This window comes from Mercenaria mercenaria, chromosome 15 (assembly GCF_021730395.1).
Source record: "Mercenaria mercenaria strain notata chromosome 15, MADL_Memer_1, whole genome shotgun sequence".
In the NCBI taxonomy this organism is placed as follows: Eukaryota; Metazoa; Mollusca; class Bivalvia; order Venerida; family Veneridae; genus Mercenaria; species Mercenaria mercenaria.
In genome coordinates, this window is record NC_069375.1 from 64,485,121 (window position 1) to 64,557,209 (window position 72,089).

Genomic DNA, 72,089 nt, shown 5'->3' on the forward strand with positions numbered 1-72,089 from the left:
TAATATTGTTTTCGACATTTTGACACGAGGAATGAATCAGACACTACTAGTTCTTTGAACGCTTCTAAGGCCGTATCCTGTGGTGTTTCATTTTCATGTTTCTGTACAGACAAGTAATTGATTTACAGATTTGTTCAAACTTTCTTAAGGTTTGGAATAATGTGCTGCAAATAAATTGATGATTGTTTAAAAAAGAACTGTCAATAAAAATGTGAAAAAAAAGAAATACAAGTAGACTACATGATATCATTTAGGACAGCACAGCCAGCGCTATATATATCAAACGTTTTCCACAAGAGATATAGCTGACGGATTACTTCAAGAAACCGTCAACAGATGCATTTCAAATTAACGAAAAATATACAAGAAAAGAATAAATAGTTACAGCTGAATTCGACAACTCGACAGTCATCTTTAAAATTGTTTTATGAGTTGAGACTTCTTTAGTTACGTCATGTGGATTGTTGTATAGGAATTTGTAAACAGAAAGTGTGTTTTTGTTTTTTTTTTTTGTTTTTGTTTTTTTTTTGGGGGGGGGGGGGGGGGGGGTTCACATTTTGTTGCGTGTTTTATGTACTATTCCATTTCTTTGAAAAAGTAAAATGGACAATTGGATGAAAACTAAATTTTACAACGTTTTTTAATGAGAATCATGAAATAAAAGACATTCTACTTGTCCTAATATTAGACTAAGTATGTAAAAACTCCTGTACGGGCCATGTAAAAACACGAAGCAAGGAAATTTGAATACAAAATGAACCGACTTAACTAAGTGGAAGTACTTTGGCAATATCTTATAACATAAGCCAAGTTATAAAAAGTCTAAACTTTATTGAATAATATGTCTTTAACGATATCCCATTACTCAATATGCGGTTTTTTTACTTATCGTGTGAAGACAGGAAAAAGAAGCATTGTCTAAATTATTTGTATATTGTGATCAAACCTGCATGATCTGTATCAGAGAATGTAAATAAACCCTCCATTTCTGAAAAGTGCTGGTGCGAATGTACGCATTTTTACCGTTGGAAGGTAGTGTAATGTAACAGCCAAACCCAGGCTTTTTTTCAACAAGAGTTGGATGAGAAGTTTGATATTAACTACTCGAATTGATCTAGCATGTCCAACGTGCATTAATTAGACCCAAAACACAATCATCTTGCTTTCCTTTAAATGATACCTTGTTTCATAATTTATTCAAAAAAGTATGATTAATGGTGGTATTAAACCACAACATAGCATGACAGTCAACTAGCAGGCAAAAGGTCCAATATATAGAAGGATTATAATTGAAGTTTACTTTCGGTTTTATTTCAATTTTGTAAAGCTAAAACACTGTGGTTTAAATGGTGTGTTTATTGTGAAAACAGGTGTAGTTATTTCGAAGATAGTTTTGTTTTTATATCTATCGTTTCATCATAAGTTTGGTAAGAAACAATGATCTTAATATATCCAGATAATTGACATTATTTTAAGACTCCGGTTACCATAATCCAACACACTTGGTTCGATTCCCGAACCGATTGGTCTACTTTGCTTAACAGGTGATGGCCATTCACGTACATTTGGTGGAATCTCATACTTAAACGGAAGACTAGGTCTCCAAACGATAATAAAAAACACAACAACTTTACTTCGTTTAGAGCCATCCTATTATTATTGTTATTATTAATATCTAATATATCAATACCTAATAAATGTGATATAAGAAAGGAAACGTGTGGATGATCTGTCAAACATTTATAAAAGCATTTGGAACATTAAAATAGTATGAATAAAACAATATAAAAAACAGAAAATTAACGTGCATAAATTGTATAAGAGGTTAATGAAATTCAGCTCGGAAGTAGGGTAAGTTCACTCACTATGAAGTCGATTCAGGAGACAGAGTGACCACGTGACAACATATTAAAATCTTTCGCATGTTGTTATTAAATTAAACTTTTCGCTAGTATCGGTGCTATACACCAGGCACGTTAAAGATCCAGACTGTCTATTCGCAAAGAGCTAGGGTAATTAGCCGAACAGGTCAGTATCCAAAAGGATTTCTCTCTATCTCCGGTATGATTGCTCTGTGTCTATACTAGTACAGGATGAATTTCGCGGCTGCGTTTGCTATATGTAAAGCATCTTTGAACGTGTTAATCATGAAAAAGGCGCTATACAAATCTGTTATAACAATAATAATATTGATAAAAATACGTATAATTATATCATCCATTTCTCAAACCAAGAAGGGTAAGAACGTATTTGTCCATATGGATTGAGACATGTAAACTTTCTGGCTTGAAATGAATAACCTTATGGTCGAACTATCAATTCTGTTACAAATTTTAGTAATTCCATATAATTGTGAGGCCTATACATTAAATTGACTAGAACGTTGGCGGTTATGTTGATTAATCTATGTGGTAATAAGATTTGAGACACGATTAAGTCGAATATCGAGTAGTTCATGTTTACCCACTTAAAACAAAGACATGACAAGTTAAGTATATATTTCTTATATCATCCGAAGAGTTTTAACGATGTGTGTTAAAATTTATCTGGAATTTACTCTGAATACACCGGTTCAGTATTAAGGTAATATGCGCCACCTAACGATTTTCAACGGGCTGTAATGAAATTTTATCAAATTCAAGTTGACGATATTTCCGATTGACTGGTATTTTTCAAGTTTTCTGTTATTCTCCATTTAGCAGTTGTATATCTTCAAACATGACCACTAACGTCGTTCTTCAGCAGAGCGCTAAATTACGGGTTTTTGTTTGGGGGGGTGGTGGGGGCGTTGTTTTTGTTTTTTGTTTTTGTTTTTTTTTGAGGAAGGGATTTTTTTACAATAAAAACAGGCAAATATTCTTTATTTTCTATCAAAAGTATCTCTCGAATGTATGTAATTTGTCAAGTTTGTTTCGACGTCTCAACGGTGGCAAACCATTTATGAACACAAAACTAGTAAAACTGACGTCAAATTACACACATGTTTAAGAAACTGCAAATAAGTCTTTGATTAGTCCGTTCTCATGTTTTTGATCAAACGATGGTAAATTGAGCAGATCGACACCGAAAGAAGGAGTTGAATGTGCGTGCAATGTAAGCGTCGTTTTCAGATACTAGTAACAGACCAACACGATCTGGCATTTTAATAAAAACTTCTCAAACTGTCACGTATATCTTTCCATTTTATCCATTAGATAATAAAAGAACATTTAGAAAGTACGTATTTGGAAAAAAGCGATTTTTATTTAGCATATGTACAGAAAATGTAAATTAGAATTCTCTGTATGAAAGAAAGCATTTTTTTTTTTTTTTTGAATCTAGGATCTTTTACATACGCTACATCAAATCTAAACACTTTAGGTGATTTAGTTTTAAATCATATTTACATCATGCCATAATGTGCAAGACAGCATCAGCAAACAATTTATTTGGATATGTCAAAAAGCTAGAATAAAACAACAAACTATTATTTGTAAAACCGGTACCAGCACTCTAGGTTGTAACTTAGGGCGAACAATCAAATGGAGTATTCTTTTTAACTGGAGACTTGACTGGATACCTGTTTCTTTTCAAAACGTTTTGTGCATGCTAATTCGGATTCCCAGCAAAACACAACTCGACGACACGAATGCGGTTGCTATGTCATGTCCCACTCTAAGATATTCATAACTTTATATTACATATAAACATTTAATGATTCTGTCAAAGAAACTGCTCACACGTTTTATTCTCCTACTGAAGTGCCACTATTTCCTTTTCATAGTTCTGCTTTACTGTGTAGAAACAGCATCTACATGTTTTACTGGCTACTGTGCTTTCGTATACACACAATTTTCTAGAACATGTTTAATTAGTTTTAATAATACTTGATAATGCTTAATAGCAAATATTGGTCATGCAAGAAAGTATTTCAATTTTTTTTTCGGCAGACCTCATCGCATATTGTACATTACCATATCTAATTCAGGTGCTACTTATTGATTTCGTATTGGCTAATGCGACTGGCGGCATTGTCGAAGTCATCCAGGTTTGTAACTATCGCAAAATTAACCGGCACAATGGTTATTTTTTCAAAAGTTTAAAAGCCCAATATGGTGTATTTCGTAGCGTCCTAGTGAGAAAAGTTTGGATTGAGCAGCAGAAACGTGTCTGAAGATAATTGTTGTTTTTTTAACCATGATATAAATGGAAAATTTGCAGGCACTATTAAATTCTTGCACGCTTCATATCATTATGGCGTTCGTAGAGTTAAACAGTTCTCATTCAGGCCATGAATTACAAATATTAGTTGGCTTTTCAAAAAAAACGATCTGTATGTATAGTTACCTGAATATAATTTAACTAATAAAGTATAAAATGTCATGACATTTCGTTAATTTTAGGACGAACTTCTCCAATAAACTTAATACACTTGCAACATTTTGAAAAAAAAATCACTTTTCTTCAAACTTCAAAGTGTATTATACGGGAATATAATCTCTTATGCAAACTTCTTAGGAATCAGTTATAGATGTAAAAGCTAATAGTTTGTTATGATGTCACGTTGAACAAATTTCTTTCTCACTCCAAGTTACTTGACTGCAAAATATAAGGTGATTTGTTTTTATATTTATAAACTAACCAAGATTTTTATCATTATAAGCTTTAGTCTTAAGTCTTAAATGATTATAACCACGAGGGTTGTTCGAGATGTAACCGGAAAAGTTTCATGACTTATCTATTTATATAATTCTTAGAATGAAATGCTGGAAGTAATTCATTGATGTATGTTGTACATAATCCAAATGGGAAAATGATACAAATTGTACTCTTACAATATCCACAGTCACTATGGTAACGTTAGGTAACGTTGGATGGTGGGGAAGTTAATTTTGTCAGGAATATGGATCAAAACGCTTGTCTTACACCTCTAAAATTTACTTCTTTACAAAATTTTCGCCTTTGCATGAAATACGTTTCTCCCTCCTACAAATCCAGCTGTCAAAGGATGACCTTAAATGCTTCTTTAGAATGTAACAGAGTATTTCCCAAACAACGGTAGGTAAGTTATCTGTATCATCAAACCTACTCCCGCGTAACTCTCATTTCAAGGTCGGAACGAGCCAGAAATCCCACGGTGCGAGATCCGAAGAATATGCAGAATGCTTCACGGTGTCAATTCTCAACTATCTCAGTATTACTTCGGTGACAACAGAGGAATGGGACGGTGCATTTTCGTGATGCGATAGGATTTTGCCAGCAACGTCCTGTCTTTTCTTCTTCACCGCTCGTACCAGGTCACGCTTGATAACCTGACATTGTGATGAACTCATCGCACCAATGATTTTATCATTTTATGAGAAATTGAGTTCAGCAATACAAAATATTTTCATATTTTAAGGAAATAGCCAAATCCTTTTGAACTTGTATATTTGATTTATTCCTCAACCGGTTTCAAAAATTATCATCAGGAGGGTTTCAAACAATATGGCGTCCTTTGACGTCGTCAATAAAAACAAGGGACGTCACTGATAAATAAATGACGTCTGATTAACTAACGAATAAAAATGACGTGACGTCGCTGTAAAACATATTTGTCAGGTATGATTTTCTCTATTTAGTGAAGGTTTAAGCTGCCTTATAAACATTATTTCTCGTTGTTTTCATACTGACATGTATAACTATGATATATATATATATTTTATAGAAATAGTTAGATATATTTATATTTTAAAAACAATCTTTTGAACTTTATATTTGATTATTCTAACTTAAAAATTATATAATTTAAATATAGGTTTTAAGCGCATTAAAACAAAGTCATATAATTCGTTGATTTATAACGATAAAGCTGACTCGCTAAATATATTAGGTATGATTTTCTCTATTATAGTTAAGCTGCCTTATAACATTATTTCCGTTGTTTTTACTGACTATATATATATATATATATATATATATATATATACTGTCCGTGAACATTTTGGAAATGGAAATATTTTATATTTCGGGAACTTAGCTCCCGCACAAACGTCAATATGTTCGTTAACATAAAGTACCCTCTTGGTGGTGTCACGGATGTGTTGGTTGTGTTAGGTCACTCTGTTTCGAATATTTGAAGTTTCACCGATGTATTCTTGTTGACATCCCTGGCACTGAATGACATTTATAACGTTTTTTCACATCGCAGGATATTGATCGGTTCACCTTGAATATCTTTCCGCATCTAAAAATGTATAAGTCTCCTTCTATAATATGTTTGCACAGACCACATTTTGAGTTGTTGCATTTACTTACTACTGGTTTTCTTATGTTTTTAGTCAATTTTGCTTTTGTTAATATCTTTTAAAGATTTGGTGGTTGTCTTTTACTTTTAATAATTTTGAAGTTTTTCATCCATGGGTCTCGATGTAGAATATCTAAATCATGTCTGATTTGTCCAAATATTTCAGGGTTGAGTGGGTTAAAGGTGCTGACGAATGGTATGGTATCTAGCAGTGGTGATTTGTTAGCTTCTGATAATATTTCTTCACGGTTTAGTTCTTTTGCTTTTTGAATTCCTGCTGTAATTAAAATGTCTGGATATTTCTGGATCTGTAGATATTTTGTCAGTTCCTCGAATCTTTTCATAAGTGTTGCTTCATCGGATACTATGAGTTTTAGACGTCTAGCAAGTGAGAATGGTATACTGACTTTGGTGTGTTTCGGATGGCATGACTGGAATAATATATACTTTTTTTTGTTATAATTCGAGAAACCCATCGAGATCATACCTTAGACATGCCGAGTTCCCTAGAAGCAACTGAATGGACTCTCGACGAACCAAGTCCAACTTTTAAACCTATGTGTGTCCCGTATTGAAAACCTTCTATCTCTGACGTCGTGCATGGGCGTCCAGATGTTGGGCAGTCGGCAACATCGGCAAGGATCGTTCTTGAAGACGCTGAACCATTCATATGTGCTTGTTTTCCTCATTAATTTTTGTCGTAAATGTTCATGATCATAGAGACCATAAATAGACAAAACTTGTGGAATATCGCTGTTTAAGTTCTCTACTTCCAATGTTTACAGCAATGACGTCAGATTTCAGCCCATGACGTTACGAAGGAATTGACGAAAGGGCACGAAAGATGCACGTATATTTTGAGCAGTTTGTGACCCCGAGAATATGACTTTATGTTCTCTTTAAAGGCACATGAACACTTGACATTTTTTGCGATTTGCTGAATTTGCTCGCTCAACGTCACACGACGTTGCTATAGTGACACTGGAGTTTGCATTAGTGCAATTTGTATAATGATTTCTCTCGGATTATGTACAAAATATATCAAAGTATCACTTTTGATATTTTTATTTTAATAACCACATAAATAAATAAGTTATGATACTTTTCTGGATACTTTTCGAAAACCCCTCGTATTGCATTCCTCTCTTTTTTTGTTGTTGCTTTTTGACGAGGGTGAATGCACTTAACCATTTGTTACAAGCCTCATCCGGGGCGTGAGAAAGCCGTCCAGCTCGCTTTCAGAAAGTCGGTGGTTCTAGTTATGTGTCCGCTCGTGATGAAATAATGCATTTTGTGTATCATTTTTTGACCTTTATCGATATACACGTCGATCTATTGAATTATTTTGCACCGAGGCCTCTATGTACATTTTAATAGTCCCAAAACATCGAAAGACGAATTAAATATATATACAGTTCAAAACCATTATTTCAAAAATCTTACACTAAACATCAGTAGAAGAAATTACCATAGCGTTGTAAAGACCTGAGTATGGCTAGTAACTTTGCAAAATCTTTGAATACCTGTAAAAGTGTTCTAGGAGCTTCGATGGTGTACTATAAAGAAGTGCAAAGTATTAAATAGATATTTTTCTACTTATTTTGTGCAGAATGAGTGTTTAAAAAACACATTTTGTCTTTCGAATGCATAGTGTATTAGATTAGACAGTTCTCATCTTAAACCATTATTTGTAAAATGTTTAACGTAATCATTACATATCAGGTATTGTAATGCTTTAGAAGAAAGTAACATAGGTTAGGTAAGACCTATTTATGGCTAGGAAATTTGCAAAATCTCTGAAAAACTCAGAATGTAAGTAATTATCAAATAATTTTCTCACTAAATGACCAAAACAGCTAACGGATATACCTATTGATCATTTGTGAATATAACACAATAACACAAACATCTCCGGACGTTCTCTTACCCACTAAGGTAGAACCACAAACCAATCGCACATCGTCTTGGCTGCTTCTTCAAATGAAGTAATCAAGATGAGGAAATCAAACTGATTCAATTATAGCAATAAAATATCATCACCTTTTGATTTTTAATATTGATTTGAGACTTTTCAAATATGTGTGGTCTTGATCAACATAAATTAAAGGAATATTCGACTCTAATAAGTTCCTTAATAGGATGATACCAGTTGGAAATATACGCAAAAAGATGTATGTAATCCTCTTTAACGTTTTAATTGTTGAAACACGATAATAGCAGTTTATTTTGCTTGTCGATTAACATGTTAGCATATGAAAAATTGCCAATCTTTTATGACTTTATTACAAACTTTAGTGCTCATAAATTCGGAGAAATGTTAATCAATATCATTCGATTTTCTACTCGCTTGTTTAATTTCAGCTCCTAGTGCACCGTTTCTTATTGAGATGTGCGTACTAGTGATGTTCCGATTGTGATGTTCGATTAATCGTCGACAAAGTAAGTTTCAAAGTCGACAACATCGATTCTGATCATAAAGAATCGATTCTGGTTGTTAATTTTATTGAAAAACTAAAATTTAACTTTCAAGGCTATTTCAGATAATTATCGCTGTTTAGCGTACATACTTCTGCTTTTTTTCATTTATGGGTTAGTTTGGGAAAATATATTCTCTTTAAAATGGAGAATGCTGAACAGTATGACAAGCTCATAATTCTAGCAAGAATAAAAATGGTTGTTCTGGCAGGAAAGCATCAGATGCCTGGAAATATTTTATATTGCATGTTCTAGTTTAAGCCTGAATGCCAGGGTTAGGTCCTGTAAAGGGACATCTTGAAAGTAGTTATAGGGAAATCATCATTCATAGAAGAAAATGTAACGTGTTGCTTAGTAGATTTGTACAGAACGTCAAGCATGAAGAATGATAAAATATCTTCTCGATATTGTATTTACACGTGTTGTTCTTTAGCAGACAGGTATTTGAACATCAAGCAAATGGATAAATATGACATGCTAAAATGAAATGAACATATTGATTTAGTTGTAAGTCCAGGCTATATCCATTTAACAGGCACGTTTATTTCAGTCGATAATGTTTAATGTAAAACTGAATCCGTCAATCAGACAAGAAGCATTTTTTAGACAATGAAGCATTTTTTTCCGTTATGATATTTGTGTTTTCCTTATGAGACAAATGTTATTTGTTTGTATTGACATATTTCACAGGTATTTATTACTCCAGGCAAATTATATACATTCTGATATGTGATGAAACGAAACGTGTATCACTCATGTATTAATTTTGTAACCGTTTTTTTATATAATCTGATGTGTAACCCTCTTTGGATTGGAACATCAAATGGCAAATTGCTGTTCAAACAAACGATCACAAAATTTGGAAAAACTACTCACTATTACTACATCTAATTATCATAAAACATGAATATGAGTTACATCTTCAAAGGTTTTATCATATAATTATAAAACTTAAGATATTACAAGGATTACAAATGATAATTGCAGCATATAAGGATTAAGGTAAATAATAGATATAACGATGCTTTTTAAACTGACGTCATGATTCGTGACATTTTTGTGTTTCAACGCGAAACTCAGGTCATTCAGCGGCTCACATATTATTAAAATATGTAATTTAGAAGTCTTACATGTCAAATTAAGTCGACTGTTTTTTATCAAGGTATATAGAAAATATATTGTATTTCTTTATCATGTATGTAGTATATTTAGTTTATGTTTTATTTCGTTGCACCAAATGTTTGACTGAGATATAAATCCTTAAAAACCGTTTTGATAGAAGAAGTTTCATTTATTCTTTAAAAACGAATTGTGAATCACGAAAACATAATGTAATGTTTTACTTGGACATGCCCTCTGAATTTGAAAAGGTTTGTATACAAATAAAATTTATGTTTATCTATTTTTTAGGAACTTAGCTTTTCTACTGTTTTTATGACGTAGGGTTTTTTCATGTCACTTATCACCTCCAACAGCTATGAACTAATTCCTGATTTGACATTTTACCATAAAGAGATCATACATTGTGTTAAGATAATAAGATTATTTGAAAATACTTGTACAAACCTTTTGTGATAAGATTCATAATAAACAATATGATCAACATACTTATTGGTACAAACATACTTTTTCAATATAACTATAAATATAAAGAGTAAACCCTGACGATTTTCAAAGTTCCAAATTTTTCTTTCATAAGTTTAATTTAAAAAGCACTCCGAATACTGGAAACTCTGAATTCTGAAAACCGGGACGTTTTTCATGGCCACAAAGGAATATTCTACATAAAAATCCTCTAAAACCCGGACGATAACTGTCAAAACTTATGTGTATTATCACAAAACAATATACATCGGGAACAGCTGCTATGCAAATCAAGTCATATGAACAAAATCGAATCGGAAATTCATTTTTTTAACTTGTGTATTTCTGTCTTAGGCCGAATCTGAATAGGTTTGTCCTACGCATGGATTTTCTTCCAAATAATGATTTATAAACAACTAATAAACAGTGCTTCAGTTTTAATATATAACAGAGAGATACAATGAAGACTTGGGAAAAGAAAAATATCAAAAAGACATTGAACATGATACCGTCAGATGAAATAAAAAAAGAACATACATCTTTAAGCCCTCTCTGAAAATCGGACTTTTGATTTGGTCCTGGCAGGGTTCGGTTTTCAGATTTTCTGCTGTACATTGTAATTAATAAAATAAGAATCTTTTTCATATAAAAAGTTTAATTTTTTTAACAAGTCACTTGTACACCAAAATATCAATTAACTTCTCCCTATTCGATTTAAATGTTTTGAACTTTGTAGGCTTATCTTTTTATAGCTAATATACAAAATGCAAACACAACATTTTTTTTCATTAACGTAACATTTGTGATTGTTGTCACCTGCTTGGGATTATGTTTTTAAAATAAATTCTAAGTCGTATAACACGTAAGATTTGACACTTACTTGCCGGTTTTCAGAGGAATTTTTATGTATAATATTCCTTTGTGGCCATGAAATAAAAACGTCCGATTTTCAGAATAAAATTATAGTTTCCGGTAGTCAGTGTACCTTTTTAAATGAACTTGTCAGAGAAAAACTGGGACTTTGAAAAACGTCCGGCTTTCAGAGGATTCCAGTTTTTGGAGTGTTCGGTTTTCAGAGTTTTTTACTGTTATATAAATAGCAATAACAGATAGTCTGTCAATGTCGCTCTAAATGTACTATTTTAAATGAACTTGTCAGAGAAAAACTGGGACTTTGAAAAACGTCCGGCTTTCAGAGGATTCCAATTTTTGGAGTGTTCGGTTTTCAGAATTTTTACTGTTATATAAATAGCAATAACAGTCAGTCTGTCAATTTCGCTCTAAATAACTTTTCTGCTGTATATAATGCACATTGCTGCAGATCCTTTATTTGTAAAAAATGATCGGCATAAAAATAATAAAGTAATGTTCGTTGTCTGCTCTGTTTTCGATATTGCTTACTGATTAAATATAGAGTGTATTCGTGCACGTAAAGTTTATAAAGATGCGCTTGCTTTGTTTAATTCGTTTAAATCAGAGGAAAGTGGGCGTTATGTATGTGAGGCGAAAACTAACTATAACGTTTTAGTGCGTAAAAGGAAATATCAGAATTGCATGAAGGATATTGAAAGTTTAAAGCAAAAGCGACCGTTAGAGTTTCGGAAATACCTTAAAGTTTAAAACAAAAAAAGCTATTAAAGGTAATAATAAATTCTTTCCGGGAAAATATTTCAAAGTTGAGTTCCGAATTTTCCGAATGTAAGAACGATGAGGCGGAATAATATTTTTGATACTGTTATGATTTCAATGCGCAAAACAACCAATTTCCTGAACTTGACCGGCCTATTACTGTCGATGAAATTTTAAAGCTGTAAAATCACTGAAGCGAGGAAAGGCTACGGGCAATAATAATATGACGAACGAATATTTTATTGAAAGTGCAGATATAATAACAATGCATTTTTTTAGCTTAATTCAACAGTTTTGTTAATTCTGAGCTTTATCCAAAGGTGGGCCGAATGTGTTATTTTATCATTGCATTAAAAAGGTTGTGAAAACAACGTGAATAATTATTGCGAAATTACTTTACTAAATCGTATGTCTAAGCTTTTTACTACCGTGTTAAACTCGCATGCTGATAGATTTTGTTAAAAAAATAATATAATTTCGGACACACAATTTGGATTTCGCAAAGGTCTTTCAACTGTGGATGTAATATTCATACTCATTTCCTCAGTACACTCAATTGAAAAGAAACGTTTATATATGGTATTTGTGGACCTAATGACGTGGTTTTACACTATATATCATAACGCACTTTGGCTGAAACTATATAAATTGGGTTTTATTTGTGGAACGCTATAATTGTAAATTAAACGAGGCATGCATTTTAAAGCAAAGTCATGTGTGAAATCATGTTCATCTGCCTTATATATTTCATTGTTTATTGAAGACTTGAAGTTGTATCTACAAAATGATATTAACACCGGTATACAGTAAGATGATAATATATGATACTCGAATAATTTCAATGAAAAAAAATGTAACATAAGTGTGCTTAATATGCTATAGAAATAATGCCTTATTATTTTTTTTAAATATTTGCAGTTCAAAGAGATGCAAATGCAATGCGTACGAAATCTTTAGAGACGAAACATTTTGTGGGCGAAATGTAAATTCGTAGTAAGCACAGTTAACATTATCCTTTGTCTTTTCGTTTCCGGCTCTCGGACAAGTAACATATCAGAATTCAGTAAAACGTCTTAAATCGTTTTCCATCGTACATATAATAAGGCAAGGATGCCTGGACGAAGAACAGGATTAAGAAAGAGGAAAAATACTATATGTGAGGATCAGGTACGGGATGGCAAGTAGAAACGTTGAAGTAGGACGGATCGGGGAACGTCACCACCGAATATAAGCCACAAGACAGTAGATGAGCAAGGAACGGAGAGGTTGCAATTGTTAGATGAGAGGCCGTCGTCTAGCGGTACACGTAAGAACAATTTCATTGCTTTTGTAAACATATTAAATACTTCACAAATAAATGATATAAGCCAGGCAGACAAATCCAGAACTGGTGAGTTGTGGTGGGGATCATTTATCCCTGCATGTACCTGATTCCTTGCGAACAAAAATTAAAAGCCACCAATATGTCAATCCTGCTATGTTGCTTAAAGGTGGTGTTGAATTGTCCCAGACTGAGGATGGATGTATTTTGACGCTTAGTAATAAAGGTCATTTACAAACTTGTAATCGTGGGAATACGTCAGAAAAAATAAATTCAGTCGAACGCTGGACTGATGCATTTTTGATATATAGCAGTATATACATGTCGAACCCAAACAGTCATATATGTAAGGATTTCAACACAGGTTTTTGTCAGTGGCCTAACAGTAGATATACGCACAAATGCAAAATCGATTTTGCACATTATCATGGCAAGTTTAACTGCCCGCAAGCTGGATTTACTGCAAGTAATCAGATGCAGAATATCCAGCAAATAACAAGAGATAAGGCACCTTTTCGTGGAGCCTTTCGGAGAAGTAGGGGCACAAAATATTATCCTAGAAACTCTGCACGAGGACGTTTTACACAATAAAAAAGTCATCAAGTGGATATTTACCAGCTAGCAATTTCACCTGTATCTGTAAGACAACTTGAAGTTGAACTTTCTAATTACATTAATAAGGAAGATTCAGAATTTCTTTTAAATGGTTTTAAAAGCGAATTTCCATTAAATTATGAAGGGCCGCGGGAGCCAGTTGAATAAAAAAAACTTGAAATCGGCAGACGAAAACTAAACAATTGTGCGTACAAAAATAGAAAAAGAAGTTGAGTTAGGTCGCGTGGCTGGCCCATTTCCCACGCGACCGATAGAAAATTTGCGCGTTTCTGGGCGGTTCTGATAAAAAGTATTGTTCAGTGCAGTATACGAAATTTGACACTGCCGTTCAAATAATTCAGGAGTTAGGGCAGAGATGTGAACTTTTCAAATTAGATATCAGATCGGCTTTCCGTTTATTGCCTTTTGCGGTCACAGACTTTGATCAATTAGGTTTCAAATTTGATGGTAAATATTATTTGATAAATGCATGCCGTTTGGCTGTTCGGTGAGTTGTACTACATTCGAGAAATTTGCTACATTTTTAGAATTTTGCGGGCGCAGAAAGGCCCAGAGTAGGCATTTAATTCATTATTTGGATGATTTCTTAGGAGGTGGTAGATCGGGTATTGGCGAATGTCTCTATCTTATGCGCACATTAAATAAATGTCTTAGTGAGCTGAATGTTCCAATAGCAGACGATAAAACGGAAGGCCTAACAAAAGTTTTGTGTTTTCTTGGTCTTGAACTCGATTCTGAAAATATGCTTGTCAGGATTCCTATAGATAAAGTAAAGGAGATATTTAAGCATATTGACCATATCCTAAGTAAAAGTAGCAAACGAGCCACGTTGAGAGAGATGCAGAGCTTGATCGAGACACTGAATTTCGCATGTCGAGCTATTGTCCCCGGAAGACCGTTTTACAGAAGGCTTATTAATTCTATTTACGGTCTGAACAAGCCTTATTAGCATTTACGTATAGATAAAGGTGTAAGACAGAATTTACTCATATGGAAATACTTTTTTCAGGAGTTTAACGGTGTAGCAATTTTTCTTGATAGGTTTTGGGTGTCAAATGATGAAGTTTCTTTGTTCACAGACAGTGCGGCAGGCGAAGGCTTAGGTTTTGGTATTTATTTCTCTGGTCAGTGGGCATATGCCAAGTGGCCGAAAGAATAGTGAACAACAGGCTTAACACAGGATATTACTGTATTGGAATTGTTCCCAATACTCGCGGTGCTTTTTATTTGGTGCAAGGAATTAAGGAATAAAAAGATTTGTTTTAGGTGTGATAATTTGGCAGTAGTGCACATTTTAAATAGCATGACCTCGAAATCAGATAACGTGATGGTACTTGTACGCAATTTAACAATCAAGTGTATAAAATAGAATATTGTACTCAAGGCTCAGCATATAAGTGGTGTTCGTAACGTTTTATGTGATGCGTTATCTCGTTTACAGATAAACAAATTTCGGATGTTGGCACCGGATGCAGACCCAGAACCAAAAATGGTCCCAAGCCGTCTATGGAAAGTATTCAAGGAAGGGTTAATTGTATCATAAGGAATAGCATAACTGAAAATACACGCATTCTTATAGTAACACAGTGAGAAGTATTAATCGGTTTAGAGAAGATTACAGTTTGAATCTTCTGTGGCCGGCTCCATTGTCTCATATTTTGTTGTATATTTCTTTCTGCTTCGAATCTGACTATGCGCCAAAAAAACAAATTAATTTGTATGTGGCTGGAATAAGCTTTGAACATAAAATTCATAAGTGGCCAGATCCATCGGCATGTTTTATTGTCAGGAAAATGCTGGAGGGTTGTAAACGACTGCGTTCTACGAAAGATGCCCGTGCCCCGATAACCTTATCTATATTATTGCGTATTTGCCAAGCGTTGCCGCATATTTGTCATTCTGACTATGAGAGCAAGTTGTTTCAAGCCGTATACACTCTTGCATATTTTGGTTTCTTCCAAGTTAGCGAGTTAGTAGCATCAACGGCACAGTCCATCGGAAAAGCACTCAAGGTCCGTGATTTGAAGGTCGAAAATGGGAATGGGTGGACGGATAGATCAGTGGTTTGCACACTGGCTTTCCAATCCTGAGGTCGGGGTTTGATCCCCGGCAGCTACTCGGGAATTTTCAGAAACGCTTTTCAGTGTTTCCCACCCAGCTAGAGGTGTACTGGTCAGGAACCCAGGCAATCCTTGCGTGTATCAGTGCTATACACTGGGCACGTTAAAGAACCAGGCTGTCTACTCTCACCGAGCTAGGCTAAGTTAGCCGGACAAGCCTGTATCTGATTTCTGATCTCTCTGTGGGGGCTTTGTCTCACTCTGTCCCTCTGGTCAGATCGCTCTGTGTCTGTACTAGTAGAGGATGATTTCGCGCCCTGTGTTGCTGCAGTTGCTGTAAAGCGCCTTTGAACGTGTATATCATGAAAAGGGCGCTATATAAATCTGGTATAATAATAATAATAATAATAATAATGCGATCCAAATTACGCTGCGTACTGCGAAGACGTCTCAGTACGGCATGCCAATTGTTATTCGTATACCGAAATCAATGTCGACCCAGATTTGTTGCTATGTGAAGCTTCAAAGTTACATGCAAGTTAGAATTAACCGCGGTGAACTGTTATTTTGCCATATTGACGGTTCTTCACTGACGCGAGCTCAATGTTCAGGGGTTCTATCTAAGGTATTTACGTTTATGGGTTTCAAATAAAGCGCGAAGTATCGCTCACATAGTTTTCGTATTGGTAGAGCTAGCGAACTGGCAATGCAAGGTGTATCTGAGGAAAATATAAAACAGATCGGTCGTTGGTCTTCGGGTGCTTACAAAGCCTACATTCGATTATAATTAAGCTCCCGTATGTCATACAGTAGAACTAGTGATTAGTGTAAATAGCGCCAATTAGCACTTCTTTTAAAAATTACTTTACAGAAGTATGGATCATTGGTGACTCTATTGTTTATTGGGCTGGTGAGAGAGCATCTGAACGAGGCAAGAACAATGTGAGAGACATGAGCATTCACTGGAACGGAATTTCGGGCATGAGAGTTGAGCAACAGTATGGTCTAATTCAAGGCAAAAACCCAAGTATTATCGTTCTTCACTTGGGAGGAAATGATATTACTAGCTCTGGCATATGTAAAATTACAAGACAGTTGACAAGCAATTTTAATTATATATCCAGATGCTTTCCGGAAGCGTTAGTTGTCTGGATATACATTTTACCCCGTCTACAGTGGAAACAATCATCTAATACACCGCAGATTTTAAAAGTTTTAGATTTAAAACGAAAGCGCATTAACAGGAAAATGAAACAACATGTTCTCAAGCATACCCGTGGCAGGGTTATAATACATACTAATACTGATCGTCGAACGCCTGGGTTTTACCGCTCTGACGGAACGCACTTATCGCCTTTTGGGAATGACATGTATCTATCAACACTTTTTGAGGCCATCGCCATGTTTCAGGATAAGTCGGGCGTGAGATTAATTGGGGATGATAGTTGAATCAAGCCTAGAATTTTGGAGGACAAATTGCATTAAATGCAATAGTTTAAGTGCAGTTTGCTGTGGCGGAAAATTCTAGTCAACCGTTGGTCGAATCGTCATTTGTCCCATAGTTTAAGGTTAGTCTCGTAAACCAAGGGAGATCATTTAGGCGATATTTATTCTTTTACGGCTTGGATGGATTACTTCCCCTGATCTTGGTTCACTACGGTGAAGTAACTGGAGTGGGGAAGAAATTCCATCTAGCATCTTCAAATTCAATGGTAGCAATTAGAGGCCAGGGCTCGCTTGATCAGTTAAGCTAGGAGGTAAACCCGTGTATTCTCTAATGTTTGCAAGATGCGTTTGTGGTTATTGCGATCATAAACATATATAACAGTTATTTCCATGTGCGTCTATGATTATAGCGATCATAGACATGTGCGTTCATGGTTATTGCGATCATAAACAAATATGTGTAATGCTCTGCATTTATGGCCGTTGCGACCATAAACAGAATGATTAGCGATCATATATCATAGACATAGGCGTTTATGGTTATTGCGATCATAAACAAATATGTACAATACTGCGCGTTTATGGCCATTGCGACCATAAACACAATGAGTACAAGATTTAAATGGACATGACCTTTCGATCTTCGGTTGGCTTTGAATTTTCGTAAATCTGTACTCGGCAAATCTGTTAACCGAGAGAGATGTCTGCGGTCAAATTTTTCCACATATATATTTTTTTGTTCGTTTATTTGAATCATATGTTCCATTACAAAAATGTTTAATTCTTGTCATTTGGTATGAAAATATGCATAATAACAATAATGAAATTATGAAAGTTGTTTATGGTTCATTGGCAAATATTTGCCATAAAATAATTAAAGGATGTTTCAGTATTAACTTTATTTACAGAGTTGTACCAAATAGTATCGTGCAAGCCTTTGGCTGCTAGCATTATATTGTTTTATCACATGTTTGACGTTGCGGGTGTGAAATAAAGCCATGATTAAATAATTTTGATAATACACTAGTGTAATAAAGCTTTGACGTCGACGTCGTTTAAAGTATCGGTGACATTGGTCAAATTGATTTGTTTATAATAGTTAAAGAAAGTAGATTTTTTATGTTTTGGCAGGAAAAGTTAACATGTGATAAAAAGAATATTACATTTGTTACTTTCCACATCGAATTTATTAAACTCATTGAATAAAATTGATAAAATGCTCGGCAGAGCCTCGCATTTTATTATTTTATTCAACTCGTTTAATAAATTCAATATGAAAAGACACTTATGTAATATCCTCTATATATTCAACGCGTTCAATGCACGTAGTGCTTCAATAACACAATATTTAATTTTTACAGTAACTGTACAATTATACCTAGTTTGACACCGATACCCAAACAAATAAGGAAGGTGAGGCTAAATAATCTTGAACTTCTCATCCATATAATTATGGCAAATACTTTATTCTTGCAACGGTTACACTAAAAAAGGCACAAAATGATTACGAATGTACCGTATTACATCAGAGGTAATGCATAGTCAAAATCTTACATGAACATTAACACATTTGCATACACCTAGCAAGAATAAGATATTTGCCATTATAAATAACTATACAACCATATATGCATGAATAAGCATTATCAATGGACCAAGGTCTGTATAGATGTTACGAATTAGATTCAGGTTTATATATTATATGAAAACGAGCAGCAGTACCAAATCATACTAACATAGTGCTGCTTTTCATAGAAATATTCATAAAGTTTCTAGATAATTGCAGTAATCAATGACCAAGCACTGATAATAAAATAGATAAGTAAGTAATTCATTGAATCTAACCATTTTATCTGCAATTCCGCCATATGCAATTTTTGACAGAACGCCATTTGCAGTTTATTCCGAAACTAATGTTAAGCAATGATAATAATAACTTTTATGACTTTTATGAAATCGACACGATCCATCCATACAAAAGAGAGCATGATAGTGAAAGGATATTTCTCATACTTGTTGGTAAAGGAACAACATTTTCACCAACCAGTTACCAATGTAATATGATTTACTGTACCTTTCCTTACTGAATACTTTTATGTTCCCATTAAGAATTGCCATTGTAACAAAATCCAAATAAACAACTTTTAAATTTGTTGTTAATTTGATGTTAAACGTATTTAGGTAACCTTTTAGCACGATACACTATTGCAAATGCATAAAAACAGATTTTTGAAAATGATGACGTTTCAATGGCTAATTGTGTGGAACTGTCCGGTGTGCGGCCTTTTCATGTGATTTATGTTAAACGACTCTTTTTGTTTCTATTATTTGGCGATGTTCTAATTTCTTATAAACAAATGTCCATCTAATCGTTAAATGAAGACTAAAGGTCCGTCTAAAAATTTAACTGCAGAGCTATTTGTAATTCTCTCTATGTCGGCTAAATCAAGACCACGCATATGTTATTTCTAAAAAAAAAGTTATACAGGTTAAGCGATTGAATTAGATGAATTAAAGTGATAAATCATTTTACACAATTGATCCGCACAATCTAGGCACAGAACAAAAATTCTTCAATTATTGTCATCTGCACGTCATGACTGTTCATCTTTAAAAGTCTGAGACAAATCGGTCTAATAGTGTGAGAGGAGCTGAATTAGCAAAATTATCAAAGGGTCATAAATGTGATAATAACAGTCACATAAAAATCATTCCTTCGTAGTAATCTGCACATCTAGGTTGGTTCGTCTGTGAAAGTTTGAAGCAAATGAGGATAATATTGTGGGAAGAGTTGAACACAAAAGATGTGGGGACATACGGAGAACAGAAACGTTATTTGCCCCCGCATCAACGTGTGGAGTCATAACAAAGTGCACCTATCGATGGGATAGATCATATTAAGTAGGTCGAATTAATTTTGATATTTATGAAAAATAATTTGCGTTTTCCTTAAATATTGTTAAATATTGAAATATTGACTAGAAAATGTAATTAGCATATAGAACCACAATCCAGGTTTTTAGCTGATTGGTGAAACTGAATTATTTTAACTTTCTCATAGTATCTTCTTTCAACCAAACATAGTGTATAAGCCAACTTTGGGACTCAAACTAATTCTGTGTTTATTTCGTTTGAAATAGTTTTCACTGCTAAGACGCTATACGGTTTTACTGTCATGATGAACAAGTATAATTTATGGGTAATACAAAAATCTTAACAAGAAATTTCTCGACAATAAAATCATGTTTTGTCTACTAAATATTATATATTTCTCAGTCCTCTTTTGTACTCAGTTTGGAACAGTTCTGCATGAGTTACATGCAAAGAGTGTTATATTTTGTTTCTTCCAAAAAATGTTCGATATTATTGATATAGGAATTAAGGATCGGTAAATTATGTAAAATATTCGCAATTTATGATAAACAACTTAAACTTTACTTCCCAAATCGCTTAAGAAAAATTATGTTTCTTTTGCAAAATAAATATAAGCATGATCCTGATTTTACGACAAAGGGGTATGCGACAAAATATTAGATAATTTGCTATGTAGTTAAAATTTGAAACGGACCTGTAATTAATGTATGTGTATACACTCTTTACTTATAGCATGACAGATTCTAAACTATAGTCTCAAAACTGCAAGAGAGCCAGGTTGAAACATCTCAACGATGGATGAAGATATATTCAAGCTCTGTACGTCAATCAATATACTCGACATAATTCTCAGGAATTAGTCCTATACGCCCTTTCAAAAAACCTTCTAACCAGCCAGGCTCCTTAGATGGTCTCACTGAAAAAAATCCGAATTACTTTCGTCAAACTACAAAGAACAAGATATTTGATTTACAAAAACGCTAGATGATTGGTTAACAAAACCATTCGTATCACCCAAAAGCTATTATGTAACTATGAATATGGCTTAAAGCTGCGCTCTGTGTATCTATGTCCAAAATGATGATGACAAGCCAAAATTTCTGATTGATTGATCTTAGGTCTAATGTAAAAGCTTGACCTTAGTGCATGGCGTTACACAAAAGTAGCTTTAAGTTGTATTTTACATTGTAATGTTGTGTTATAAATTTGCGCTTAGAAATCAATAGATGTTTCTGGTAATCAAATATGTGAACTTTCTTTATCGCACTCTTTTCTACAAGTACTTAAATTATGGAAATTGACGTCTGTAAACATGAAATACATCATTACGTTTCGAAGACAAACGACAGTTTCAATCCCGGTAAAGGTTTATCATTAAATTTTACGGTGTAATGTTATGTTGTTTCATTCATTCATTATCAAAGCATTTAATTATTTTCAGGTTTTGCGCCACACATAAGAAGTTAATGAATGGATTTACTTTACAAATGTAGTTCGTTAGATGTCATTTACAGCACTAGCCGGGGTGTCAGATGGAATTTTCCAGCACAAGTGAATACAATAGGAACTCCAGTCGAATAAACAAAAAACAGTTATAGTCAATGTACAATTGTACGTGATCATTGTGATTGGAGTATTCTTTTAAGACGATTTGGAGCTGGAATTATAATAATTTTACAAAGTTCCTTCCGTTAATAGTAACGCATCAACACATTTTACCCGCATGGTGTGAGTGCTAGCAAACAAATAAGAATTGTGTGAGTTTCTAGACCAAATACATTTCAGTCTTAAGGTTTTAATCTGGTGAGGCCTAAATATAAACTTCTTTTCTTTTCATTCAGATTAAATCATTAACAACACTCAAGTCAAAGTTCCTATATTTTTGAAAGGCGTCTGATTTTATCAAGTTTTCAGATAAATAAGTTTCAAAGCTGTAGAACCTTGCCGTGTCTGAATAAAAGGTAAATATTTGAAACGTTCTGAAATACAGGGTACCTAATTTTGCGCTGACTAGGCACGCTTACCATGAAAACCATCACCTCAAACAATGTTTGTTCATTGAATAAGCGTTTATTTTTGGTAACTTACAAAATGTACAATGCGCAGGTAAACGTTACGACATTGGTGTTTGTGCATGTGCATTTCGCTACTGCAATTTAAACCATAAAGGAGAGGTATTTAAGGTGCTAATTTGACCCGAAGTGCAGCATCTTTGTACGACAAGTCAGTGACACTCCTTTTTGCATTAAGGATGTGCAAGTTTATTATTATTCAATTAGCTAAATTTGAAGAAATACATATAAATATTATTTGAAATAATGAACAATTACTTCATAATTACATATTTGTGTGTATAAACGGTACTGTTTGTTCGATTTGATAGAGTAGACAAAAGATAAAAGTATAGCTCACAAAGAATAAATGTGTTCTCCCACTAAAAACTAAACTGAACATTTTTCACAACAAGACATTTAATTGTGAACGTAGCTCGGTTAGTCTATATATCTAGTCAAGCTTAATTCATTGGATGAGGTATTTCTACATTTAAAGTTAGTATCTAATTATCTAAGTTAAAAATGCGCTCTGGATATCTTTGAATAAGTTTATGAAATATTCAAGTATTCCTGTACATTCCGGTGCTTTGGTGGTGTTATACTAAAATTTAATTTACTGATCAAAAGACTGTTAAAATATTGAAATAAATTCACTGACCATTTGAGATAATCTCATTAGGCCGAAATGAAAGTTCTTCTGGGTTGTCGCCTTCGCAATAATAGAGCGTCCGTACACATCTGAAATAAGAAAAATACAATATATTAAGCAATATGATTATTTTATATGCTCTACTTTGATATGAAACAGATAATAGAGTTAACGGTTAAATCAAGCACGTTATAACTTTAATGACTGCATACTTTGCATCATAGAATGTGTACATTTACAACATAGTTCCATTATCTGACTCGAACTACGGAGGTCCGATATAGGCATGTCTTTACATAAGCTGTGTTCCAATTACACTCGCCGTTGAAACAAAGAAAAAAGAAAATTTGCCAAGAACAAATGTCACATCATATGACGAATTCAGTGAAGCAAGCTGACGAATTAATAATATATTATTGCACACCGATCCGTAGCTTGTCTGTAGGTTATTTCACACCATTGTCTATGTTTCTGTACATGTCCCCCATTTTATTTACACATTTATATAATGAATACACACGAGACCCTGTAGTGATGCCTGTCTGTGGATCATTTTTATTTGAGTCGTGGATTCTGACTGCCGAGATATTTTTAGCAACAGACGAGTATACCATCCACTTTTTTGTTAATACATAATATTCAGTAAACGTTACACTTTATCTCGCATTTTACAAGTTTCTTGCATTTCTTTTGGTCAAGACACATGAAGACAAGATATATTTCATACATAATTAGTTATTATCCAATATGAATTTTGATTAATACAAAATGGCAGCTGCATCGTTGACGAAGTCAAATTATGCCGGATTATTATAGCTCTAGCTATAGTTCTAAGAAGCGGAAGTAACACAAAAAATGATAGTTTTGAATTGGATATTATGCTAGAGTTTATCTTGTATTCGTGTTTAGAAGTCTAATTATCGTAAATCTAAAAGAGTTAAGCTATTCGTTACTAAGCAACTTGTTGTAGGATCATTTAATCCATGTACAAGATAAAGGATTTAACAGGAAAAAGTATGAAATCAAAAGTCTCAATACATGGTTTGACGTCATCCCGGATTCTGATGATTTTCAGAAAGTTTAAAGTATGACTGAAATGAACCAGTTCATAGCTATTAAGCTTTTCTGTTTTATGATTCAGTAAAATTGTGCGATATATGGCTGTTGCTAATCAACTGTAAAAAAATAAAACTTATGATGATGTCATAAACCAAACACATTATGATTGTATAGAATTGTCAAAAAACGGAAAATATGGAGGTAAAGGGTAGATGGCATGATAAAACCGGAAACCGGATACAGGATATACGCTGTCTCGAAAATCCATGCCGGGGTCGAGCTTCGCTCTCGGCTAATATGAGTATACTCGACAGCGTATAACCTTATCCTGTAAACAACATTCTTTTGTTCGCGAATAGATACTGTAGTAATTTAGCACCGTTTGCTAATTACTTACACAGTAATTTACCCTTCATAGAAATATTTAGCGTACTTTATGTTTACATCAGCAATAATTTTTTTTAACTATGTTTACGTTCATAACCAGGTCTACAAATTATACTTAGTGTAAAGGTATGCCATGTTCACATTATAAGCTTAAATATTTTTTGCCGGACATGAGCAAAGTTCAGGTTTGACAGTTATTCTGTACAGACATGTTTCTTAAACACTATTTACAATCTTCAAGCACTATGTAAAGAACAGAAATGTCTCATTTACCTCACAGAGCAAAGTTAACAGGACCACATCTATTTCAGTTTCTCTGGCAAAATCACTTACCTCCCTTTTGTCATATTTTCAACTGTTATATGTCCATCTTTTTCCATCTCTGCCCTTTAATGTTAAAAGATTTTTGTTTTATTAGGAAATGTACATTTTGTATATCTTTTTATGAATAAGGTAAATGACTTTAATTTTACAAAATACTTATAGATAGTAGGGAAACAGTATGCAGTTAGAAAATGCATGAAATGTTTACATAAAATAATATTAAACAAGGCTTGTTTAGATCACTAAAGTGTTAAATAACGACATGAAAATACACTTAATCATTTCTTTTTTGTTTGTGGTGGGGGAGTGGTGGGGGTGGGGGGCAGTTAACCTAACCAGTGTTCCTGGATTCTATACCAGTAGAAACATGTTATCCATAAGAATCAGAGGTGGAGGACGAATGTTTTCAGACACACTGTCTTTTATCAAGTCGTCCCGGAGAAAGATAAGCCCAGTCCGGGGGTCGAACTCACGACCCCACGATCCGTACATCTGCGCTCTCCATATTGAGCTAAGCGGGCGGGCTGCTTAATCTTCATCTTTGTAGTTTCTGTTGTTATATTTTCAGCATACTTATAGGGATCTGTTTTACAGGTATTTCGTGCAGTCAATCAGAAACCGACTTTTCCAGATGAAGTCAAAGTCAGCACGCGCGAACGCCCCGGTTATCCGCGAAAATTACCTTTATTGATCGAGAGGCCCACTACGCCGGCTGCGTTAAACCGTTGTGATTTGTTTTCTTTTCTTTTCTTTTTTTTTTTTTTTTTTTGGTTTGTTTTGTTCCTATTTTTTTTTACTCTATATTGTAATTTATGTAATAAGATTCTATTATTCAGCAAGTTATATGCGATTTCACATAGCATGAATTTTAACTCCGAAATAACAATAAGGAAAGAGGAAAACATCTTTCTCCTTTTGTAAAAATATCATCATGTTCCTAACATGTAGTTTCAATGTTAGTATGATAAAAATCTGAAAAATAGAATTCTTAGTCCTTCAATTCACCTGAAATATTTTATAAACATGTAAAGGCATAACTTTATTCCAGTAAATGAATTTTGTGACCTACACCCCCACCCCCATCAACACATACATACATTTTCTTTTTTTTTTGTTGGGGTTTGGTCTGCTTAGAGTTGCCCTTGTCTGTCCGTCAGTCCAACCCTCCCTCTGAAATTGTGTCTTGCATATCTCAGAAAGAATTTGACACAGTGTCATCAAACCTCACAGGAATGTTATTCAGCACGGAAAGTTGTTCATCAGAGCTTTTAATTTGGATTTTCCGCAGCAGGACTAGAGTTATGACCCTTGACTTAGTACAAGGGCCTTAGATTTTTTGTCGCATGTATTGCAGAAAGTATTTGAACTAGGTTTATGAACAATACAGGAAACTTATTCAGCATGTGAAGTTGTACACCTTGTTATAGATGTCACTCAGCCAGTCCACAGTTATGGCCATGTGCAAATCAAGCTGAGGATCAGAGGATGAAGCATTCTTCAGTTATTGTGTTGGAACTAAATTGCTAACAGACAGACGGGCGGACGACCATAATATAATATTAATAATATTAATATTTGAAAATCCAATTGCTTTAAGATTTGTTGCAGGCGTTTGTGTTAAACGAAGTCATTTGTTATCAAAATATCTGCAGCATATTTTCAATTATTAGTCTTAGAAATATAGTAAACATTCAACAATCTGGCGAGTGAACATGTTTCAATTCTCTACAGGACTGTTGGTATAGATAGCATATGAAATAGCATCATTATTTCTCCTTATAATTGTTTTTATTTTTATTATGTCCTGACATTCTATTTTCTGGCAATTTCTGTTACTAATACCCTCCTGGATCAAAAGGAGCCAGGAAGTCGGTTTCAGACTTTGAAAACCCGATACCGTCGAGGTTTAAATTTAAGAAATAATAAGTTCCCAAACGTGGTATATCGTAGAATAACCCGAGTTTTGAGTTCTTATGCGTAAGAATATATCACGAAGGCCGTAGGCCTGAGTGATATATTCTTTCGCATAAGAACGAAAAACGAGGGTTATTCTACGATATACCACACTTGGGAACTTATTATTTCGATTCTAATACGACATACTTTAAACAACAGTGCTGGGGGAAAAGGTAACTAGTTTTTACGCTGTGAACTACACTTCGTGCTACTCCCCAGGATTAGGCTGTTGAAATTTCCTCCCACAAAACTGTAAAAGTTGCAGTTTGGCATCAAATTAAATATGTATCGCATAAATGACACAATTCGATCAGGTCTCTAATTTCATTTATTTCTTCAACAAAATTGCAAACAGTAGTGTCCGTATAGTACTTTTCTAGAGAAAAATCGGTGTAATACTGCCGATACTAAAAATAGAACAAACGTCACATACGGCTGGATTACACACGCTGTGTATTGAAATTTTTTTTGAACATTTTAACATAAACATGGATTATTCGTACAAACAGAACAGTACGGGATTCTTACTTTTCAAAGGGATTAGCAGTGCAGTACACATTTATCGTACTTGATGAAATGTTACCAGGGAAAAGCTGAAATTGTGTCATATTACCGGAATGACTAACATCAACTGATTTTGACATGTTGGAACTCACAGCAACTTGGATGTCAGAAATATTATTCTCATTATTCTGACATGTTTGAATGCATGGAGTAGGATTTACAAGGTGAGAACTTGTTGCTGTTTCATTTATATTTGAATTTCCATATGACAGATGTGAACTTAATTGTTTCCTTTCTTGATCACTTGGTTTTATGTAATGACTGACAGACTGCACATTTCTGTGCCCAGTCACAGACATAATTGAACTGCTAGAAAACCCAGCCTTATGTAAATTAGAAGACACCATAGCTCTAATACAATGGTTTGTATACCTAACACTGAGGCAAGCTTCCTTTGATAAGTTTGGCATCAGCTTGTTAATTGTGTTTACTCCTACTGGTGAATTTGCATACCAGACACTACTATTTTGGTATTTGCTCAAAGGTCTTTGAAAGAAGCGGTCACAAGATGGGTTAAGTTTACTTACGTACTTTTCAAAAGACAAGACCGGGCAACACTTACTACCTTTTTGTTCATACATGCGGGGCTGTTTCACATTTTCTTTTGCATCTACCCCATGGTGTGTCTTATCTGCCTCATTATAAGACATCTTTACATATCAATCACCATCAGAATCTACAGCAATAACAAAAGAATCTTTTCGCAGATTTTGTAAACCCTCCCTACCCCTGCGCCCAAACTGTGCAATTATCTCAAACATGACCTTTTTCTGTAATGAAACTGGGGTTTCAAGAGAAAATACCCCACTAATGTACAATTTTTCTAAGTCTTTTTCACATCGGTTCTTTGTGTTCACTCGTGTCCTTTCCTTCTCTTTTCAGTGTCTTAATTTTACCAGACAGGACCTTGTTGGACTCTACAAAATCACGATCACGCATAAGTGACAGCTTTCTAGAGAATGATAGAGCAGTGATGTGTCTATTAATACCAGCACGGATGGAGACAAGTGTGGGCTTTGAATATTCCTTTCCCGTTTTAGACAGAAGAGCTGCATAAAACTGCTCTAGTAGTGCATCTAGCTCTGCTACCGGCATCATTTCAAACTCTGAGTGACCAAAACCAGCTTCCACCATGTAATCTGAAAAAGGGAAATACATAATTGCGTAGAGTGTACATGTATGTACTTAAAAGGAACTAAAAATAATCTAGATCTAGTCACTCACTTGTTGGTATTGTGAAACGTACCGTCAAAGTTTAAGAAACAAGTCAAATATCTTTGCGACAAAGGAAAGAACTTGAAGAAACCAATTTGATTATGACTAATTCAGTACATTCTTTTGAAAATATATTAAAAAACGGAAAACCGTACACAAAACTGGACAAGGAACAACCCCGGATTAAGTTAACTTTTTTTTTCAATTGAATTGACTGGTTATACCAGTATAGTCATTATTAAAGTAAACTTCATCAGGATAAATAGAAAATATTTCAAAATTATTGCTGATGGGATTTTAATAACAAAGATCACGCTGCTTTAAATTGAATATTTCTGTGAAGTGATGGATTATTTACCGATTTTCACTCGAAAGCTGGGGGTGTAATATTTGAATAAATAAAAGGTACGAGTATGGAGTTTTTATTGTTATATCTTTTCATGTGAAAATACACGACATTTTTCTTTTCTACATGTCCGACATTATGTGTAAAATATTTCTCGCAAATCTGAATCTAGGGAAGTATATTAAATGTTTGGAGCATAAAAATTGTTTGTTTCGGTATCCTAACCAACACAAAATTATTTTATGTGACCATTCTTGTATTTATATGGCCTTAAGTCCAACATAAATCTGATAAAAATTACTCCTTGATATCGAAATTATGGATAAAATCCCGTTTTCCGGTATTAACCACTAATAAACGCCCGTTCCCGGTTTTACGGTGAGGGGGTATCGGCCATTTCGCTACATGGCGGTAGTGTTTAGACTATCCTTTTTTAAATTTTAAACAAAGGAAATTAATAAAAAGGTATTGCATATTATCATTAAACATTGTTGTAATTAAGATGTAGCAAAAATATTATCAAATTTTACTTTATTTTTGAAATTTTGTCTTTTATTCTACACTGCCGCTTCCGTGGCTCGATACCGAAGGTGTGAAATTATTTGCATTTTTCAAGGCAAACAGGTTATTTTTGCAAAAAATATGTTGCCGAGATCGTAGAATAGTATTTCCATTGTGAGAAAGTAAGAACTTTCCTAAATCCTTATCTTCTGGCAAAAATAATCGCTAATATTGTACACGGTCTTTATATCGGTGACCCTACATGTATGTACGGAAGTACCGGAAAACGGGATTTATCCTTAATGTCGATATGGTCAATGTTACCAGAAACAAACAATTTTTCATGCCTTGTCAAAACATGATATTATAATTACCTTTTAGTATTTTCACAGCCCATTTTGTCTGTTTATTTGTTGTGGCTTCTGTGTTGCTAGCCTTTAGAGTGTTCATAGATGACTGGGTGACCTGCTTGAAACGAGGAGGCCCTGTGGTTACATGTTCATCAGTTTCAGTGTCAATAACTTGTAGTAAAGAACTGCCATCATCATTGTTTATGAAATTATCTTCAAAAATATCTTCATCAAAATCATTTGCAACAGTTTGCAGAAAGTCTTTAAGCTCCTGATATGTAGAGCTGTTCTTTTCAGTAATTTCATGTAGACATCTCCATACTGTGGTCCCATTGTTGAGGGACTGCATCAGATATTGATGAACATGCCCATCAAATCTTTGATTTATTACTCTCCAGTCCCCAGATTCCCGGTGAATCTGGCATATTGCCCCTTCCCTCAACAGATTCGACATTGTTTACGATGTTGTTGTTGTTGTTGTTTAAGAAAAAGCAGCCGAAATTGTTGTTGTTGTTGTACGCCGGTTTTACTACGATTCACACGGTAGTATTTACAAACATCACGTGACTTTCATTCATAAATTTTTACACGCAATGTATAAATGGAATAGCCAAAACACGGTGCGCGCGCAGCACAGCACGCAAGTGGTATATTGCTGGATAAACCGAGATAGATTTTGCTCTAGATGTATGTAGGTTATTCGCTGGTCGTGTTAGAATATTAATTAAACTTCATCTCTAAGAATGAACGTAACTTGACATCAGCCACAAACATTCTAAGTCAAAGTATTTTATTAATGTAGCATCAATTGTGTCCGTATAGTTTTTCTCTCTATACTGGTCTTGACAGTATGGCAATTAATCATGGAAGTTTACATTCTCAAATTTCGAATAATAAGTCTTCAAATTTTTCATTACAAGATTTGTTAACACGAGCTGTCAGAGGACAGCAATGCTCGACTGTTTAACAGCCTTGTCAACTGAAAAAATATAAGTCGAAAAAGAAGCATAATTTTGTAAAAAAGGCAAAACAGAGTTATGGAACCTATGCAATATACGTCATGTTTGCATAGTGAATAAGTGTGTGAAGTTTCAATCCATTCTGAGAAACCAGCATACATACAAAAACTTAACTAAATCGGGACGCCGGCGCAGACGCCGATGCCGACGCATGGATGAGTCCAATAGCTCTACCTATTCTTTAAATAGTCGAACTAAAATGATCCAATAATAAAATATACAGATATGTTTAAAAACAACCCGAGTTACCATCATGGCAAAAAGTAAAGCGCAAAAACGTACATATTGTTTCCGTTTCTCTAGTTTATACTAATTTATTTTAGGTCGATTGTGAAGCAAGTTCTACAACTTATACTAATCACTCTCGACACCTCCTTCCTGATGGAATCTATCGCCACGAGGGTATGACAGAAGAGAAGCCAGTTTCCCTTTTATTGCTGGGTGCCAAGCAAGGGAGCTACTGGTAACATTTTTCACGTCTTTTATATGACGCGACCGGGGATCGAACCTACGACCTCCCGCACACGAAGAGGACGTTCTATCACTAGGCTATCGAGGCGGTTTCCGTTTCTCTGACAAACGTTAATGAAAAAATTCTCTCTCTGTGCATCATTTTTACTTGAGTCGAGGATTCTGACTGTCGAGTTATTTTTAGCAAAGACGATAACTGTAATAAACACTTTTCCGTAAACGTTACACTTTATCTCGCCTTCTGAAAGTTTTTGTACCATGGTGACCACATACAGTTCTGGTGTCCCTTTATGATTTATTCATTAAATACTAAAATACACACTAGAGTAGTCATTAATATATGGATTTCGTATAAAATTGTCGAAATTCAGAAAATATGGAAGTAAAGGGTAGTTGGCAAGAAAAAATCGACACAAAAAATCCGGCTTTTTGGAAATCGGATACAGATACCTGCTGTCTCCAAAATTCATGCCGGGGTCGAGCTTCGCTCTCGGCTTATATGGATATACTTGGCAGCGTATAACCCTAACCTGTAAACAACATTCATTTGTTCGCAGATAGGTACTATAGTCATTAGCTCTAACCGTTTGCCAATAACTTAATCATTAATTTACTCTTTATAGAAACATTTAGCGTACTTTATGTTTACATGAGCGGTATTTATTCTGATTATGTTCACGTTCATAACCAGGTCTACAAATTATACTTAGTGTAAAGGGATGCCATGTTCATATTATATGCTTAAATAATAGTTTCTTTCTGGACAGGATCAACGTTCATGTTCGACAGTTATTGTGTTTATCATAAAAAGCGTCTAACAGTTAAATGTACAGACATATTTCTTAAACACTATTTACAATCTTAAGCGTTATGTAGGAGCGGACATGAATCATTTATTTCACAGAGCAACGTTAACAGGACCACATACCTCTATTTCAGTTTCTCTGGCAAAACCTCTTACCTCTCTTTTGTCATATTTTCACTTGTAATATCTGGAAAGCTCTCTTTTTGAGCTCCATATATGTATCCAGCTTTTTCCATGTCTGCCCTTTAATGTTAAAAGATGTTTGTTTCATTTTTGGAGGAAATACATATTTTGTATCTCTTTTTAAAAATATAGCAAATGACTGTAATTTTACAGAATAGGCAGTAGGGAAACGGTATGCAGTTAGAAAATGTATTAAACTTTGAAATAAAATAATTTTAAAGAAAGTTTGTTTAGATCACTAGAGTGTTAAATAACGACATGAGAACACGCATAACCTTTTTGTTTGTTTTGGGTTAAACGCCGTTTTTCAACAGAATTTCAGTTATATAACGTCGGGAAAATAACCTAACCAGTGTTCCTGGATTCTGTACCAGTACAAACATGCTCTCCGGAAGTAACTGCCAAATTCTCCACATAAATCAGAGGAGGAGAACGAATGATATCAGACACAATCTCTTTTATCAAATCGTCACGGAGAACATATGCCCCCGTCCGGGATTGAACACACGACCTTGCGATTTGAACATCTTCGCTGTCCATATTGGGCTAAGCGGGTGGGCTGCTTAATTTCCATCATTGTAGTTTCTATTGTCATATTTTCAGCATATTTATATGGATCTGTTTTACAGGCATTTCACCCAATGAAATTCATGCAATCATTTATTATTGTGCAAGAGGCCCACTACGCCGTTATAGACCCGTCAACAACTGCCATATAAACCAGTGTGATTGTTTCAGGTTTTGTTTGGTGGGGGGGTTGTTATTGCTCTTTATGGTAAATAAGTTATATGCTATTCACATATTGTGATGTTTGAACTCCAAAATAACAAATGACGAAAGAGGAAAACATCTTCCTCCTTTTGTACACAATATCATTATGTTTCTAACATGTATTTTCAATCATAGTATGATAAAAATCTGACAAAAAGAATTCTTAGTCCTTGAAATCACCTGAAAATTATTTAAAGCATGTCAAGGTCTTTTTGTATTCCAGTAAATGATTGTTATTGAGCAAGGGAAGTTCTGCATCAGGGCCTTTAATTTGGATCTCCCACAGCAGACTAGAGTTATGGCCCTTGACATAAAATATATGAAGGGCCTTAGATTTTGTCGCATGTATCTCAAAAAGATATTTGAGCCAGTCTTATAAACATTACAGGAAAACTTTTCAGAATGTGAAGTTGTGCGCCTTGAATTTTGTTAGATGTCACTTAACCATTCAAGAGTTATGGCCCTTGACTTATATATAATATGCATAAAGGGCAAAAAGCTTGTTTTACACGTACCTAAAAAGTATTTGACCAGGGTCATAAAACAGCATGTGAATATTATTTAGCATGTAAAGTTGTGCATCTAAGATTTTGTCCCAGATTTCTTCAGTCAGATCAGATTAATGGCCATTGATTGTCAAAAATATAAATATAAGGCATAGCAGTTTGTGTCGCATGTAAAAGTATTTGACTTAAGACACAAAACATAAGGGTGTTGTTACATAGTACGTGAAGTTGGGATCCTGTGGTCTGCTTTAGATTTTATTCAACCATTTGTATTTAATAGCAATTTAGTTATGTAACACCGCACAGTTAACCAGTGTTTTGTACCAGTGAAACTGCTAACTTCTACAAATAAATCAGAGGTAGAGTATATATAATTTGAAACAACGTGTCTTATATCAAATCGTTCCGGATAACATTCCTGGTCTGGGGACAAAACTTACAACTTCGCAATCCGTAGACCTGCGCTCGCCCTACTTACCTTATTGGATGGACAAAGTTTTTGTTTGACTGAAAAGCAATATGTTTCCTTTTTTAATACTGACAGTGTTCTTTATGAAAATGTAACTAAAATCCATTTATATTTGGTCCTGGTGTGTTCTGCAGCTTGTCAGTTTTACCCTATAAACGGGAACTTTATTTCTGCGTTTTCTGCGGGAGACAATAAGACCGCAGATTTAAAATCCGCAGAAAATTATGTCCTGTCATGCCGTGATACGACGATACAAGCCGCCATTATAATCCGGTTAAGTATAATACAATGTCCGGTAGCGTTATCAGCTTTTGTCCCACAAGTAGCCGAAGGCCGACGAAGCAAGTTGAAAAATTGTTTTGCTGTTGAATAAACCATAATAAAAACATCGAATTTATTTTGATTTTCGTTCACCATCGAGCAGTCAGCTGTCAGTTTCAATTTTCTTAAATTATGTGACAAACATAATCAGTTATATCCTTTGTGCCCGTTGTATATGAATTAATGCTCAGCTATTTGGTGTGTTCGTGCCAAATGCGTCAACCACTGCCAACGAAGAATACCTCTACCAAGTTTGAGGATCATAGAGAAAATCATTATTATTTTATCAAGCGGACACAATCAGATAAACAAACAAACAGACAGACGCTAAGCGCCGTCACGTAACACATCCATCTGGCCATGACCATAACCTCTGACTAGGAAATCTCAAAATTATGTGTTGTCCATGTTTAATGTCACCGTGACCTTAACCTTTAAGTAGAGTCAACACCAATAGGAGTCAATCTCTTCCCATTTGCAACATGTTTGCCAAGTTTTAGGATCGAAGATGAATGCATTCTCAAGACATTTAGCCGAAATTGTTTTTGAACTAACAGTTACTGTAACTTTGACCTTTCACCCAATGACCTAAAAGCAAAATGGATCAGCTACTACTGTGTGTAGTGTACATAAAATATTTAAGGATCATAGGTTTAGGTGCTCTTAAGCTGAAACTTTTTCGGTGCTAATACTTTTTGTTATGTTGAAAATTGACCCATTTACCTCACATTCAATTAGGTTAGGGTTATTCTTCAGTTAGTGTGTCGGAACTAAATTGCCAACCAAATGACGGGCGGACAATCCCCCCATATAATACGATTCTTCAGTATAAATTGCGTAAACAAATTGCGTTTGAAAATCAAATTGCTTTGGTTTATACTAATTCACTTCAGCTCGATTGTGATGAGAGCCTAAAGCTTATTTGAACCACTCTCGAAATCCAGTACTTATGTCATATGAGAAGTCATGGTCGAACCCACGACCACCGGGTTAAGTGGCCAACATCTTAACCACTAGACAACCGCTCCCCTCAAATTCCTGTATTTGATGCAGACTTTTGTATTAAATGTGGTGATCTGTTATTGAAATATCTGCAACACATTTTGAATTATTTAGTTTTGGTAATAAAATAAACCTTTATCAACCTAGCCATGAATAAGTATCAATTTTGTATAAGACCGTTGGTTAAGATTAGACAAGTAATAACGTTATTATTTCTCCTTTAAAATGATGTTCTTGATTATAATCTGATATATTATCTCCGATTTTTTTTGTTACTAATACCCTCGTATGTATACAAGTGTTTATGTATTCTTTCCCTTACTAAAAGGAGACTCAAAGTCGGATTCAATCTTTGAAAACCCGATACCGCCAAGATTATTAACTTGACTTCATAGAGCTATGAATAAACAAAATTTGACACCAGCCTCAAATATTCTTAGTCCAAGTGCAAATTTCTTGTACGTGGCATCACTTGTGTCTGCATAGCAATTTTCTCTATACTGATCTTATCATTTTGAAAATTAATCATGAAGGTGTACATTCTTAAAGTCCGAAAAATAAGTCTTCAAATTGGCCATAACAAGATTTATTAAGATTGGTCCGATAATCAAATGTACAGATACGTTTATGAAACGTTAGTTTCCATCAAAGAGCACTTACTGGTTCATTTAGTTCTCATAGTAAAGCTGACAGAAGTACATACCATTTCTTTAGTTTCTCTGACAAATGTTGATGAAATAATTCTCTCTCTTCTTCCGTGTCTGAAAAATACAACACATCTTTCTACTCCTTTTCATGAAAATAAAATATTCTCAATTTCTGTTTTGTCAGTTTTTTAGAAAAGCGACTTTACTAATTATATAAAGGTTCACATGACGCACGTTTTGTTGGATAACATTATAACTGAAGTAAATAGATATAAAAAGGATATTACATGAGTGTCTTTTCATACTGAATTTATTAAACGAGCATGTTATCAATTTTATTCAACGAGTTTAATAAATTCAATGCGGAAAGTCACAAATGTAATATTCTTTTAATTAGCTTTCCCTGTCGAAACATAACAAAATCAACCTTCTTTGGCTATATAAACAAGTCAGTTTGACAAACGTCGCCTACCATTATAAACGACGCCGAAGTCAATTCTTTTTTTTTTACATTAGTGTATTATCAGTTTTATATAATGGCTTTACTACACTCCCGCGACGTCAAACAGGTGATAAATATATGTAACAGAAAACTATTACCCACATCTCTGTAACAAAAAGCCATATACTTTAGTAATGAGGGATAGTGCTACTTGAAATGCAAAAGTCGGTGCATTATGAATATATTCATAATGTACAGTTCCTTGCAATTCAAGTAGTACCACCTTTCATTACTAATGTATAAGGCTTTTTGTTACAGAGATAATTATTTGTAATTAAGGGTATTGAGCTTGGTATTGTTCAGCAGTTTTAAAAATAACACGTCAGTCAAAACATTAATTACGTACGCAGAAAACCGTAATTAACAGATTGAAAATGAGTCTGTACTGGACATGTCCAAACGTCAAATTTGATATAAGAAGCTTACTAATGGAAGACAATTTGTAAAATGTGTAGACACAGTAAGTTGCCGAACATGTAAACAGCATAATCAACACTTGTCAATTGATAAAAGTTCTGTCAACAAATAATTAAGGTAAATGGAATAAATTTGATTTGAGTATTTTGTACTATCTGATTAGTTATATCTGTAAACACGGAAAGTTATTTAAAACCCTTAAGATAATGGATAAAACATTTCTCTTGTCACAGAATCTTGCTAGATCATCAAACATCAAAACTGGTACTACCGGATAAACAGAATAATAAGTATATGAATGAATTAATGGAATTAATTATCGGAAACAATTACTGATAGTTTGTGAATGCAGATAAATAATTATGCCGAGAAATTCTTGCTACCTGCACTACCATTGTGTTTCATACAGTTTCTTTATTCTTACGAAGCACTACATTTCTATGACGATAAATACGGTTGTCCTATGATGCTGCGAATATATAGTTTAATAATTGTGCAATAACGCCAAATTTATAATTTATTATACCTTCAAAGTACAGGTAAGCTTCAGATCTTCTACCATCAACAACGACACAGTATTTCCCTTCATCACCCTCAACAACACTTCTAATTTTTAATGTATGTATTGGTCCTTCGTTCGTCATTATATATTTGTTAGAAGATGATAAGGCATCGTCATTGTGGAACCATCGAACATCTGTAGCATTTCTGTTAATCTCACATTTAAAGGTTGCAATGCAATTTGTGTCGTCGATTTGTTGGTCCGTAAGTTCCTGTTTGAACTCGACAGGTGTTTGTCTGTCTATATAAGAAGTTAAGAAATAACTTTTTTTCCATATGAATGTAATGATATCTACATAACATTGTAAAAATAGCATAATTGTACTAAAGCCACGGGTACTGCTAAACTGTTGTAAGAAAAATTGCTAGAAGATTTTAAAAAATACGTTATTTTACGAAACAAAACACACTTCTGTACCAAATAAATGGGTCAGTTTAATAAAGATCCATTTTAAATCAATTAACTGTTTATCCAAACATAAATCTGAATATTTATAAGTACATACCATAAATGTTGACGAAACACTCTGTGCTGATGTCCCTAAACATACATTTGTATGTGTTCCTAAACATACATTTGTATGTGCCAGAATCTTTCACTGTAGCATTTTTCAATGTAAGTTGATGGACATGGTGATTCATACACTCTGTTACACAAGCTGTTGTCTTGATTTCAAGTCCATCCTTAAGCCAGGTAACTTTTGCATCTGGTTTCGTAATGGCACACTCAAGAAATAGGTCCCCATTTCCTTCCAGGACCTGGTCCGATAACGTTTGGCTAAATTCTGGAGATAAAAGACATCATTAGTTTTCTTTAAATAACGACTCATCTGGAAAAGTGACTGACCACCAGCCAACTCGAGAAATAACAAAGAGAAAAGACACAATTAACATATATGACTTTTATTGCTATATTGCTTAAAATGCCTGTTTGTCAGGGAATGCAAGTAAACTGCTTTAATTATTGCCTTATATAAAGGATTCCTACATCATGTACTGGTCAATATTGTGAGCCAAGGCTACCCAATTTCTATTTCAGAGACATTCTTTGTCTTGCAGCAATTTTTGAAATAGTTTAGAAATTACAACTATAGTGTAATTCTGGACCCAGATGTTCTAAACTTTATCAGGCGATTAAGCTAACGGTAAATTATCTTTTAAGGTTATATTTCGACATTTTAGAAGAGTTAGAAAAACAAATATAGGAGTTAAGAATTGTGAACGCTAAAACATTTGCAGTAATAGGATCATACTAGTGTTTCCTGACAACGTTAATATTTTTTAATCAAATTTAATTGGCGGTTAGTTTAACAACCAGATAAAGTTTCGATCAACTGGACCCTGATCACACTCAATTACACGATGCCCCCCACATCGAGTGATGTGTCTACCACAGAGTAACAAAGGCAATAAAGATTACTAGTACTGTTAGATTTTAGCTATATTTTTTTCATTTCGAGGTCACATTTGATATTCTAGCGCATACGCATGTGTAAATGCCTAAACATATATGATTAATCCTTATCGAGTCTTTGTGAAATAAAGAAGAAAAACAACTATTTGAATAACAGCATTCAAGGTAGCATTCAAGGTATTATCTTTTGTCATGTTTTTTTTTTTTTTTTTTTTTTTTTTTTTTTTTTGGGGGGGGGGGTGTTATTTTAGTTTAAGAGTGTGCGAATTTATTAGCAAATAAAAACACTTTTCTATGCTACATTTATATACTGGTTGACTTGGGAATGATATATAATGCCAACTGGAAATGTATTAAATGTAAATGATTACCTATTCGATCGCCCTTTCGTGTTCCATCGAGTTCGTCTTTAATATTTCGAACTTCATCCCAGTCAATATTAACAGCTTTACAATATTTCATTTTTTGTGCCAAAACATTCAGGGTAGCTTTGCTGGCTGACCTAGCTTTCCATTTATGTAGCATTTTGTACACACGCAAAGCAATACTAGAATTTTCCTCTTCGATGTGATCGATTTCTACTTGTGTTACACCTAACTCTATTCCTAATAACTGCCAATTTTTTCCGATTGCCAAACCCGCTAACTGACTCAGCTGTTTTTCGGTTAGTATTTTATCCGGGAATACTGTATTTGATGACTCGTCTATAAACCATTCAGCTTTGGCTTCCTTTTGACTACAGTATTGATGAGAAAAGTTGTCTGGACAGAATATACACCCTTTTTCGTCTAGACGATCTAAGTTAAAGACTGTGTGACTTCCGGACAGTCCGTGAATTTCGTGATTGCATCTGTATTGTTGTATAAAAGGCTTTCGTACTTTATCCATTTGGTAATTCAATTTCCTGAACTCATGTTGTACGACAGATCCAACATAGCGTCTGAAACTTTCTGAAACATCCGCTTTCATCGGACAATTAGACAGGCTTATTGTCCGCAATTCTATATGTGAAAATGTCATTTCTGCAACTCCAGCATAGCTCCCTTCTAGCTTGAATATGCCCATATTTTTAAAAAGGAGCTTATTGCTTCCAAGATTTAAAACTGGCCATCTTCCAAGAGCTGCACACAATAATCTGTGAAACAAGACTGGTACAATCGTTGACTTCTCGAACATCATTATGTAGCGTATCTGCGTTTGTGACTTTCCCATTATAAAATCTCTCATATCGCTTTCGGTAATGGTATCTTGGAGTAAACTTGGAATGATATACCATTCATGCTCTTTGTATTCTCCACTTTTTTCGTCGAATTCAACTACTGGAGAAATTATACAGTGTTTCTTCAGGAATTCGAGTAGAACTGTCTTATTCTCTATAAACCGATCCGGGCTTTTTGTCCAAACTGCGTTTAACAGTTCGTTGCTGAGCTTCGCCTCCATTCTTAGTTCATTCCATAGAGCTCGAAGAGACGGTTGTTTCAGCCGGAATCTTTCTGGAGTAACTATACATTTGAAGGCATCTATCAAGTACCTTGGTTCCACAACAACATATTCTGAAATGGGTTCCTCGTCAAAATAGAATAGCAGTCCCTTTTCATGTTGATATTGTAAAAACAGTTTAACTTCCTCATTATCGTTGAGGGGAAATTCATTTTCTGAATCGATTCTCAAGACATCTTCATACTTGATGATTCTTTGTTGTTTCTTATTTAGTAAAGCCTTTTCAAGTGGTATCCATCTAGCTGGAATTTCATCAGTGTTCGACAGTTCTTGGCCCTTTCCTAGAAGATAGTGTAAAAGTCTGCCTGTTTCAGTATCTCGCGGATCATTGTTATCAACAGCAAAATCTTCAGCAAGAATATGGTATATCATATCCGTTTTGTCAAATATATGTCTGACCTGCTCAAAGTAGAGATCTGAGGTTTTATCTTGTTCTTGCTTATTTCCGGGCAATTTGTCCCTGTGTGTTCCAACAAGTATTACTGGTGGTTCTGGGCCAACAAAAGAATGAATCGACTCAATCCAAAACTTCGCAAAATACTCCAGAGTTTTATTGCTATTTCCTGACGGATGTTCTTCGTCGTTGACTCTAGTATTTAGCGGCGTTGATAGATCAAACACGAGAAGATACAAAGCCTTTTTGCTGTGAAACAATGTATGTGTAGCGTAAAACGTATACTGTCCTCCGAAGTCCCAAATGTCAAAGTATATTTCTGTCTCCTTGCAGGTCATATCTAATTTTGTAGAAAATGTCTTAAATTCTTCAGACGATATCGCAAACTGCTTCTTTTCTATTGATTCTTTCGACAATTTAGGTTTCTCCGGAGATTCTGTGATTCTTGTCAATGTCTGCAGTTAAATATCAAAACTATTTATATTTTTTGTGTCGCTGACATTTTTAACGGACAGAAATTGTAACTTTGTTATTAATCCATAATATATAAGTAATGATTTATTATGTTGCTAATTTACATTAGCATCATCATCGTTATAAAAATTATGTTTTATGATTTGTATGATTATTATCACTATCTTTATTCCGTTTATTATTATTATTATGATTACTATTTCCTTTTTATTTCTATTATTATAATTACAATCATTATTATCATTCTCAGTTTCGGTTCTGGAAAGACACTATCATAGTGGAATGGGATATGTCACTTGAAGTTAGTAACTTCAACAACATGGCAGGGAAATGTTTTAATTACTTCACACATGTAATGCAAATACATACCTCTTTAGACTGACTGACATCCTTCCCTCCTTCATTCAATTTCTTTGGGGCAACGCTTTGCATTGAATTGGCTACTAATGCCATACGGCCAATAAAGTATTCACCGTCATCCGTCACGGCTTCAAGTCTTCCATCATTAGAATTTTTACATTGAAATCTATTGATTTCAATGCCATTTGTTGACGTAACTCCATCACATGTCAGCCCAGCTAATCGTCTGGCCAAAGATGTTTTGCCCTGTGCATAGTTTCCTATTATATTGATTCGCAACCTTCTGTCCTTCTCTTTCCCCTTTCGAATCGCCTTTTTGTATAAATATAACTTCAATGGATCGTACTTAAATGCGTCCGGCACTTCAACAGAAACAAAAATGTTATTTGAATAAAAACAGGATGTATGAGAATTTTCGTTTCATTTATCTCTGTAAAATATTTACATAACAGTTAGATTCGTCGGACGTTGTTGCTAGTGTCAAAAGGATTATTATATTTTTAATAACCGGATATATACTTCAACTGAAGTAATGATACATTTATCTAGAAGCTTAGTTGTAATGTCAAAAAGTAAACAAATAAGGATAGAAATACACTTTATTTGCAAAGCATGCAACCTGAACAAAAAAAATACACGTTTCCTTTTTCTATAGATACACTTTCAAACATGCTCGTTTCAAAATGTTGGGAAGTGTTTCACTGCTGCTACAAAACATGAATAGACGCAGTTATTATGTTATGCTTATGTTAGTCGCGATAAACGCTGAATTTAGCCAACGCTTCTCCCACAATGGCGAACTAAGGCGCCGAGGACTTTCGTTTTATGCACACAGTTTCATATTTTGAAATATTCGTTCATCATAATATAAGTATTAAGTTAAACGTGATTCGCGGTTCATTTGCAACTTCCGTCGTTGTTTCAACATACTAGCGGTAAGCGATCAAATTGTATCTAAATAAGAAGTTAGATAACATTTCGGTGCTATATTTCTATAATGTATTGTATACAGATCGCGGGATAGCGAAAACATGAGTTATCTTAGAAACGAAGAAGAGATAATTGAAGCAAGATATTGACAGAGTCCAAATTTATTTGTACAGAAATGAAGTTATCACGTTTTGAATAAAGACATAAACACTGTGAAAATAAGTCATCTTTACTAAAGTAAATGATAAAAAGATTTACTTGAATGAAATATGACACAGAAAACATAATTCTTCAATAATCATTTTATTCTTTAGTGGCAATTATAAACTTTAAATAACTACATAAATAACTACAATTCTATACATTTAATAAAACATATTGTAAGAGTATTTATTCGTTTACCATCACGATGTTATAAATCAAAGCACGGTATTGTCCGTTAGCATTGGTCTGGCACTTCGCCAACATTTTCGGTCGTTTTCGTTATTTCTCGCGAAATTTGTATCCCGATATTTAAAATTGAGTTAAAGAACCCATATATTTAAACAGTTGCACGGTAGTGTACTGTAGTGGTAAGCTCTCCGTCTTCTTGGTACGTTAACATCACGTGACATGACGCGGTAATGGCCGCGTTTTGAAATAAATACACTGAGAAGATGTCAATTTATAAAGTTTTCTGAAGTTAGATTTAGCATTTAGAGATAAGTAACAACATGCATTAATGATTTATCATTCTAGAAACTGGTGAAAAAGGATGGAAGTAAGCAAAAGGACAGAAACAGTTGTGATAACGGAATGTAAGCAGTTGCAAAATTACCTAACAAAGAGACCCGTCAGAGGATTCTTAATCGAGTGTTTTACAGGACGATAATGTAATTGTAATTGGTATTTTAGTAAGACTAATGCAGTATTATATGACGATAGTGACAACATTGATGAGAAAACAGCTTTTGACTATCTGAATCCTTGTGTGATGCCCTGCGTTCTAACAAATATGGAAGAATCTTACAGTAAGCCTACTAATAGTCATTTGCGAATTAAGTCAACGTGGACTGTGGACACCTAAGACGATAGATTTTTCAAGGGGAGCGTCTCAACATAATTTGATTATATTATGGGTGGTATAAAAAAAACGGCAATAGGGTTAAGGTTATTATATCATCACTATGCGGTAGGTGATATAAATTCGGATGTACCTGTTTTTACCTCGACTTTTTGAAGAAAAAGTAGAGCTATTGCACTCGCTCCGGCGTCGGCGTCGCCGTTGGTTAAAGTTTTTGATAAAATAAAAAATATCTCTGTTATTATCAAAGCTATTGACTTGAAATATATAATACTTATTAACTATTAAAGTCTACACCAGGAGAAAAAATCCCCATAACTCTGGTTTAAATTTTGATAGAATTATGCCCCTTTTTAAACTTAGAATTTTTGGTTTTAAGTTTTTGATAAAATCAAATATCTCTGTTACTATCAAAGCAATTGACTTGAAACTTAAAGTAGTTATTTACTATCGAAGTCTACACCAGGGGAAACAATCCCCATAACGCTGATTTGAATTTTGCCAGAATTATGCCCCCTTTTTACTTAGAATTTTTTGTTAAAATTTTGGATAAAGTCAAATATCTCTGTTACTATTAAAGCTTTTGACTTGAAACTTAAGATACTCTTTTACTATCAAAGTCTACACGCAGAGAAACAATCCCAATTACTCTGATTTGAATTTTGACAGAGTTATGTCCCTTTTTTACTTGGAATATTTACTGGTAAAGCTCTAATTCAGAGTCAAGCACTGAGAAAAGTCGAGCGCGCTGTCTTACGGACAGCTCTTGTTCCTTGTTTCTGTCCATCAGAGAGAAGTTATTCTACACATACCGCCAAAAGTGTTAAAGCGAGCCATGCTCTCTGCACGTAATGTGGTGAACATTTGTGCCAAGTTTCTTTAAAATTCTTCAAGCACTTTAAGAGTTACACATAGAACTCGAAACAAAGTTATATGATCTTTGACCTCACCTCTAAGTGTGGTGGACATTTGTGCAATGTTCCTTTAAAATCTCTCAAACAGATCAAGAGTTACCAAGAGTTACAGAGCTGACACGACACGAAACAAAGTCATATGACCTTGATACCTAAAGGTGACCTTGACCTTAAAGTGAGCCACCTGATACAGGCGCTCTGCACGTCGTCTTGATGTGGAGAACTTTTGTTAAATTTGTTTAAAATCCTTTAAGGGGTTCACGAGTTACAGAGCGGAGTCGACACGAAATTGCTAACGGACAGACGGACAGACGGACACACGTCCCCTTGGGCGTATAATAACAACAAAGGAATAGAGACGCAAGCTATTACGTTTCCCACAGTTTTCACATTGATTTACCTACTGACCTACATTTTGATCCCAGGTGACCCAGATTAGATTTTTTCAAGTCGGACGACAGCAATGGAATACGGATACATTGCGATCAGACTAGCTCATCTATTCAACTTTGACGCAGATGCGCAACTTATAGTATTAAAGAACATTTCAGGAAAGTGTTATGACGCTAGATAATTACTTTTTGCGATATGTATAACAAAACATTTCTCTGGTGAATAGACGGATGGAAAGACAAATCCAAATCTTATCCTGTTCGGTGACATAATAGGCCAGACCTTACCATCATAATTGGAATGTTTTCCTACCAAACATAAATTAAAATTATCATGTTGAGACAGTCCCCTTGAAAAATCGATCGTCTTAGGTGTTCACAGTCCACGTAGACTTAATTCGCAAATGTCTAATAGAGACCTGTTATCATTTATGAAGTGTCCATTAGGTATTGAGAAGGAATTAGGGGCAATTGAAAACTTCGAACGAAAGATGATCAAATTCGAGAAGGAGCTTTAGTCAATCTGGGTTGCGCTTGACGATCGAACTATAAAGGCTGAATATCGGGTATTCAGAGTCGAAGGTCGAGCAGACAGTACAGGCGTTGAGATTGGCTTGGTCGCCAGCAGAATTGCCGGGCTACAAAAAAGAATGGAACAACCTGAGAGATGACCTGACTGAATACAATTCAGTCAATGAGAAAAAAATGGTTTTATTCGTATTGTTAACGGCCGTATTGGCGATACGAATCAATTTACTTATAAGCTCACCTGAGCCTTTGTGGTCAGTCGTTGTCCGGCGTCCGTTGTCCGTCAACACCTTCCAACCTAAACAACCAGTTCATTTTTGATGAAACTTTACAGGAATGTTCCTTGGGTGACCCTTATTGAAAATTAATCAAAGAAATAAATTCCATATAGAACTCTGGTTGCCATGAAAATCTTCTTTTCCAAAACCAAAGTAGCTAGGGTTTTGATATTTGGCAAGTGGCAACATCTAATGGTTCTCTTCCATGTTTATTTAAATTATCCCCATAGGGTCAAATTTGGCCCCGCCCAGGGGCGTCACATGCTTTAATCAAATTTATATAGGGAAGCATTTTGATAATCTTCTTGGCCAAAACCACTTGACCTAGGGCCTTTATATTTGGTATGTAACATCATCAAGTGGTCCTCTACCAATATTGCTCAAAGTATCTCCCTAGGGGGACACATATGGCCCCGCCCGGGGGTCACATGGTCTATATTGACTTATATAGGGAAAAAATGAAAATTTTCTTGTCAAAAACCACAGGGCATAGGGCTTTGATGTTACGAATTGACATAATCTAGTGGGCCTCTATCAAGATTGTTCAAATTATACATCTGGGATGAAAAGAGGCCCCGCCCCAGGGGTCTCGAGTTTTACAACGACATGTATAGGAAAAAAATCTTCTTGTCTTAAACCACAAGACATAGGGCTTTGATATTAGGTAAGTAGCATTGCCTGGTGGTCCTCTACAAGGATTGTTCAGATTACTACCCTGGGATGAAAAGAGGCCCCACCCCGGGGGTCCCAATTTTATATAGACTTATATAGAAAAAAAATAAAAATCTTCTTGTCTGAAACCACAAGACCTAGGCCTTTGATATTTGGTATGTATCATTGCCTTATAGTCCTTACCAAAATTATTCAAATTAAAACCCTGGGATGAAAAGAGGCCCCTCCCCAGGGGTCCAAAGTATTACATAGCCAGATATATGAAAAAAACTTTAAAAATTTTCTTGTCTGAAACCACAAGACCTAGGTCTTTGATATTTGGTAAGCAGCATTGCCTTATGTCCCTTGGGTGGAAAGTGGCCTCGTCCTAGGGGTACCAAGTTTTACATAGACTTAACAAGGCCTGCCAAGGAAACTGCAAGGCCTAGGCTTTTGATATTTGGTATGTTGTATTGCCTAATGATCCTCTACCATAATTGTTCAAACTATACCCCTGAGGTGAAAAGAGGCCCTAGACCCGGGGGCCCCCAAGTTGAACATAGACTTAAAAAAAAAATATTCTTGTTTGAAAGTTAAAATCTTATTTGGTATGCAGAATTGTCCAGTGGGTCTCCAACAAGATTGTTCAAATTAAGCCCCTTGGGTGAAACAGGCCCAAGCCCGGTGGTCACTTGTATATTACCCCAAGTAATTAGGAGTCACTTCTCTGACCTACTTTCTTGTTATTTAAGATACAACCTTGAAATTTAGATGACATGTACAGTTTGGCACACCGATCATATCAGCATAGAAATTTGGACCACGTCTGTAGCTTACGAAATATATTTCAATACTCATCTTTAATCTTCTTAGCCCTGACCTACTGACCTACTTTCTTGTTTTTGAAGCTACAGCAAAAAGATTTGTATAATTTTTTATCAGATTTCAGTACTTATCTTGAACAATCTTTACCATGACCTTCCCACCTAGTTTTTTTTTTCTGAAGCTTTAGTAAAGAAATTGTTTCAAGCAAGCAATTAAACTCAGGTGAGCGATATAAGGCCATCATGGCCCTCTTGTTTGTCACATGACGGTTCTTCTGTTGTTGACTATCTAATCACTGCTGAAAATAATTTTTATCTAATCAAAAGATTTAATATAAGTCCGTTTAAGTTTGTGTTGTATCCAGTGTACACCTGTTACTGAAAATAAATCAGAAATAAAATTCAAGTGGAACGAAAAATTGCGAAACCGCTTTCGTTCAGGAATAATTGCTGGATTATCATGATAAGTAATACTGATAACAAAAACAGGCATTCGGTCAATGACGTTCTGAATAACTTTTCTGCTGCATATGATACGCAATGTTGTAGATCCTTCGTTTGGTAAAAATGATTGGCATAAAAATAAAGTAATGTTCGATGCAAGTACTGTTTTCGATAATGCTGACTGGTTCGTTATAGAATGTATTCGTGCACGTAAAGTTAATGAGGATGCGCTATTTTTGTTTAATTTGTTTAAATCATAGAAAAGTGGGCGTTATGTATGTCTGGCGAAACTAGCTATAACTCTTTAGGGCGTAAAAGGAAACCCAAGTATTGCATGAAGGAAATCGAAAAATTAAAGAAAAGGCGGCCGAAATATTTTTTGGAATACTTTTTTATAAAGTTTAAAGAAAAAGCCTATCAAAGGTAATAATATTGGTCTAAATGCTTTCTGGAAATATTTTTCAAGGTTGAGTTCCAAAATGTCCAGATTTAAGAACGATGAGGCGGAATATTGTTTGATACTGTAATGATTTCAATGCGCAAAATAACCAATGCCCGGAACTTACTGGCTTTTACTGTCGATGAAATTTTCAAAGTTGTAAAATCACTGAAGCGAAGAAAGGCTGTCGGCAATGATAATATAACAAACGAATATTTTTTGAAAGTGCAGACGTAGCAATGCATCTATGCGATTATTCAACATTATTGTAGATTCTGGATTTTATCCAGAGAAGTGAACCGAAGATCGTTCAACTGTGGATGTAATATTTATACTTATGTCCTCAGTACAAAAACACTTAAATGAAAAGAAAGTTTATATGTGGTATTTATGGACGTAATGACGTGTTTTTTAGAATTTGTGGAACGCTATTGCGAATTGAACGAGGCTTGTATTTTAAAGTAAAGTCATGTATGAAATCAGGTTCATCTTACTCTGAGTATTTTAATTTTGCTGCTGGTTTAAGACCAGGGAAAGTGTTATCTCTCTTTCTTGCTCTTGATTGATCACGTGACACGGCGCGGTAATGGTCGCTTTTTAAATCGGGCAGTGAAAGAATAAAAAAAAAAGATTTAAAAGTTTTCTGAGGCGTTTTTCAGTTGGGTTTATCAGTTATAGATAAGATAAAACATGTATTAACGATTAATAATGCTGAATAATGGTGAAAAAGGGTGGATGCAGTAGTATATGATAGTGACAAAACTAATGAGAATAAAGATTTGTATTCTTGTAAGTTGCCCGGCGTTCCAGCAAATATGGCAGAATCTAGCAGTGAGCAGTCTGGCAATGAGCCTACTAATAGAGACCTGTTATCCAGCAAATATGGCAGAATCTAGCAGTGAGCAGTCTGGCAATGAGCCTACTAATAGAGACCTGTTATCATGTATGAAGTCCATTAGTGATCGTCTTACTGGTGTTGATGAAGAAATAAAGGGCAATTGAAAACTTAGAACGGAAGGTGACCGAATTGGAGAAGGAGCATAAGTCAATTTGGGTTGCGCTTGATGATAGTACTAAAAAGGTTGAGGAGCGAGTATTAAGAGTTGAAGATCGAGTAGAGAGTACAGACGTTGAGATTGGCTTGGTCGGCAGTAGAATCGCCGAGCTAGAAAAAGAGCGGAACAACCTGAGAGATAATGTGGTTTATCGCAAGTCACAATCAATAAGAGGCGAAACGTCAGGGTAAGCGTGCATGGATCGTATATGATACCCTGTACATCAATGGCGAGCCCCAGCGGGAGTAGGAGCACGCAGGGAGTGGACTATCGACCTTGGCGTGGAATGGTCATGGGCAAACTGCGGGCATGAGATCTCCATGCGAAATTTTGTGAAATATGTTATTAAGGTGAACATTGACATCTTGTATTTTATATGCAAACTCTACCGGCAAATTTAATACTAAACCTTAAAATATCAGTGGGCATAGATTGTACAAAGACTCTTACCGAGAATATTCAGCATAGAAACGCATCCGTAAATTATAGTGGGCAAGCATAGCATTGTATCTAATGAGACCACTTTAGGAATCGGTATTCGCATTGTTTGATATTTTGGAAGCTGATATATTAGATATAATAATTTAAGTTCTGTATTTGTCGTTGGCGACTTGAACAGTAGGGTTGGTGAGAAACAAGATTTTATTGTTCGTGATCGGCTGAATACTTTTATTAACGATATAGAATATGTACCAGACTGCATTTCTAGTAGGGCCTTTGTTGACCATGTTCACAATAGTCATGGGATAAAATTACTAGACCTGTGTAAATTCTCGTCTATTCGTATTGTTAACGGTCGTATTGTAGACTGGCATCAGTCGTTAGAGTCATAAATGTTAAGCACTTGGCCATAAAATCAATCCTCTTTGATAGCACTTTCTGAGAGAAAATGGTTTTCTTAGAAAATATCAGTGTCAGTATGAAGAAAGAATAAACTGTTACAGATAACTTGATCTCAACAGACTTTGTAAGTCTATTTTAGTTGAGATGAGTCTAGAGAGAAAATGGTTTTCTTAGCAAATATCAGTGTCAGTATGAAGAAAGAATAAACTGTTACAGATAACTTGATCTCAACAGACTTTGTAAGTCTATTTTTTAGTTGAGATGAGCCTAGAGAGAAAATGGTTTTCTTAGAAAATATCAGTGTCAGTATGAAGAAAGAATAAACTGTTACAGATAACTTGATCTCAACAGACTTTGTAAGTCTAGTCGTATTGGTGATACCAATAAGTTTACATATTTGTAACATAACGGTTGTTCTGTTATTGACTATCTACTTACTATTGAAAATAATTTTGAACTAATAAATTTATTATAAGTCTGTTTAATGAATGGAGTGACCATGCACCATTGCATTTCTCTTTGTGTTGTAACCATTCTACATCTGTTAACGAAAATAAATCAGAAGTAAAATTCAAGTGGAACAATTGCGAGACCGCTTTCGTTCAAAAATACTGGATTACCGTAGTTAAATAATATTGTCAGTAATATTGATAACAATAACAGGCAGTCGATCAATGACACTCTGAATAATTTTACTGTCGTAATGCGCAATGTTGCAGATACTTTAGTTGGTAAAATTTATCGGCATAAAGATAAAGTAATGTTCGATGCAAATTCTGTTTTCGATAATGCTGACTGGTTCGATACTGAATATATTCATGTACGTAAAGCTTATACGATGCATTATTTTTGTTGAAGATAAAGGTGATTGTCGGGGGACTCTTGAAAATAGTACTGTTTTAACCCTCTATAAAATTCAAAAAACGCATTTCGTTATAAACGTTACTTAGACATTTTACCTAAATATCTGCGGTTTTATTGTTGTAGAATTAGATTATCTATATCCGCTTAGAATCGAACTGGAAGATTTAGTAGAAATAAAATACCACGTGAAGAGAGATATTGTTTAATTTCCAATAATGTTGATATAAAAGATGAATATCACTTCTTATGTCTTTGTCCTGCATATACTGATATTAGAAGAAAACACATATGTAACTTATTCTCCATCCGTCCATCCGTTTACAAGTATTAAAACTTGTTAAGATCAACTGATAAAGACACACTCGTGAAACTATAATTGTTTGTAAAAGAAGCTCTCCATAATCAATAATGTTGTTTAACTGTTTAACCTCCTATATAAAAACTGTTGTACCTAGGTGCTGTATTTGTAACTATCCAACTACTTTTCGATTATTTTTCTCTCTGTTTATTGTATGTATTTCACGTACGTGATATTATATACTTGTATTTATGTGTTGAGACCATGTTCCTCGTACAAGTCTATAATTCTATACCTGTTCTGTTCTGTTCTGTTCTTTTCCTAATTCAATATTTTGTGATTCTAGCGATATAACCTCTATTCGTGCATTATTTTATGAAACAGATCATTTAACTCGTGCATTGACACCAGTTCCTTAAAATGTCCGTTAAATGAACGAACACCCGTCAGGTCCTGAAAGATTTAGTCGACATTTCATAAAAAGGTTTACTGTACGTTTAAAAATTTTAAAAAGTAGAGTACTTCTTTCATAAAAAGGTTTACTGTACGTTTAAAAATTTTAAAAAGTAGAGTACTTCTTTCAATAAAAGTATATATATATAAAAGAAAAACATCCAATGGGTTTCCTCTATCTGTATTTCTGTCTACCTACCGGTTTCATATCATAATCATCAGGGCAGACATATAAAAAACGCGTAGTTAAATGATCTGTTTCATAAAATAATGCACGAATAGAGGTTATATCGCCAGAATCACAAAATATTGAATAAATATTGAATATGTATAAAGGAGGTCAATTTACGTTTCCGTAGTGTATAGATAATGTATTTCCTGTCTCTCTCTCTCTCTCTCTCTCTCTCTCTCTCTCTCTAACTAAACAACGATAACATGTACACTCATATTTCATTTCCGTTTTAAATACTGAGCTGAAAGAAAGATCAACTAATTAGGCATAAAGCTACTAAATGCCCAGATTATATTATTAAGAAAGCTAAAACATAAGACTGGCAGCCATCCCTATGTTTGTTGTGTCATATTTCTCAAAAAAATAAATTTTCTTCATTAACAGTGGAAATCACTCGAGCAGGTTGTTTCTGTATTGACATTTTATTGCCCCTGGCTATGAACATTAGGTGTCAGATAAAAAGTGTCAATTTTGAGGCTTAAAAATTTAAATGGTTTGCAGTAAAGATATGATACGCACAAATATCCAGAATTATTTAGATTCTTACATATAAAGCACATATGTAGAAGCTTATTTATGGAAGAAATGAAATGTTTTTATAAATAAATATTCACATAATCTGAAATATATGACATGACTCACCATTTTCAAATGTCGCCATCTCTTAATGTTTCAAAATAACATAAATTGTCCACCAAATGATATTTCACTTTTGCCAGTACTTTGACGTTCTGCAAAACAATATAAGCACTATATTAGTAATGTTTGACAAAGATATAAACATTAATTTGAAACCTTACAATATACTTGCAAGAAAATGTTGCGGCAAATAAGAGAGTATTTCATATGAATGTCTGAAATCAGCAAAATACCTCGTACAAAACAATTTATTGCAATCCCCACATTATTCATAAAACAGCCTATAAGTTTGACTTGACGAATAGTAAACGTAATACCAAAACACTCTCCTGACAAGATTTAATGGCAATGCCTTCCATATATTACCTAAAAATGATTTTCCTGACAAACTGAAGTTTGAATCTTAAAAATGCCAAATCAAGAAGAAAAACAAGATGCCCGCGTCGGGAATCGAATCCGGCGCCCCGCAGCAACAAAAAATTTCCACTGTCTTTACCAATGCTGCAACGTAGAAATATATGTACAATTATATAGATATTTATAATTAAGACAGCTTACCTCGAGTAAAGCGTCACAAACGCTTTTTGATTATCAGTGTAAACATTAGTAAAAACAACTAATTCTCATGTATTTCCATGACATGTAGTCTGTCAGTATTTAAGTTAAGAAATATAGTATTAACTTCCTGACACATATTTCTTACATTTGCGTTATTGTTTGTTAAGTGACATTGTACTAAAACTGATGTCTTAAAATCATAATTATTCGTTTCCGGTGTGCAAATCACATATAATTGAACATAATACTTATATGCAAAGTACTGAATATTGAAAGTCATTTTCAATGTTCAAGGTCAAGAGCAACTTGTGTATGGGAGGGTATCACCACCAAAAATATTTACACATTCATTAAAGTTTTCAAGTTAGGAAATAGATTTTAGTTTTGCATGTTTTTTGGTAAATAATACACGGCTTTGAGTTCAGATGCGTAGCAAAATAATCACAAAAGCCGAAGGCCTGCGTGATTAATTACGACGCATCTGAACGACATTATCGTTAAGTGGTTGGAATATCGACAAATAGGTCCGACAACAGCATATTAGAATATGAACCTGATTTTTGTAACGATTAGTTTTATGTTTGTAAGATAAAATGTTAAGGAATGCCTTCAGTTCATACCAAACCATTAAAGCATGTTGTTAAACACATCAAAACAACAAAGGTCGAATATTGGCCAGATGTCCCCAGAAATACACTCGTCATAGCCTTGCTACAGTATTTTAATATCGTCGTGAACTATATTTTTAAACATGAATGAATTGATAATTCTGTTTATAATTAACACATCGTTTCTTTCCGCATACTTTTACAATTATTCTGGAATTTGTTTAATATTTCAAGACATACTACTATTAAGAATAAAGAATATGAATGTTCATTACAATTTTCAGACCTTAAAATAAGACAAAAAATATATATAAGGCTTGTGTTGGGGGTGGCGTGGGGGAGCAAAATGTTTTGGCGGAGATACCATTCCGTTTTAAAACCGATGGGAAAAATGGTAACAGTCAGAAATGAATTAGAAATCTGTGAAATGAAGGTTATAGATATGGTTTAGTTGGCTGGAATAAGACTTTCAACAGAGACCGGTTAAAATCACTGACTTTAATTGATGTACACCTCATCGCTGTGGGTTCGAAACCTAGGTTTTGGTTGTAGAGTACTTTCTTTTTTATGAAAACGAAGGTGGAATAAATTATGAATAAAATGAAAAATATCCATAAATGTCAGAAAATGGCTAAAAAACGATATATTAAGTGGGCAAATTCTGTTTAATGGCGCAGTACTAGTATGTTCTGTTACATAATAGAAATAGTCTGATTATCTATCACCTCTATAGTCAAATAGCATAATTAAATATATATACTCTTTGTTATCTGAATGAGTGTGTCAGATCAGGTCAATGCCCCGACACTGTGGTCAGAACGCAAAAACAATAGAAAAAAATCAGTTAGATGGTGCAATCTTGAGAATGCTGTTTATAATGCATAACGTAAACTAGTAAATAGTGTCGATTCTTCTATTAAAATTGATAAATCCAGTAAGTGTATGCTTCCACGAAGATATCCCTAAAAGGAATCATCAGATGTTTTCTCTATGTCTTGCTCCGGCATACTAGGTGGTATATGATGTCATCATCGTTTAACGCCTACAGTATATTTTCGTTTTACATAAAGAACTTTATAGTACTAAAACCTCCAATGAACAGGATTTGCTCACTAATCACATCCCTGAATTTTGTATTTGTATTGTATAAGTTCGCATAGATGATGCAAGTTTATGTTGGATTCCTTAACTACATATACAATCACATTAAGCTCTTTTCATAGATAATTAAACTTCTTATACATGTACCACTATTAATTCATTTAATCGTATAACTTCATATCAAACTACTATTCTAACCCACGTTAAAAGATACTGCGACAAAATATATGCAAACTGTAGTCTGATTATCTATCACTTCCGTAGTCAAATAGCATAATTATATCTATCTTATACCCTTTTATCTGTATGAGTGTGTTATGTCTAGATCTTTTGCCCCTAAGGCAAATTATCATTTACTAGCCTTGTTTTAAGACATCATCCTGTATTTACCATAAAATTCTGCTTTACTCCAGAATACTCTACTGTGTTTTGTAATAATTATTGATGAACAGTGTAAGTCAGCTATTTTTAGAAAAGGTTGTACTTAATTTTTCTAGAATGTTCTTTTTATTCTTAGTGTTAGACTCTTCCATAATACAAGATATAGTCAGATGTTTTAGACTGAACCAGAACCTAAGAATCTGGAGTATAAAATTTAGACTGTAGATATTGATGAAACTTTTCTGTATTTCTTAATAATTTTTTGACAAATGATCTAATGAATGACAAGGGAACTGCTTTAATTTAACGCACTTTTTTGTCCATTTCATTTTAGATAAGTCTTTTCTGCTTTTATGCTAAACATTTTTTTCCATATTAACCTATGAGGCAGTTTGTAAACCCAACAACATTGATGTCCGGTATGGGAATGCAGTTTTACTAGAGGTAATTAGTATTCCGTGAGAACTTCTTCTGCCTAGCTTGTCGCAGATTTTTTTATACAAGGTGTATCAAAATAGTAGTCATTTATCAATTTCAATGGAAATTTCCCCAAATGTATTTGGTATAATGATAAATTGTTTTATTATATGTGGTACTGACCGGTCGGCATTAAGTCTCCCGCATTCAGTGTACGCACGCATTGAATGTACACTAATAAAACTGTGTTAAACCTAAGCCTAACCTTTAGTCAGTATATAGTACACTTAATAAGTGCGTACATCCAAAAGGGGCGATTTCGTGTTGACGGGTTCTGACCCGCTTCTTTGAAGATACTTTGCATATTTGGTGTTAAGTCCTTTGTCAGTTGAGTGCTAAATTTTCCTATTTTATCGTGTCTAACGAAAGAGGTGGACGACACCATGATAGGTAGTTCTTCAAGCCCACTGATTCTGAGCTCGCTTGATATATTTCTGTTTTTCCCGATTCGTCTGAACCTTAATCTGCTGCTCTGTTTTCTGCAACGGCACAGAGTACAAGCGTAAATGGTTTAATAAAGGCTTTAAGAATATCCCTTTAAAGTATAGAACTCAACTAATCAAAATAATAGAAGACTTGGTTTGACTGAGTTTGTTCATTAAATGTGTAGAAAGGTGAAATACCCCTCACGCCCTTCAGCATCAGTTTAAACGGAATTCTATTATGATAATATTAAATGATTATATCAAACGTCAGTATCTGAAAAGTTCTCTATTTTCTTGGGTGGGGGGGGGGGGGCTTTATCTCACTCTGTCCCTCTGGTCAGATCGCTCTGTGTCTGTACTACTACAGGATGATTTCGCGGCTGTGAACGTGTTTATCATGAAAAGGGCGCTATATAAACCTGGTATAATAATAATAATAATAATAATAATAATAATAAATGAACTCCATAATACTAATGGACAATATAACTGTATTCATATGATTATTTACCCCACCATTTTTGTGTTTCATATAACGTGCCTTTAGTGTCCCTTGCGTGAATGACGGGGGCTTAATTTTATATATACTCTTCTATAATATTGAAATATGGAGGGGATATAGAGTGTGAGCATTTTTGCAAAACAACTGTTTTAAACACACCAGCGTTGTACTGCAGGCGTTGCCGCACTGCATTCCATTATTTTTACGTTTCGAGCTTGCTGTCTATTTGTTTACTTTGTTCATGTATACTCCGTATCGACAAATTTTATCACGTGACCCGAAACAGGTAAACAGAGAGTTTCCCAGCCAGTGTGTTTATATACATACCACATGTACACATTGCAAAGATTAACTAGTATTATCTTGAAATCATGGTGTTTTACTGCTGTGTTCCCAATTGTAAATCTTCAGGATTTGATGAAAATGTGTCAATGCATAAATTTCCAAATGATGAAAGGCAAATTAAGGTAAGAAAGCTATTTTATTTGTAAAAATAGTTCAATGTTCAAAATATCAAGCTAGAAATGTCGCTTGTTAAAAAAACATACAGAATTCATCAAAAAAAAATTCCAGCTACTGTTACAAGGAAATGTGAAGTGCTGCTAAGAGTGCCTTCTGATAAATAGTGTTTTCTTTTTAATTTTAGGTGTGGAAAGACAGGATACGTAGGCCAGGGTCATCGGCTACAAAGGATGACTTTAAAGTAACAACCAGCACCAGAGTCTGTTCGAAACATTTCCAATCTGTAGACTATGTTTGCCCAGATGCGGCAAAGAAACGTTAAAGTATGATGCAGTTCCATCTGTTTTCACATGGATTCACACACCAAAGCGGAAGTCATCGAGAAAGAGAAAGTTTGAGGACAGCGATGAGACAGACACTGCATCAGAAGGCGAGGAGAGAGTGCATCAGGAAGTACAGGCTAATATAGTCATGCCGTGTACTCATAGATTCTCAATGAATATTATCATACATTCCAATCCTAAGCTGAATTTGTTACATTTTTATACAGACTTTGCAACTATTGCAGTTTTCAATACTGTTTTAGAATTGATTGTGCCAAAGAAGGACTGAAGTTCAATCACATACTGGGATCGACGCAAAAGTAGTTCGTACACATCTGGAGCTGAATATTTTGAAAGTGTCTATGAAATGTCAGAAAGTGAAAGCAGTGATGAAGAAGATTTTGATGCATCTCAAGCATCCAGGACTTACAAACTTTCTTTGGAGGATGAATTCTTACTGACTGTAATGAAACTTAGACTGGAGTTATTTAATACGGACTTGGCAAATCGTTTTCAAATTTCTTTATCAATGGTGACAAGAATATTCAATACATGGATAAATTTAATCCACATAAGACTAGGTTCTATGAAAGTTTTTCCTCATCGTGATATAATATCAAAACATATGACACATGATTTTAAAAAGCAGTATCCAAATGTAATGCTAATTATTGATTGCACTGAGTTAAAAATACAAATTTATATGTCTTCTTCGTTAGTACGAAAGACACAAACGTATTCTGATTACAAGTCGGCAAACGCATATAAAGGCCTCGTTGGAGTAGACAGTCGTGGAGGAATAATGTTTGTGTCACATTTATACACTGGTGGAATTTCAGACAAAGTTATTTGTCAACGCAGTGGTCTCTTTGATTTGTTAAAACAAAAAATACAGTCTGGCGAATTAAAACGTGGAGACGGAATCATGGCAGATAAAGGATTTACAATTGCAAACGAATTGAACGAGATAGGTCTCTGTCTAAACATTCCTCCGTTCCTTGGCAAAAGAAAACGATTGTCTGCTGCAAATGTACAGGATACACATGTAATAGCTCATCATCGGATACATGTTGAAAGGGCCATAGGAACTAAAGTATGACTAAAGTACTCACTTAAACGTCTGTCTGCTTATTTTTAAGATAAGGCACTGCTGAGTTGACGTAAAACTGAGCAAGCTTTGGGAAAATTCTTGCCCACACGTTTTTGTCATAAAATATACGTTCTACAAATACCGGTAGTCCTTTGTTCGTGAAAACAACAAAGTCGCACCAATTTACACCGGCTACTGCCATCTGTCCAGTCACTTGGTAGAAGTAACTATGCGACCTTTTTAAATGCAGCTCCTTGTCCCTTATTTTAAGACAGAAGTCTGTATTTCTTGCTGCTTCTGCGGGTGTAGTATTTCTATATTTATATGGGCACTTAATTTCCAACAGCCCGAAGTGATCATAAGATGACCTGTCTAAAACTTTGCCGTCTGGGGAAGCTCCAAGATAAGGACAGCTTGGATTTATTAGGAGTCCTGTGCGAAATACGGACACATTATATTTACAATTGTTTTTCGTTTTTTTAGTGTACAATTTTCGTGCAGTATCTTCTTTATCTCTGCCATGTGAAATTGATTTTACACTTGATAAATCTTTGCATGTAAATAAATTTTTGACAAATGCTTCACTTGGTTCACTTTTTCTATTTATAACATCACCAAACTTTGACGCTGTAAGTCTATTTTTAAGCATCTCGTGCCATAGTTTATTCTGAGACTGGTCGATAGTGATTTGTTCAATCTCCTCAGACCTGGCTTTAGTTACGTCCAGCGATTGCAAGAATGTTTTGCTTGTTTCATCAAGTTGAGTTAAGTCTATGTTAAGACTTGAATTTGGTACAGGTATATCAGGGAAGTGAAGGTTGTCTTGCAAAACAATATCAACTTTGCTGGGAATGTACGCTGAAAATTCAGACTTAGAGCTGTGATAGTCTTGGAGTTGATAGCTGAGTGGGGAACCAGTAGGGACTTCTCCAAATAATGTGTCAGTTGAGTGTGTTGTTGAGTGGTCTTTAGTTAAATACACTATAGGAATGTTACTGTTGCGTGCTCCAACTATTTCTTGTATAGTAGCTACCTTCTCTTTTGATAGTGCCAAAGTTCCTTTACATTTTTTTGCACGCCCGTCATACAAATAACATTTAACAGGTTCCCTTTTACGTAGCTGTCTGTCTGTTGCTGCTTTGGCAAAGGTTAGCTTCATTACTGGTTCTGGTTCAATTTTGTCCCCTCTTGGCTTATGCCATGTTTGGCTCACTTCTGTACATGACATATCTGCTGGGATCTCTGTCATTCTCTTGCTACTCCAGTGATTTACATTGTATAATAGTGCAATTATATGGTTGCAAACTCCTCCCGTTCTGAAAGCATAAATGAAATCATATAATTAGAATTTATTTGATAATATTCATTATTCTTTTAATGACATTTGTTTGAAAACTTAAATATAGTGTTAATGGAATACAAGACAAAATAATTCACACACAAAAATGAAATTAAGTTTCAATCATTTAAGAGTACATAATTTTCACTCACCCAGCAATACAGCTGCATTGTCCATCAAGAACGTTTGATTCTTTTAAGCATATCTCTGCCGATAATATATGTGGCAATTCATTTTTCTTCTGACTTCGCCAACATTTTGCTTTGACAAGAAATTTATTGTCTGTTTTACAAACAAAAGCATCATGTACATAACTTTCAATAAAAAAAAAATGTATCCTTTTTCAAATGCCCTGTTTTTCCTCTTTCTTTTATATAATCAGCAATTTGTAAAATAGTAAATTTTGGAATTCCATTTAATTTTTTACTCCAATTCAGAGAACAACTAGAGGCCATTTCTGTAATTTTCTGTTGAATATTGTAAAGACTGAGATTAATTAGGATTCTGTGTAGGTCGAGGGTCTATTGTTTATTTATTAGCATGTGATAAGAAATAGATTAACTGTGGTTATTAATCTGACATGGTTGTAAACTCATTGTAGAGGCATTCTCTCTGCAGTGTAGTGAGAATGTTTACCTGTTTCAGATCACGTGATAGGGCTGTCGATACGGAGTATCGCGGGGCTGAAGACGAATTAAGTAAAAACGTACTCAGTGTTGATGTCAAGTTTGAATGTATATAATTAGCTAGTAATTTTGAGTAATTAAGAAGACTATCATGAATTTAACACTCGCATTAAGTTAAAAATCTGTATAACTTCTACTGGCATAATTGCCCCGATCGTGCTTAAATCTGATCAAGATAAAATTGCAAACAGTACATGTAATTTGCACATGATCTTATAGTTAGTAGAGCATACACAACCGTTTGTACCGACATTGATTTGTACTGAATTTTCTTCAACTTGATTCCTTTCCTTCTAAATACTTATCTAAAGCAGACATTGATAACTTATACTCCCTTATTGTATGTTATATTTCTTGTAACCTTCGGAAACAATCATATTTCAAATTCAACACCACAAGAATAGTCGAAAAATAATTGATATCAAGATGTAGAAGCGACATGTAAAAGTGTATTGTAAATTAAGTGGGAGGGGTACAAATAAAACTAATAAAATAAATTAAATATATTTTTTCTCTGAGAAAGTGTAAACATTTGAAATGTCACATTTGCTTGTTTAATGACATGATATCCAATCATATAAGGAATTTAACTGATTTTTTTCACACATTATTCAGCAGTATTATTTTCGTAATGGGTCGCCATATTACGTCACTACCGGATCCAGTCGCGGTCCCCAGAAGAGATAGTTGCATACTATTTTTGTCTTAGACCAAGGAATATTTTGGTATATGTGGCTATATTTCTTAACTACTTTCGAGCGCGATTACAAATGGCAGTGGACTATAAGTAATAGGTCAATACCTACGGACAACTGTAAGATGACGTTTGAGACTCGTCTGCTGATTAGGAAAAATCGCATTAAGCTTTACCTTATTTAATTTAGAGACACTACCTGTTGTAACTACTCAGAATGGCTTAGTGGTTACTTGACGACCTGTCACATGGCCGTCTGGTTTCAATACTGCGACAAATAAAAAATTTATTTTATTTTCAATGAAATTGTAACCATTCATTATTTTAATGTTATTTTGTAATTACATTTTTATGAGAAATGTCATGTACAATCAAATTCATTTTAATGCAAAATACCATTCATAATGCTTCATTAGCGGTAAATTTCACCAGCTTTGTCAGTTGATTCCTGGAATCAGAGTCCACAACACATTTTTTGTTGCCAAATATTAGATAAAGTTATAACTTATATACATATGTATATAAAACTTTACATTTGTATTCTATAAAATAGCTAGTATGTTTCAAAAGAAAACATATTGCAGTAGGGTACAGACTTAAACACTATTTCAATTTATTTATATCTTTCATGAGAATATCTGGAGTCCCATAACGCTATTTTAAAGATGACAATTTATAGAATAACATGCTAAAAACATGCAACATTGAAGGAAATCGAAACCATACCTACAAAATACAAACATTAAAATGCTTATATACCAGAACTACAAATGGATCACGGCTGTTGAGGCTGTACCTTGTTGTGTGTCGCACCATTAAATGTCGCAATGTCGCTAAAGTCGTAACCACCGTTAAATGTCGCAAGGTCGACGTTAAATGTCGCAACACCGCTAAATGTCGCAACCACCATTAAATGTCGCGAGGTCGACGTTAAATGTCGGATCCACCACTAAATGTTGCAATATCATCTGCCGCTAACTGTCGCACCTTAATCGTTAAATGTCGCAATAATTTTCCCATCGTTAAATGTTGCAACACCAACACTAAATGTCGCACTTCCTATTTGACACTATGACATATATTAACATTTCTTGTACAAAATTCAAAATTTTATTTCACGTAATTAACGTGAATCTTCAATAATAAAATAATATGGTGTTAGCTTTAAGCCCGACGGGAGTCAGTCATACTCATACATTCCTGTATATTTTTTCGATGGAAGAAGAATTAACAGTTTCATGTTATACAAATGATTAATTTAATAATATGTGTGGTTACGTATAGAAACAAGAGGGCCCTGGCGGCCCTAGATCGCTCATCTGAAATCCGCACCTTGCTTTAATAGTCACGCAAGAAAAATATCTTTGATTTTTTTTGTAATAGTGCCAGTGCTTTAGAACAGAAATATTTTGAAGTTTCTACTAACTAAATAATTTGGTAATGACGTTGTGTGTTTGTCTGGGTTGGGTATGAATGTGGAACTGGGTGAATGCTGACACAGAAATCTAAGACACAAATACCAAGACAATAAATAGAAAATATATTTACATTTTTTGAAGAGGGATGGGTTTATGTGTGGGGGTGCGGTGCGGGAAAAGAAGAATAATGTGGGCAGGGAGAATGAGACTAAGCCAGCCAATTTTAAGAAACTAAAAATAAAACAAAATCAAAATGCCGACTCGTACCTGAAATAATGTACATAGGGACACTAGATCTTCCTCCGCCGTTGAAGCTAGATAGTCGCCTAATGACTTTAAATGTAAACCTCTAACAAAGAAATAGAACCCATGACTGATTTATAGAAAATCTTCGTTTTCTACAGCTACACTGGTACAAAACACAGTAACACTGTTCAGATTAACTGGTGCGGGTATATAATAAGTGACACGCACAGGTTTAAGTTTCTCGTGTGCACCCCTATATGAACTGGCTTAACAAGATCGATTTACTTCACATTACCCGCATGTGGATCAAAATGCGATTTAATGTCGTTCAACCTATCGGGATTCGATCCTTTGGTGACGAAGCATTTTTAATGTCGCATATATCTTACATTTTGAATTTTCCCATTACAAAAATATATTTTGTAGCAGCTTTTACTGAAATGAAACAGACTGGGATGGGCTGTGCTAGTTTAGCCTATATATTTGATAGTAGCTGCTCGCTGTTTATACGCCAAAGGACGTATTATGTAATGACCCCGGTGTCAGCCTGTCCGTCCGTTAGCAATTTCGTGTCCGCTCTGTAACTCTTGAACCCCTTCAAGTATTTCTAAGACACTTGACACAAATGTTCACCACATCGCTTCAGGGTCAAGGTCACACTTAGGAGACAAAGGACATATGTCTTTGTTTCGTTTCCGCTCTGTAACCCTAGAACTGCTTGACGGAATTTAAAGAAACTTGGCTGAAATGTTCACAAAATCGAGATGACGTGCAGAGTGCATGTTTTAGATGACTTGCTTCAAAGTCAATGTCACACTTAGGGGTAAAAGGTCATGCCTTCGGATGTATATTGCTCCGCATTGCGGTACTCTTGTTATCTCTTGTTATATTTGGTATCGTGAAGGTAATTTGCCGGCAGCTGTCTAAAAACAAATGTTATATTTTAGTAAAGTATGGTGATAAGCATAGATCGACCCCCCCCCCCCCCCCCCCCCCCACAAACCCTTTAGTATAAATTTTGATGTATGGGAGGGGATACCCCTGTAACTTAAGAGGTGGTCAGGCGGCTTTCCTCCAAGAAAATTTTGAAATATAGATATGAAATGGTAGCCTCTGGTACATTTTAGGTCTAAATGATGAGAAAATATTATTTCAAAATAGTTGGGGGCAACTTTGATGGTGCATTTTTTTTGTCTTAATTGCAAGGTAATGGAATGGTATTCCCCTCATTTCAGGGATGTGTGTGTGTGGGGGGGGGGGGGGGGGGGGGGGGGGGGTTGTCATGGGATTCTCCTCCTTGGAGTTTTTGAAATATAGATATGAAATGTTGGCCTCTGGTGCGTTTGGGTCTAAATGTTGATAAAATATTATTTCAAAACAATTCGGTGCTACATTGATGAGTATAGGTCACTTTTCAGCCAACTGCGGTACACAAATGCACAAGAGCCAAGTATTTAATACTTGTATTTCAAAGTGTTCCCCTCCTCCTTCGTCCAGTACGGACAGAGGCTCCCTCCCGTATCTACCGAACCTCACCAATGTAGTCTTTGTTCCAAACGGGTGTCCACCTAACACCTCCCCCCACCCTCCCCGCCTTTCCCGAAAATAAAATAAAAAATCTGGATCCCGGATATTCTTCCAGGTCAACGCAAGACATGCGATACAATGCGCGGAAATACGACTCGAGAGATTAATGTCCATGAGCTAAACATGGAACTACTTAGTCCTGAAATAATTTTAGTATTGTGGCGAGTACCGCGTTAGTGCTCAAAATTTAAATGTTAAATACATAACATTTGTATGGCGCTGGACCATTGAAAAGAAAACGTGCAGTTCAAAATGGTATGTCATTTCAGCCCTCATTGCATACTCATGCAATCTCTTAGTTGTAAAGACTGTTGAAGTTACCTTATTTTGCTGTGCAACATTTAGCGTGTATGATATGTTTGTGTAACATATCAGTGACCTGCCAAACTCACTTAAAAGCAGCGTGAGACTCTTTGCTGCTGATACATACTTTTATTACATACTCGTTTCTATTCCCCGTTAAGTTACACTGGTACCGGAAACGTCAATATTTTTCCATACACTGACGCTTGAATTTCATATCGGGTGCGTGACGTAATTCAGTGTGTGTTGTTGCACTATTTGTTTCTATTTAGTTCAGTATTGTCAATCCTATTCAGGCTATTGAACATATTTGTAATATTTACATTATATTTATACGTGTAGATGTGTATGTAATAAAAATGTTATTATCTTTGCAACGGGAAATACAAATGTATGCACTCGTTCTTCAGCGGAAAATTATTGCGCTCCTAAAGTCGCGCAATATTTCCGCAGAAGAACTCGTGCATATTTCCCGATACAAAGCTAATAACATATAAATGTCTAATAATGCAGCAAACTATTCAATACACTTGTACATGTCAGATATACAAACAATTTCACGAGCCGGGAATACGTTTAAATGGGTTGCGCGAATTGGCAAAAAATCAGCGGGAATGGGGTTGCAACTGTACATCATAATAGCAAACTTTCCTAAATGTAATACCCTATTACCAAGTGAACGTCAGAACTGTAAACAATAAAATAAATGCAAATATAGTCACGAGGAAAACATGCATAATTTCTACACTTTTTTGTCTAGAGTTTCAATAAATTCAAAATACAAATAGTTTCATATTGATCAACCATTAAATTTGTCTAAAGTTGGTCATATTCGACCATATTTGACAACTGAAGCCACAAAAACCCTGATAAACTCGCTTGTGACCTCACGATTAGATTACTGCAATGCTCTTTTGTACGGCGTGCCAAAATCAACAACGAGCAAACTGCAAAATGTCCAAAACATAGCTGCACGTCTTATTACGAAAACAACCCGTTTCGAACATATAACACCAATCCTTAAAGATCTTCATTGGCTTCAATTACAAGATAGAATCAAATACAAAATTCTCATTCAAACATTCAAGGCCTTGCATGGACAGCCGCCGGTGTATATGAGAGACTTACTGGAGGTGTACGTGCCAACTAGAAATCTGATGTCAGCAAGTGCAGCCTTGTGCCACAAAAAAAGTCGAATGGTTACCTGCTGGGATAGAAGTTTCAGAGTTGCCGCCGCAAAACTATGGAACTCTCTCCCTGACAATCTCAGAAAAGATTCGTCACTTAATTCATTCAAAAGAGCTCTCAAAACACACCTTTTCAAAATTTTCTACAACACATAGATACCAACTGTGACTGTTTCGACCCATAATAAATATGCCATTGTTATTTTTGTAATACAGAACTACGGCAAGTCATTCGTCGCTGACGAAGATCTCTTAACTGTACAATTCATCATTAATTAACTAAATTGACAATCCAGCTTTTATTTCATCATGTCACATTTTAAGGGTTATGACGTTCTATGTGTGTGTTTTTCGCAAGACTTGAGTTTCACTTGAAGTGTGTGGTATTTCTATCTAATACAGTACATGATGGCACCATTTACCGGGAGGTTGAACCACTATATGTAGCCCGTCTGGGCGTACCAGATGTTTAAAGCACTGGTATTGGCAATAGGGGTAAAACGACCTCAAGGGTGGGGGTGCGGTCATGGCTGTTTGTTACAATAAGGCTGTAAATATTATCATTGTTCATTTATGATATTGTTGTAATAACTATTATTTTTTATTATTATGTACAACGCCATTGAATATATCATTTATAAAAAAAGGCGTTTAATCAAATTGTTCAGTTTCAGTTTTGTGATTGCATATGTCATGTTTTGTTATTTTCCTACATATATGCGATGTGTCACGTGTTTAATTGTAAAGCGCCTTTGACCGCATATTCTATATGAAAAGGGCGCTCAACAAATCTGGTATAATAATAATAATAATAATAATAAAGTTTCAATAAATTCAAAATACAAACACCAAGGCCAAGTCCACTTGCGTTAAAGATGTCGCAAGGGAGGTGAAGCTTTATGTTTATTTTGCTGTTCATGCAGTCTGAAAAGTTCTTATTTGCTTTAAACTGGTGTTACACTTTTCATTGTATTGACACTGTTTTGCTGAGCATTTTCTTTGTCAGAGTCTTGTTGTGTTTTGTGTGTTTGTGAATATATGCCCCATGTAGTGTATTTTCTGTTATTTTGCCTTCCGTTTATGTTTTAAGTCACGTACTGGATTCCAGATAACATTTTTGACCGTTTGCTATTATTCTTGAGAAATACACTGTAGCCACTTCTCCCTTTGTATTTTAGCAGCACGGTGAGAGGTTTCCATCTCCTTAACTCGATATCAGAGGAGTTAATCTTCATTTTTATAGAAAGACCCTTTTATAGCATTTATTGACACTAAGCGACCTGGTATTTTTCCCATCCTGAGGTATCTTAAATATTCCAGGTATAGACTATACTTGCATATTAATCGGTTTGTTTTGGCAAAGAGATATCTCCACTACGTATTGTTTTGTCTGCGTTTTAATATGGGTCCTTTACAACTTTATCACAGTTTTCTGTTTGGGATGCATTAATTTTTTCTGCAGCTACATATTGCAGCAATTCCTGACAAACAAAAGAAAATGCACGTATGGCCAAACGTTTTGTCCCTCGCCACCCCCACCCCACTCCCACACACACACACACTCCTACACATTTACGTCATGTGTGTGATTGTGTATAATGTATCAATATTTCAAATATGTAGGTAAGGCTCCTGGTCCGCCTCACCCCCATTCCATTCGTTACTGTTTACGGAGGATAAATCCGTCCTATTAGCTAGCGAAAATGCCTCACAATTAAAAAAGAAAGAAATGCTTTCTGGAGTGGCATGTCCTTGAACACCTAGTTCTAAAACAATCGGTCTGTGAACTAAAGGACGAACAACAAGATGCAACGTACTGTTGTTATCGTCAACCCTACCATGTCCAAATATACAAATATCGACACTTACGATATACATAATAAAACTCTATTACCGTAGATAAAATCCTAACCGGATACTCTAGAAAATGCGTTAAGAAGGGGACTGTTGCTTGCATCCGAAAGAGGTGTCAATGTTGGAAATTCTGTTCTGTTTTGTTCTGTTCTGGACTCGAACTCGAACTCATGACTTGCTGGGTGTAAAGATGACGTCTGAAACTATGTCTGACACAAAGCCATGTACTCATCTTAATAATGTAAAATGCCATGTTCATTTTAAATAAAATACGGTAATATTGACGTCACTCCGACATATTATTAAATTTTGGCGTCATACTGGTGCCGAGAAAGAGCGTCACCCTTTTTGATCTACTACGCTATAATTAGAAATGATATAGCAGAATCTCAATACACTCTCTGAATCGATAATAAGACGCTGCAGAGCAACTCCCTAGACGTCTGCGCCATAGTAAATTAGTCCTTTGGATACGCAACATCTTCGCCGTGTTTCATTATCATTAAAACACGCCAATAAAGCACGGTGTCATTGACGTCACGTTGACCTACTATTTGGTATCATACATTGCCCAAGAAGTTGTATTTTCCTGTTTCATCCACTTTTAACATAAAAGACATCAAAATCAAAAATATAACACTAGTAAAGCGTGACCATGTTTAAACATATTTAATCACTACGCACCGGTTATTCGCCGTGTAGAATAACTCACTCAAGAAATTATTTCGCCGACGTATAAACTTGTCGTGTTATATATAATATCAAAATATGATTCTGCTTTATTATAAGTTATTTATTATCGATAATTAAATTTATATGAAAATATGATAGAATTTCAAACATCATGTCAACAATAAACATCATGTCAACGTGTATGGCCTTTTTAAACAAACCGATTTTATTGTTTCAATAACAAATGATATGCGGTGCATGTTCGACTGAAAATATTTGAAAACAGGCGGTGTGATGTAACCAAATGTGGCGTTTTTTCGGCAACACTTGTTAGTCAGGACATTTTAGTTATTACTTGATTATATATCTTTGAAGGAGGGGTAATATAGTAATGTGAATGTTTACTTTTAGCTCACTACGGATAAAATAGACATGGGATATTTTTGAAGTGTATTTAGGACAAACATATATGGCTAAATAGTTCGCGGACTCCTTCATGGATAGTCTGCGAAAAAGTTCTTGCTTCTTTGTGGAAAAGAACACATTTGTTTCTCGTTTTATTTTATAACCTCTCAACAGTTGTAAGATTTATTTAAGATAGTGGATCCGCAATTACACTAGACAATTTGTGTATGATTACGTACTCTCGTTATGTAATCCGGCAGTCTTCGGACGTAATTTTAGCTAAACGCACACATTGCATCCTGAGTAATGAAGACATCGCATACGGTGAATACGGAGTTTGCCATTTGTCATCACAGGTGCCCAACTTTAATAAACATTTATATATATATAATAGGGTTATTATAACAGTAGCTCGATCTGGGAGCTATATTCGGCTCGAGTGGATTTTGCCAGATCAGATCTTGGGGTCCGTTCTTGAAAAGTCTACGAGAGCCGAATACAAATCCCAGATCTAGCTACTGTTGTAATGACCCTTTTATTATATACCGCCGCCTTTTTGTTTGTTTATTTGTAATCGAACGTTTGTTGATTAACATGAAATGAGCGATGTTTTTATGTGCGTTATTTATACAACTGTGTCAGCTCATTCATATTTAATGAAAGTAGTCCGGCAACATACAATACGGAGGTACAATACGGGATTTTGGAAGGTACAATACGAGATTTTTTTCAGCCTGTTCGTATTTTCTTGTGAAATGCAAGCTTATTTTGACAGAATTTATATAGGTATATAATAAATATATATATATTACATTTCAAATAAACAACATATAGTTTCTTCTTTAAGTCGCAACCATTGCTTTTGTTGGTCTTATCGGTGGCAGGACGAGGGTAGCTCTCTTCTCTACCTTAGTTTCAGGTTTCTCAGTCTCCTTCTCAATGTTCACTTTCTCCATATCTTCAGTAATTTTCAAAACATCAGCGTCCACTGATGTTGATATTTCAGCTTCTGTCTCTCTTGCCCCGGAATAAAATGGATTAGTCAAAACCGGAAGTCGAAGTTGCATTGACCTTTTGTCAACAGATCTTTCCTTCTTTTCTTTGATTGGCTCTAGCTTTGTTTTCTCCCGTTTAGCTTTCTTAAGCTTATACTTCGTATAAGACCTTTCCATCCATCCAGCGACACGATCTTCTATAACGTTTTGTTTAAGAATGGTACCTTTATCTAAACTTTCATTCAGCATTTTTTGTAAATATCGTTGTCGTCTCATTTTTGGATGATTGTAAGCCATGAATTTTTCAATATCTTTACCAAATGATTCTATTGGTTTACCACCATACCTTCCGAAAACGGATCTTTGATCCTCCATGTGAACGTTCCGTCTGCGCATTTTCATACATTTTTGAAGCACTTTTTGTCTAACTAATGCACGACGGACAAACATTTTAGATTTTTCAAAGTTGTGCTCAAGCTCCGAGTGCGAATGATCAAGATATTCGGCATATACGTCATATTTGTTTTTAACGACGTCATTAATTACGATAAGAAATTTTCTCCTTTTGTTTTCAAGTTTGTGGCACGCTCCAACGCGTCCTGTATCCATTTTCAATATAAATATGACGTGGTAACTTTTACTTGTTCTCCCTTTGAATTGTTTTACGATATCTGACTCATTATTTGATAACGTTCACATTACAGCCACTGTGACCAATGTTACCCGAGGTCTCTGAAATGAATAAGGTATCAGCTATTAGTAAACGCTAACGTCACAAATCAACACCAATTAACATCAATTAAGCACTTTTCCACAACCAACTTAAGCATGATTAATTACGTTATAGATACATGAAAGACATGCATTAAATAGCATTTGACATACGACATTCAAACATGTAGATTTTTTGCGAAAACAATAACGACTTGCAGCACCTGACATACCAAATTCGAACCCCAGCGTTTCAACTTTGATTTCAATTTCATTCATCGGATTTCATAAGTTTAGTAAATATCAATCTAATTGAACTTGATGACGAAGGAAGTCTAAGACAAATTCGAGCTCGCTTCCTTAGAAAACCAGTACTGGTATCATTGGAGGTAGTTCAGAGCAGCGACACCGGTGAGAAGGAAACCAACTACTCTGACACCTTAAACACTGGATCATCGCTTTCTTTTCACTGCTGTTTAATAGTTTTGCAGAAATATCATATATACACGTAATTGAACTGAGGCAAACGGAGGCACTTGCATAAAAATATTAGTGTCTAGGGGAGCACAGGCCGAGATTTCTAAACTTGAAAATTTTCTATGGGGAAATTCCCCAAACTGATATTCCCTTTTGCACCTATCATTTCATTGTCTGAGATACTTTATTGATTGTCCATGTTTTTGTATTTAAATATAATGTTTAAAGGCAAAAAATGAACGTAGAAATGTAACTTAATGTTTCGCAGAGACATCTTCATACTGCATAATTTTAAGCTAACTTTCCACATTTCCTGTTTGTGTGTAGGGGTGGGGGAGGACCAGGGATGTCCCTTTACTGAACATTTCCACACCTTCCCATTCGTTGCTTTTTTTCCTAAACGTACCATTGACCATCGGAAATTTTGCATTGAAGTTTTAAGGTTCAAGTTAAGAGGGAATTTGGTATTGTACCGAGGATTCGTCAGATTGCGCGATTTAAAGTCTTAAATTTCATTTATTTTTCTTGGGTGATATCCCATGAAACGCCCCAAGCAATCTTCTCGCTCTTACCATTTTTCTTTTTTACACGTTTCTTTGATTGTCCTAATTTTTTATTAAAATATAAAATCTTTTGAATTGTAAGAAATTTTACCTAAAACAGACCGGAAACGCACGAGATCGCATGCAGTTATGGCAATTTTTTTAGGGAGACATGCCCCCGGACCACCCTAGCTTCTGTCGAATTATACGGGCCTCTTGTATCATATCCATGTAGAAAAAATCCTTTCCTGAACATATTTGTGCTCATTTAATGTTACATTAAACACAATTTTAAAATCAAACTTTTATTTTAATTTCTTAGTTTAAAAAGAAATCCGTAAAGCACTCTTGCTACTAATTAATTCAACCTGTATCCACATGTACTGATAAATAGAGGTCTTTTTTATTTGAAAATAAATCGTGTTCACCCCACTCCCCCTCCCCTCCCACAAGCCAAAAAAATATATATTCTAAAATATTCAACCCCTTTCAAATGTTTCGATTTTTTCACCTCATACTTCTACCTGTGCGTCTGTAAGTGTATATGCAGACCTGATAAACCTTTTCCTCTTTAAATATTTTATTTTAAAATAATCCATTTTGAATTAACAATTAAGAACCACTTGTTCTTGCAATTTTTTTTTGTAATTTAACTAATAAAATACCACTCAATGTTAAAACGCAATATTTCATCCAGGTGTATGTAATA

At 34.8% G+C, this 72,089-nt stretch overlaps 2 protein-coding genes across 6 annotated transcripts in view; both read right to left on the minus strand.

Moving 5' to 3' along the window:
* Nucleotides 1-18,279: 18,279 nt before the first annotated feature.
* On the minus strand, nt 18,280-53,147 carry LOC123556657 (uncharacterized). 2 transcript variants are annotated; one of them, XM_045347551.2, is made up of 11 exons: nt 52,896-53,146; nt 52,341-52,429; nt 41,500-41,852; nt 39,134-41,111; nt 37,855-38,133; nt 37,314-37,589; nt 35,925-35,982; nt 32,126-32,212; nt 24,752-24,805; nt 22,982-23,061; nt 18,280-21,185 (listed from the first exon to the last, which is right to left on the minus strand). In XM_045347551.2, the coding sequence occupies exons 2-11, from the start codon at nt 52,357-52,359 to the stop codon at nt 21,094-21,096; spliced, it is 3,276 nt and encodes a 1,091-aa protein (XP_045203486.2). In that variant the 5' UTR covers nt 52,360-52,429; nt 52,896-53,146; the 3' UTR covers nt 18,280-21,093. The 2 variants fall into 2 exon arrangements, with proteins under 2 accessions (XP_045203486.2, XP_045203497.2); XM_045347562.2 differs by lacking the exon at nt 32,126-32,212 and having other exon boundaries at nt 52,896-53,147.
* A 16,146-nt stretch (nt 53,148-69,293) lies between these two features.
* LOC123556686 (uncharacterized) overlaps nt 69,294-72,089 on the minus strand; it is a 6,431-nt gene continuing 3,635 nt past the window's right edge. For 2 of the 4 annotated variants that reach the window (XM_045347602.2, XM_045347611.2), the window contains exon 2: nt 69,294-70,382. In XM_045347602.2, the coding sequence (XP_045203537.2) occupies nt 69,498-70,259 (762 nt within the window). In that variant the 5' untranslated portion in view covers nt 70,260-70,382 and the 3' untranslated portion in view covers nt 69,294-69,497. Of the gene's footprint in view, nt 70,383-71,904; nt 72,010-72,089 lie in introns of those variants that run through there. The other 2 variants (XM_045347617.2, XM_045347626.2) reach the window with 2 other exon arrangements.

Bases quoted from the DNA above. Each gene is read 5' to 3' on its own strand.
- LOC123556657 (XM_045347551.2), bottom strand. The intron at 32,213-35,924 runs GTATGTACTTCT...TTAACATTAAAG, and splicing joins TCAGAGAAACTAAAGAAATG to GGCAGACATGGAAAAAGCTG. The intron at 24,806-32,125 runs GTAAGAGGTTTT...TTAACATTAAAG, and splicing joins GAAAATATGACAAAAGAGAG to GGCAGAGATGGAAAAAGATG.